This window comes from Apium graveolens, chromosome 6 (assembly GCF_009905375.1).
Source record: "Apium graveolens cultivar Ventura chromosome 6, ASM990537v1, whole genome shotgun sequence".
NCBI lineage: Eukaryota > Viridiplantae > Streptophyta > Magnoliopsida > Apiales > Apiaceae > Apium > Apium graveolens.
Window position 1 is genome coordinate 141,710,710 of NC_133652.1, and position 72,089 is coordinate 141,782,798.

The 72,089-nt window shown below is 34.3% G+C and overlaps 2 protein-coding genes across 2 annotated transcripts; both read right to left on the minus strand.

Moving 5' to 3' along the window:
- Positions 1-12,503: 12,503 nt before the first annotated feature.
- Positions 12,504-30,234, minus strand: LOC141666592 (DNA gyrase subunit A, chloroplastic/mitochondrial). Its single transcript, XM_074472669.1, has 27 exons — positions 29,708-30,234; positions 27,668-27,737; positions 27,466-27,531; positions 26,002-26,103; positions 25,678-25,722; positions 25,497-25,595; positions 25,288-25,374; positions 25,064-25,134; positions 24,084-24,192; positions 23,709-23,771; positions 22,309-22,374; positions 22,086-22,174; positions 21,254-21,302; positions 20,921-21,007; positions 20,603-20,696; positions 19,271-19,341; positions 19,076-19,165; positions 18,143-18,268; positions 17,895-18,052; positions 16,356-16,437; positions 16,110-16,274; positions 15,928-16,029; positions 15,116-15,249; positions 13,492-13,609; positions 13,348-13,402; positions 13,161-13,260; positions 12,504-12,880 (listed from the first exon to the last, which is right to left on the minus strand). Exons 1-27 carry the CDS (start codon positions 30,058-30,060, stop codon positions 12,760-12,762), a joined length of 2,772 nt encoding a protein of 923 aa, XP_074328770.1. The 5' UTR covers positions 30,061-30,234; the 3' UTR covers positions 12,504-12,759.
- Positions 30,235-43,648: 13,414 nt separating this feature from the next.
- Positions 43,649-48,127, minus strand: LOC141666891 (transcription factor bHLH140). The gene is made up of 6 exons (XM_074473136.1): positions 47,966-48,127; positions 47,752-47,882; positions 45,968-47,097; positions 44,888-45,551; positions 44,561-44,731; positions 43,649-44,113 (listed from the first exon to the last, which is right to left on the minus strand). The coding sequence occupies exons 1-6, from the start codon at positions 47,994-47,996 to the stop codon at positions 43,772-43,774; spliced, it is 2,469 nt and encodes an 822-aa protein (XP_074329237.1). The 5' UTR covers positions 47,997-48,127; the 3' UTR covers positions 43,649-43,771.
- Between the last annotated feature and the right edge of the window lie 23,962 nt (positions 48,128-72,089).

The window sequence follows — 72,089 nt, forward strand, 5'->3', positions numbered from 1 at the left end:
TTTTATACAATCGGGAACCAACCGACGTCATTCGTTTTTATGTTTTTATAACCCGAAACTCTTCCGAAAACTCCTTCCTAACCTAATTGTAATATTCCGAGCATTTTCCATGTTTCGACTTTTTCGATCCGGTGTACGGTTTGTCCTGTGCGGGTCCCGGTGCAACATTTTTGATACATTATTCGTTTCGGTAAATCAATAAAACTCGTATATTTGATAAACGGGATCTTTTTATTAAACTATCACAATTATCACCTCGTAATACGTGTAACCAGGCGCTGAGACCAAGACCGCAGTACAAATTGTACTGATTTTGATAATTATCCCGAAAACCAATACCGTTTAGATCAGTTTTTATAAATAAACGTACCGTTTTATATCCGGAATGATCCAACGGGATACTAATTTTCCATAATTATAAATAGCCTCTACCGTATTTTATTTTGTATCAGAAATCATTTGCAAACAGTATTTACAGAGTTTCTACAGAGAAAATACTATAATTATAAACTGTTCTTCGTAATCAAATACAAATTCAGAGGCGTTATCGATATCAGATTTTGACGCTCTTATACTCAAATCGAAGCTCTGAAAATCAAGAATCATAATCTTTCATCAAAACATACCCAGAAACATCAGGTTATTCTATAATTAATTGTTTTAATTCGAATTTATTGATATTTAAATTAGGAATTTTTGTTGGAGAAGTTGTTTGTATGATTTGATGCTTGCATGTTAAAGATCTTTTCTTCCTGATGATTTTGGTATATTATACTCTTGATTTGGAGTTTAATAACATGTTCAATTTTAAGTTTGATTCTCTGATTGAAGAAATTAAGGTTTATATTGTTTGAATGTTTTCAATTCGATTTGGGGGAATCTTTGTTAGGGGTTTTCAGTCGATCTTGATGGGTGCATCGTGTTCCTTACCAAATTTGCAATCGAATCATGTATTCATATGTCACAAACGATTCCTGATAAGCTCGGAGTTGTCTTTTGAAGTTCTCGCCGGAGTTCTTCGCGTTTTGGCCGGCTTTTGGCTGAAAATTTGATTGAATGATTGTTGTTGATAGATTGTTGAATGGTTAGGTTTCTGGAGGTGTTTAGAATGATTTTGCATCGAAGAACAAATCAAACAAGGTTGTTTTGAACCCCGATTGAGGTCACCGGAATCCGGGAAGGGTCACCGGATTCTGGGTTCATCCGGCGGTTTATCCCGACCCGGCGACCCGGTTCCTGACCCATTTCTTTTTATTAAAAACCCGGTTTTGATCCAAATTAATCCTAAACCAAAGTTGTTTTTATCATTTTTACAAAATAGTACCTGAAGGTTTCCAGAACTTTCAAAACTTGGAGTTCTGTTTAAAATCTTTTAAAAATTTGATTTCTTTTATAAATATCATTTTAAAAATTGTTTTTAATTTCCAAAAATTCCAAAAATGATTATTTTAATTCTAAAAATTATATTTAATTCAAAACTAAATCTGAATTAATTAGTTAATTAATTTCAGTTAATATTTAATTGATTAATTGGTCAATTAATTCAAAAATTAATTGATTAATTGATTTAATTAATTATTAATTGATTTTAATTAATTATTTAATTAGATTTAATTATTTAAAAATGATTTAAAAATTCCAAAAAATAGTTTCGAGCTTTAAAATATTATTTTAAATTGTTTTCAAGGCTCGATAATTATTATAAAATTGTTTTGAAGCCAGATTTGGCCAACCGAACCCTGTTTATTACTCTGAAAGTGATCCAACGACCCGTTTTAATTCCGAAAAATGTTTTAAAAATCATTTTGAATACCCAAAAGCCTGTTTATAACCCGAAACTCCTTTATAAATGATATGTCATTGATTATTTGACGTGTTATGTGTTATATGTGACTTGTTAGTTGGCTGTCGGTCTATATGTTCGGTGATTACTTGTTTATAGCGTAACTTTCAATCCGTTAATCGGATCTGGGTGAAACGAAGGGCAGATAGAAATGTATGTCGAATAGAATCGTATGAGTTAAATATTGATAGATACTTATGATGCCTAGCAGAGTAAGCAAGGCGTAGGAAAGGGAAGCAGGTGATCAGAAAATGGAATCGACATGTAGAAAATACAGCAAGTGTTCAGAAAATAGAATCGAGGCATAGGAAAAGTAGACGAGTGGTTGTTAAAGAGAGTCATTTGACTAATACAAGTGAAATTGGAAGCGATTGTGATAAGGCAAGTACTTCTAAACCTTTTTCGAGATATAATGCAAATATTTCTAAACTTTCTCGTAACATATTGTTAAGTGTTCAAAATAGCTTTGTTTTATGTTGAAAGTACTTTGAATCCTTCAGCCTTGAACCTGAGCCACATCATTTGATCTTTGAGCTGTAAGCATTATTCTTTGTGAACCATTTCTTGTTGATTTACCAGATACTAATCCACACAAACACGATGCTGCTCCACAAATATATATCCATCATAAACCAAACACTGGAACAGAGTTGTTTACACATACAGAAACTTTTATACTCTACCATACCTTGTGACATCAAAGTACTAAAACCTTGTAAAAACATTATTCATCTAATACCCGATTATCCTACAGGCTGGAGGCCACTTCTTTTATATACTTTGACATACCCTTTCGGTACCCATGAATTTTCACCATGCTCTTATACAAATGTTTTATTGTTATTGATTATGATCCGGTTTTATTGAATTATATTGTTTATCATATTGAACTGCTTTAGAATTGGATAGGTTTCTTTATGTAGACCAGATTCGTGGTTAGACCATATCGATGGTCAAGTTAGGCCAATGTGTGCCTTGGATCCAGTAGTTAGAGCAGTGTTGTGTGTTTTGATCGGGGTTAGTGCGTGACTGATCAGCAGCCTAACCTTGGTTTTAAAAACTTAAAATGAATATCCAATTCTATTGGTTGTTTAACAAGAAACTTGATTCCTTTGAATCATCTCGTTTGATCATTATTTAACCTCGATTATTGTTATTATGACTTGCTGAGCTAGTTAGCTCACTCTTGCGAATCTTTTTATATATTTTACAGTTAAGAAGGATATGGATGATAGTGAAGTTCCTCAGTCCAAAGTGCGAGCTAGGATTCCAGTTTGAGTTGGATCGAGCTAGCAGAAGCTTCATATGGTAGTGAGATAATAAGATTGTAAGAATAATTTCATTATCGGATGTAAGTTAAATTAGTTGGGATTTGGTACGTTGTAATAAAAGTTAAGGTTGTGGCTTATTTTCATACTTTAACCTGTTGCGATCCGTGGTTATGTAAAGCAGGGTCATTGCAAATAATATTTCATATACAGGTTTATATGTTGTATATGTGTTGTGGACCCCAAACTTCTGACCCGGGTTTGGAGGGCGCCACATATACACTGTATTCAACCCCCTTCTACAGTGTGTGTGTGACCTAACAAAGACCATCAGAGATAAAGAAATAATTTCTGGTTCAAGGGTTACAGAATTCATTCCTAATATTGTTGAAGATGATGGAAGTGAGATTCCATTGAAGAAGGATTCTGCTAAGCTTGAAGTGTTACTGAATGAGAAATGCCTGTGCTACAATGAAGATTCTTCTCATCCTAGGGTATTAAGACTGAATGATGGTTTAGAAAGAAATCGTATCTCTGCTTTAAGGACTGCAATCTTTCAGATTGGGAGTCAAGATGAAGAGATGAAGCAAGTTAAAGCTACAATGTCTCAAGTCCTGAGGAGTAAAGAAGAAAAGCTGATATCAAGCTTTGTCAAGAATCATTATGGATTCAGATTGACTCGGTGAGATTGGTAAAAGCTTCAAGGATTGTAAGTTGTAGTTAGTTATCTAGTTAAACTCTTATTTGCATTTGTACTTAAATGTTTTTGACATCATCAAATCTATTAACTTGTATATTTTGCATAATTTATAAGTTGGGGGAGATTGTTAGATATATTTGAGATGTCATGTCTAATATGATTCATGTTTAGTTTTCAGATCTTAACAAACAGGACATATCAGGACTTACTGAAATCAGGACTTACTGGAAGTTAGAACTTAATATCAGAACTTAAGGTCATATCAGAACTTAAGTGCAGGAAGACTTTCATATAAGGAAGGAAGCTGATTAACAGTAGAAGATCGAGACTAAAACAAAAGAAGATATGCATGGAAAGAGTTAGAAGACTGGAAGACTTGTAGAAGATATCTGATTGATATATTTTAGAAGACAGAATTGTATTCCATATCATTCAGAAGTTATCTTGTAATTGTGTACTATATAAACACAGACTTAGGGTTTATACTATATTTCTTAATATTATCGAGAAGATTATACATTGTAACCTAGCAGCTCTTAGTGATATTTGTTCATCACTGAGAGAGAACAACAGTTATTATTGTAACAGAGTTTATTCAATATACTTGATCTTTGTTACATATTTGTGTTAAATCGATTTGATTGTAAAAACACTATATTCAACCCCCTTCTACAGTGTTGTGTGACCTAACAATAGACATTACATTTACCGGTCCAAGAAGATCAATATGGAGCAAGTGATATGGTTCAAGAATTGAGATTCGGTTTTACTCTTGAAAGATATTTTCCATTGTTTAGCTTTCTGGCATGAATGACATAAGCCATCAGTAGTAAATATTGTATTGGGCAATCCTCTCACAAGATCTTTCTTCACAATTTCATTTATGTTATTGAAATTTAGATGAGAAGGTCTTGTATGCCAGTTCCAGCTGTCTTACACAGATGCTCTAGTAAGTAGACATACTTCTGAATTATCAGTTTTTGTGGAGACTCTGGCTTCATATAAGTTACCATGTCTGACACCAGTCATTGCAATCTTGCCATCTGATTTACTGACAATTTCACAATGTTCTTTATAAAAATTAACATGGTAACCTCTGTCACATATTTGACTCACTCTGATCAAATTATGCTTGAGTCCTGCAACCAGAGCTACATCCACAATGATGACATTTCCAAGCTTAATCTTGATATATATCAAAGTCTTTCCTAAGTTTCCATCTCCATAAGAAACATTTGGGCTAGCCTCTTTCTTAAACTCTGATATAATGGATTTTTTTCCAGTCATATGTCCTGAGCATTGACTGTCCAAGACTAGAGAATTCTTCCGGTAACCTTGCAATCAGATTTAACAGTTAATTAGTATTTTTAAGGACCCGGTGTTGCTTGGATCATTTGGCCTTTTTAAGTTTGTTAACATTTGTAGCAAAAGACTTTGAATCAGATTTTATGCTAACATTCTTAATATCAGAGTTTACATATGCAGAATCTACTTTTGATTTATTCAGAGAGGGTTTCAGTTCATAGTAGTCATATTACAAACTGTGATACTCTTTACATGTGTAAATTAAATGTCTAATAATGTTAGGGCTGAAACACGCGCTAATATTCACGCAAGTATACGCGATCGCAAGTAATATAGAATAAATTCTAGTTCATTCCCACAGGGATAGGTTTAGGTTAATTTCAATCAATTTATTTATGCAACACTAGTATGGTTATTATCCAATGCTAAGACGAATAACAATTTGAGGTTGTTTATACTACACTTAACTAAGAGATTATACTAAAGAACATAAACTAAAAGATTAAAGAAAATTGAATAATATATGACACAAACATGGAATTCTAACTTTATTAAATACTTCATTCAATAGCCTTTTCATTTTTAACCTTAGCATATAATGGTGATGACACTAATCAGATAACACGAAACTGATAAACGCCAAATTTCGTTGTACGAATACCATACTACCAAACATCCACAAAAGAGATAGATGCTGAATAGACACCAATTATATTGAAACCCTATATGTCTATAGAATTTGACAACATAACGATTTAATGCATAAGTTATCTCTCGTGATTACATAGGGTAAGTAAAATGGTTAAAATTACCTACGAATCATGCATATCACATACATGAACCTATGCTAGCATGGCAAGTTCTAAACCCTTAAATTCACTTTCGCTTCATTAAAGATTAACACACTATCTTATTAGTTCGCGACGCTCACAAGACGAATAAGCTCAACCAAAACTAGGTTATCATATAATCACCACACACTAAGGCATCAAAATGAATTAACTAAACAAATTCGTAAATAAATCCGTTAGAACCCCACGATAACGATTAGCCCATAATCGGACTCATCATCAACATGGGTTCCAATGAAAGCATGGTATAATAAACGTAGTCTTTATACTTAATAAAACCAAGTATGAAACAAGAGTAAAGGTTTACGAATAAGAAAACTAGCATCCAAAGTTACAACTTAAAATAAAGAATCACAAGAATAAACTAGATCTTCTTCGCCTTGGTTAATTTGTGCTCTACGGTCTTCTTACGCCTTCTCCTTAAGCTCTGGTACGTCTTGTTATGAAAAACGAGCATAAGTTATGTATATATAGCATCCCATGCAAAGTAGAAGTCTTATGGATCAAAATCAGAATAGAAACAGAATTTTCTTTTCTCGACCTGGCGCGGCCGCGCGCTGCTTCGGCGCAGCGCGGGCGCGCTGACATTCTGCCTTCCTAGCACGGCCGCGCACTTTTTCAGCGCGGCCGCGCCGTGCCTCTGTAAAAACATCCTGACTTTTTCTTTTCTTGCTGATTTGAGTTGGTCTTTTCACGAGCTTTTATTCTGAGCACCATCCTAACACCTAATTAGCACTAAAACTATGCTAATTCACCTGGTTACCTGATAAATACCTGAAATACAAAAACACTACAAAAACACGTTAAAAACACTAACAACTTGAGTACAAAACACCAATCCAAAATTTTACGGAGCGTTATAAAGTGTCATAAATGCCACTCAACAAATACTACCACGATGAAAACATGGATTTTGTGGTTTATATCTAACTGTTCTATTCCTAAACTCTGACTTGGGAGAAATAGTATTTATCCCTTTATTCTTCCTGCAAGAAACATCAAGATGATTAGTACTACCACAGTTAAAACATACCTTTTTAGGTGCGTTAGAGATGGGTTTATATTTTTTCTTCTTATTAACACCTTCTTTTCCATTCATATTCTTTTCTAGGCTGTTTTTCCTTATTTTTCATGTTAACATCCTTCAGCTTTTGCTTAAGCTGCTTCTGGGTCATCAAACTAACATTTACTGATTTTTTATGAACTGATCAGTTTTTAAATTTGACTTAGATGCTGATGTTGACCCTTTTTCATTAACTGACTTTACAGCATCAGCACTTAAGTTAAACTTGATAGGTCTTAATTGAAATTGGTTAAGTTTTACCTTAACATTAGTATTTACTAATTTAACTTTCTCAGTTTCCTTTTTATTGTTCTTATCAGTATTAGACTAATCATCATATCCTAATTCTGATCCCCAATAGCCATTTTCTATTAAATCCTGAGTTATTTTTCCTGAACTAGTCCAAAGCTTAATTACCTTCCCTTGTTAGCTAGTTCTTTTTCTAGATAAGCATGCTTTTCTAACAATTTCTCTTTAACATACAAAGCATCATCTCTTTTCTTTTGAGTTTCTAGCATAAAAATCAACTTAGATTCTAGGTAATTATTCATTTTCTTAAGATCAAGGTTTTCACTCTTAATTATCAAGTAAGTCACTGCGTCCAAATGTATCAAGTGTAACGACCCCAAATCCGGGGTCAGGGGATTTGGCCGTTACTATAAAACCTCAATCCAAAATAACCTGTTAATTAATAAACAAATGTCAACAGAAGATATTTAGCATCTATGACCCCAAACTAATCCAAGATCTTTTAAGGTTATAGTTCTAGAATCAAGAATTCCAAATTTTCACAAATAAATTTTCACTTTCTTTTAAAACTCTTTTCAATAATTCCCAAGCTCAAACTTAACCCACTAGTATAACTTCGAAAAGAAGTATACTAGACCAACGATTTAATACATAACTAATACATATATATACAACTTTATACAATAGAACTTACTCAAGTCCGCAAACCCTGGACCAGCCACCTTCCAAATGCTTTTTCTGTGCTTTCTCGAATTACGCGCAAGCTAATCCTCACTGGAGGGTAAAATTTAAAAACAGGAAAGTATGAGCGAAAGAAATGCTCAGCAAGTTCATTATAGCATATATATGGTCTTTTTGATATAAAACCGACATATGCATCAGAACCGAATATTTAAAATCATAATTGTTAAATCAAAAATTTTAATTAAGGAATCCCAGAATTGGTTCCAGAAATGTATTCAAAACCCTTTTTATATTTTCGAGCAAAGTGTTTCAGCAATACTTTGAATCTTGACGAGAATAAAACTCGTAAAACAGTGTTTACGAAAATATCGTAAACAACAATAACATGAAACAGTGATTATGGACTGAATCATAAACTTTATTCAAAACTGAACTTTTGATATTAATACTAATTTTTGTTATCATATCAAATTAGATATCAACAATAAATTAGATGCTCACAACATACTGTCGCAAAAGTTTGGAAGTCAACATCAATCATATATATCAATACCACCTTTGATATTTAACAGCAAACTAAATATCAATATCCATCAGAAACTGAATCAAAACTGTATTTCATATTTTATTCGAAATAGAAACACTAGATAAATAATTTATTATATAATTATCAAAAATAATATAATAATTTTGATTGGAATCTTTCACCGACGGACGTACTTTCACATGCTGACCAGCCCGTGTGATAGCACTGGATTATGATTCGTAGAAACATGTCCCAAAACACGAGTACTCAAATAAAAAGGCAATATATATGTTTGTGGATAGTTTATATTATAAATATTTCATATAATACATGGCCCTCCGTTGGACCGTTCTCCACGGTCACTTACGCATTCATCCAATCTCAAAACCTTTGTTTGGAAGGGGTCATATTAATAGACACCCTTAATAATTTTATTCCCCCCATTCACTTGGTAAGAACATTCGCAGCAAAATCATCTTTTTCTCAAAGTATAAAATATTTATAAAACCCCGTGTTTGAATAAATAATAACAGTTAACTATTCTGAACATAGAATAGCAAAAGACTACTTGCATAATAACATTTAACTCAGTGATATGTAAAACATTTATCTATTCTGAACTCAGAATAGAAAAGTAATACTTGCATAATCATAAGAAGTTGGATATGAAAGATATTGAACTATTCCCGAATTAGAATAGCGTAGAAAACTTGTCTTTGAGATTTAGCAGTTAGTCACACTCGCAATAACACAATTATCTCAGTCTGGCATCTCAAGACATCACCATCTTTTATTCCAACAATTCACTGATATGTTGCTCCTGCAATTGCTAGAAGCTTGATAGCCAACACTATTCCATTTTACTCTTTACCGAACATCTGGTGTTGATCGTCTCGAGCGATCCATATCCACAATTAAAACATATAACTTTAATCTTCTAAACGATAATTACTCGAAGAACTACGCGTCAAAACCCTATCGTCTACTCAAACGATAGCCCACACATAAATAAAACAATCAAACACAAGACTCTTGACCTACCCACATACGTAATTCACATCAGAACGTAAACACATAATTCACATATCATATAATTCATATCACACATGACTCGGTTCGTCAAAACATTCGATTCGGTACGCATAAAACTGAAATCGGGTCAAAAATATGATTTATCGATCAAAAATTGACTCAAAAAGATTTGCAAAACAAGCGACCTTTCAAAACAAAAGAATTTCGATCTCGAAAGTATTTTTAAAAGAAGTAGAATATTGTTCTGAGTCTAGACGTGTTCGTTTCTTATTAAACGGATGAACGGTCTATTTATTATAAATAAAATAAGAATAAATTAATTAATAATAATATTAATTGATTTTTAAGTGCTCAAATATATATTTAAAATCTCAAAATAATTTTCAAAAATTATTTGGCTTAATTATAAATAATTATACTTTAGTTAACTATTTATAAATAAAATTAATTGCTTAAATGAATTAATCAATTAATTAAATCCATAAATAATTACTTAAAATAAATTATAAATAATTAAATCAAATTTTTTATTTTTAAAAATAATAAAAGAAAAAATTGGAATTTAAAAATAATTTAGTTAATTAAAATAATTAACTAAATTCATTTTGAAAATAAAAGAAATGGTTTTTGAAAATAAAAATTGAATTTTGAATATTTTAAAAAAGAAATGACAGAAACGGTTTGGGAGTTTTGGGCTAGGGTTTTGAAGATCCAACGGGGAAACAGGGGACAGGGGTGACCGGAGTTCTTATAAATCCTGCCAGTTCATCTGGATTCGGCGACCCTAATTAACGGCCAAAACGCGCCGTTTGAGCTCATTTTCGATACTAATTCCATCGTTGTACTCACGGAAGCCCATAAATGCCTACAACAATCACAAACTATCGCCGGAACTTAAAATCCGATTAAAACCAACGATTTTCCGATGAAGTAATCGGAAACTTCGGTTTTAATGATTCTTCAACCGAATTAAACGTACTATATACCAAAATGAAACTCTGGACATCTAGAATCATTCCCTATAATCAAAATCAATTAAAAATCGTACAAAATCATAAACCCACTTTGAATTCATATCGACGGAAATCGAAATTGTAAAATACTAAATGAAGTTTTGTGGTAGTCTTGTTATATATAATTATAATAATATTTAAAATTTACTCTCATAAATATATTAATATTTATAATATAATTATAGAATACAAATAAAATTATAATCGGTATAATCATCTCGGGCTTAAAAAAAAAATATATATATATATATATATATATGCTATACCCCATTTGAACAAAATTATTATACTAATGATATAATCTTTAAAAAAACTAAATATAATTAATTAGATTTGGGCTAAAACATAATAAAAATACTACTGATCCATCTAAAAAAATTATAATAACCATACTAAAATAAAATAAAATAAAATTTGAAGGGTAATTCATTAATAGTTATAATGTCATCAGGTTAAAATTAAATAATATATATTATTCATTCGGTTTAAAATAAAATAATATTCACTAGAGTTAAAATAAAATTTAAAATAAATTAAATATAATTAGATGGATTTGATTGATATTACGGGTCTGAGACTAAAACAAAATAATGTATAATATTATTATGCTCTAAAACCAAAATTAAATTAAATATAAATATAATTCTTATATCATTGATTCGGGATAAAATGGAACTAAGGTAAACTCTACCTAATTTGTTATTAGTATAATGTAGGCTTAAAAATAAGTGGGATAACGGGATTCATGCATAGTCGAAATATTAAAAATTTGATAGTCCATCTGCTTCTACAATATTTGAGTTTATATGCGGCCTTTCTTAATTTCCGAAAATATCCATACAGTTTTTATTAAAGCGAAACTCGTCAGTCAACATAAAAGCTAGGACTAAACAAATCAATAAATACTATTTATTCGGGCTAAAAAGATTTATACAATTAATTCAAATTAAAATAAATTATTTAAAATTCGAAAAAATTGGACCATTAAAACAAATAATATATACCTTTTTTTTGCTAAATAAAATAATATGTAGTTTTTTTTTTTTTGCTAAATAAATAATATGTACTTTTATCTAAGCTAACATAAAAATTTTATCATTAATCCGGGGTTAAACAAATTAAACTAAAATAAATCTATAATTTGTTGTATTTGATTGTTATAATGGGCATTAGTCTAATACAAAATAATATATACAATTAAGGTGGACTAAAATGAGACTGAAATCAAACTAAAAATAATTCATATAATATTGGTCTGAGTTAAAATTTATTGTTTAATTAAAATATATTTATCTTTTATAAAACGTATATAACTAGAACTATATCTTTCTATCATGAAATTTAAAACTAAAATAGCATTTATTTCAAAAATATCACTAACTTCTACACGTGTGTATATTTATAAAAAAAAAATAACGAACAATAAGATTATATTGAACATAAAACATAAGAACAACAAACCCCAAACTGACAAATACAACCTGATTGTGAAACAAAAACCGAGCTAAACAAATAACCGTTTTGTTTTCAGATTGCTTAACAGATAGAAATATAAATATTCTTGATAATAAAAATGATTACAAAAAATTTTCGAGCAATCCAGTTGTCACCACTATCACTGAAAATAGTAGAATCACAATTGACATGCGCACATAAAAAATGAGTGATAGATCAATGTCCATATCCATCAGTTACACCAAGTCACCAACTGATGTTGGGTTACACATACCCCATATATTGAACAATCCTTTGTTGTGGGACCAGTGTCTAATAATTTGATTAGTCTGAAATTTAATATTTAGTTTTATATTTAAATTAGAATTGTCAGTTAACTATGATTAATGAAGTGTAATAAGAATGATAAATAAGGATTTTTTTTTAATTGATCTAAAATTTAGGATTGAGATCTGAGTGGTATAAAATAATTTAAAATTCTCTGATCGGTTAAGTATATATAGGTAGACACATATTATAAAGGACTTGTAACATCACTTCTTCTCTAATATTGTCTTATTCCTTCACTTTTGACAACCTACTATGAGCATATTACAAAATATATAAATAATCAAGTGCTGCACAATTTGATGAAAGCACTTTACAACTACTAACAATGCCCATCTACAAACCCGCAAACCCACAAGACGTTCAGAATAACAGGCTCTAAGCACAAGAGAATCTACATATTCTATAACCCCAAGCATACCCCCTGTAGGATACAAAAACTCCTATAGAGAAACAGCATCAAATTCTTCAGCATCAGATTCCCCAGGCTCGGTTTCTCCTGCTGATATCAACGATGCGGATTGAATTTTTCCCGCATGCTCCAGTCTCATCAAAATCACTCCCCTGCGATGGTGTATCAAGGTAAGCTAGGTAAATGCTGGTTATCTATAGTTTTATTATTAATTTTCTGGAGTGCGATTGTGTAACTACAGATTAATGCAGATTACCAATCCATAATTCTCTAGATTCTTCCCAAATCCTTATTATGTACTTATACGCATAAACTTGCACCGAGATGTTTAAGTACTCCTACATCTCCATATTGCCGCATCCAAAACAAAGCAAGCAAGAGCATATCTAAAATCTAAATCTAAAATAATTAATAAAGACACCTATTGTATACCTTGCATAGCGAGATTGTATAGATATATCTCTAACTTTAATCCGATTTACAGTTCCAGCCTGGCTCACAAGTACAACTTGTTCATCGCTTTCGCCATCCTCTGTGTCGGCATTCCGCAGGAGAACAAGAATTAGTAATTTAAACATTTCCACAAACCCTAAAAAGGGACTAAAAAACACAACAGTACCTGTCATTGAAGATCCAACTACAAAAACAGCTGCAAGCCGATCTTCAGTTGAGAACTAAACACATACATCAAAGAGTCAGCATATAATAAAGCAAATGGTGAAGATAACCACATACATTAGCATGGGAACATTTTTAAAAATACCTTAAAACCTATCAAACCAATTCTGTTTAAAGGTGAAAGACGAAAGCTGCTGAGAGGAACTCGCTTCCCAATTCCACTCTCTGATATAAACAACAACATTGGCCCACTGGCACGCTTACTGCTTGATTTAGATAGAATTACATCAGAAAATATGCAATACAGGGAAACTAGTACGGGAGTAAAAAATAAAACGATGCAGAATAAAACTTCTGATGCAAGACGCATCTATACTTTGAGGATAACTGGATAACCATAGCATAGCAAAAGGGAAGTTATGTAGAAAGAAGACAAAAAGTGAAAAGGATATTTTTATGCTACAGAGAGTACTAAATAAATAAATATTAGCTGAAGGCAAAAATCAAAAAGATTACATCTACACTTTGCTCAATGTTTGCATCATGTATGCACTAAAATATTTGTTTATCACATTTCTACTGAAAAATTATTTTATGAACACAACAAAAAGTACTCGTAAACTAATTTTTAACTCACTATAAATACTGCAACTGTTGAAGACCAGCAGTAAAACCTAAAAGGCCACATGAAAAGATGGTGCAGCAAGGACTACTTGAATCTACACATAAGTTTCCCACTTGTTTCAAACTGATTCAGGAAATAAGTATCTCTTCACAGTTCACTGTTCAGAGTCTACACTACATTTAGAATTTAACCTCAAGATACAAGTTATCCCATAAGAATAAAGGTCATTAGATATTTCAGCTCATTTCGTGGAGGATTAATAATTGAAAGGAGAGTACAGAAAAAATAATCTCTATAAATGAACTAAAAAGTGATGGATTAATTCCATTCATTTGTTCAAGGGAGTGAATGCATCCTTGCAGGTTAAAGGAAAGGTTTAAATATCAAAGTGGTCTCAATTTAATCATCAAACTTAACGGGGTATCATTTGGATCACTAATGTAATAATAAATATCAAACAGATATCTCAAAATATGTGCTCGAGAATTAAAAATTATTTTATGAAGGTCTAAACATTTTTCTTAAATCCTATTATAACCAAATAAAAAGTTATGAATTCATAGTATTTAAGATGATATAGTGAGATTTTTAAAAATTTATCTAGTAATTATTTTTATTTAAATAAAGAAAATAACTACAAAATTAAAAATAAATAGTAGATAAATTCTTAAAAATCTTACTATATTATTTAAAATACTAGAATTCATACATTTTCATTTGGTTGTAATAAAATTCAAGAAAAATATATAGAACTCCATAAAATAATTTTAAAATCTCGGACACATTTTGAGGTATCTATTTGATATTTATTATGACTTTAGTGATTCAAATGATGCCCCGTTAAATTTGATGATTAAACTGATATATGGGTCATGGCCTTCAGTTGAGTGACCACTTTAATATTTAATAGGAATATTACAATCTTAATCCCTCTTAACAGATGTAGCCAAAGGTTTCGGCCAGAGTGTTACACACTCCCCTGCAAAAAGGGCACTTCCTCCTCAACTGATGAGCTCATGTTTCAAAACTAATATTTTTATCAAACCAATTTAACTAGCAATCCAAAGTAAATATCAAATTCATTAATAGGTGAAATACACAGACTAGCAACACGATTGCATAAACAGAATAGTAGAGAAATTACTCGCTGAGAGCTTCAGTTTTGCTTTCCAGATCTTTTCTTAGAGCAGCTGGAATTATGTCCATGCTTGCCATTCTATCTCCTTTTCTTAATCTCATAGCAACCTGCCCTCGAGTATTTCTACTCAATGATCGCATCTGAGAAAAAAATCACAGCGCCAGCGGAAGTAAGATTGAAATACACTGACTTATGCAAAAGTAGGCAAATGTGAGACAGCAGTTTACGCTGAATACTCAAGAATAATTCACATAAAGTTAAGTGAATGAACAGATAAACAAAAAGAAAATGGAATAGTGCAACACCCCGAACACACAAGCCAATATGTACTGGATCGTTCAACCCACCACAAGCCGATCCAAGATGGGCAACTTATGTACACATTAATCGTGCACTGTGCTTTTAGAGGCATTCAAACTTAACCAACTTATCAAAGTAGAATGTTAAAATCACCACACATAATTGACACTCAACATCCTGGTCGAATCCACAAAATATGATTGCTGTGAAGACTCAAAAGTCCATTTGCTTGGCTGAAAAAATCTGAACAAAACTACCTCTATCATATTCTCTTTTAGGAGTATCTTCCTAGATGCCATCAGGGCTACTACTCATTGCAAGGATGATGATTATACACATGGTCAGAATACATCCATTTGTTAACTCATTGCATGCTGCCGTTCCGGTATCCATAAACCATTAATCATAATTCTGAGTTCGGACCCCTTTGGTTCTATTAATATTGCTTAGGACTGATTTTGCCTTGCATATATTCAAAAGAGACTGTAGTTGAAATGTTTAGGATAATAAGAACTTACAATCTCACAAGAACCTAAGATAACCATCCCATTTTGTGAAGCCATGGCCACAAGGTCTTCATTTGTACAGAGACGTACCCATTTCAGTTCATCACCCGGTACCTGTTCAGTTAAACACATCAGCAAGATGTATATTTCAAGCTCAAAGCATCAAATAGAAGAAACAATATTAAAAGACTAACCAGCTGAATTGCTATGATTCCTGTTGACCTGATGGAGGAGAAATAACTCAAAGATACTTTTTTAATGTAGCCATTCACAGTAAGCATCAGTAGATATTGGTCTTCGGCAAATTCACTCACAGGAATAATCGAGGTAATTCTCTCTCCTGTAGTTAAGGACAACATCTGGATACAGCATGATATGGCTATTTAGCGTCACCTGAAAAATAGCTTTAACAATAATGTGTGAAAAGTTTAATGTCTTACATGAATTAAGGGAGTGCCAGCTGCAGCACGCGTACATTCCGGAATTTTATATGCACGGGCTGAGTAGACTATGCCTCGATCACTGGCCACGGAGATATTTTAGTCATTAGAAATAGAAAACATTATTCCATGATGGTAGGTAGCACATAGAAACTTCTATTAAACAGATACCATTGAGTCATAGTGTATTACCAACAAGTTTGGCTATATAAATATGAGAAGTTCTAATTAAATGTCGGCTGAAAAGTATATTTTGTGGAAATCAATTTTAAGTGGTATCCTAACAGAGTTGAAGTACGCGCTGTACATACTTCACTAACAAATACACATGACTTGACATGTTATCGAGATGGTATAGAATCAACACTGCAGTTCAAAGTTGAGATGCTTCTCACCCAAAATCTGATGAAGAAAGCAAGACATATGTAGTGAAGGATTGGGAAGCAAACCATTTTCTCAGAGATAATTCAAAATTACAATTTCATTGTGGTTTGTGGGTGCTTCACAAGTGGTGGTCGTGACATTTTATAACTTGGCACTTTAGTGTTCTAAGGAAAAGTTGGCAGCATTATCAGTATGCGCAACCAAAGAGGGGGCTGTAAACGGATTTAAACTCAAAAGCGGCCTTATACTAGGATAGCATGGCAATGGTATGTAACGGTCGCATTCAAGTTATGCCTGATTGCTCCTGCGACCTGCATAGAGTCATTACAACAATGATACTCAGGTAAATCTCTAGAACCAAATCTTTGTAACATATTACTAGGTGCTTGATTATAATTTCTGGGGAAGCTACATTAAGTTCGAAAAAAAGAAACAAGGAGTCGGATAGGCAGTCAATGGGTTCAAATTATTCTCAATTCCCCAAACTTTAGAAAATATATGTTTTGTAGGATCTTATAACGAGTTGCTATAACTCTGTTCATTAGTATATCTACATCCATTCAATTATTCACAAAATGAAACTTCATCTATATGCCAAATTAATTATGAACTAAAATGACTTCGAGTCTGACCACATGCCAAATTAATTCTACCTGAAATTCCGCAGCATCTTGTCACTAACCAACTAAGTCTATCTACAATTGAACACATAAATAAAATAATTATTTTTGTAACAATCTGTAAGCTTGTTTCAGGAGCCAAACAGGCATGAGATTCACCATTTTTTTAATAATGATTTGTAGCTTCTCAGCATAATCCGTTTTCAGTTTGCACTTATACTACTAAAATTTAAAAATCTAAACTGTGGCAGTCTTTTGTGCAGATACGTTACTTCTTGAGTTCACAAGACAAAAGACCTGCAGAACTCTAGGCGCTTCACTTTCCAGATGACAAATCTTTATTATTCTTTTTTATGAACAACCCTTTTCTTCCTAAGTTTTAAAGTTTGTGCCCGGACAAATTAAAAAGCAAGCTTCATAGATAATCTTATCAAACTATGTCCAAGAAAATGCACCCACATTCACTGGGAAAGACAAAGATATGCAAGTAAAAAGAATATTTCTGAAACTAGAACTGGTGTCATTTAGAAAGTACCTGAAATATAACACATGATCGTGAGCATGACACACAAGAAAGTCAGACATCATGTCATTTACCCTTAATTTTCCAACAGACTTTCCAATTGTTCCGCGATTTTGAAGGTTGAAAGTGTCAGGTTTCATTCGCTTAACATAACCCTTCTCACTAAGTGCCTACAATGATAATAAAATCTCTGTAATTAGAATGAAGAAAAGAACACTTGGTACATTTGGTAAAGGTTATAGCATAGGAAAGGAAAGTACCAATAGCATTTCTTCATTTGGGATAATGTCAATCTCTTCCAGTAACCCACTTTCAGTATCCTCCAAGGTTGATCTCCTTGGAGAGGCAAACTTGTTTTTAATTTCAAGTGCTTCCTGTTCTATCAACTACAAAGCAACAAGAGGAAAATATCGTTAATATGCCTAAAGCTAAAACAGTATTATAATTTTGTTACAAAAAGAAAGGGACTCATTTAGGGCTTCAGACTGAAATCTACTAAGATAAATATCTACTGAAATTTGACCATAGGTATTTTTGAGGCATAGAAGAAGTCGTACAGTCTGACAATAGATATTAGATAGTATTGCACAAAAAACAATAACCAACCAGGTCAACTGGTCAACTCTGGTTCAACAGAGGAGCATACCCAGGTCAACTGGTCGAGTCTGGTGACACAGAGGAGCATAATTGAAGCAGTAAACAGAGGCTTAATAAATTCCAATTATTGTGAAGAGTTCAAGTTGAATTATTACTGAAACCCAAATCCAGATTTTATAATAGTTGGTGTCTAAATCAGTGGCATCCAATTTTATAATATCTGAGCAATGGGCATCTAAATGTTAAATAATTACAATTTCACAAGTTTTGAAAGGTATGAGGCTAGAAGGATGCAAACAAGCTTCGGAAGTGTTCGATCTTTTTCAAGAATTGGATCAAGTATAATTATCACCTTTTATCCACAGGGCTCAATCTAGCAGATATCCCCTCCTCTTGGTAATAGGAAGTCAAGGGTTGGGCCATGTGTGCATATGTTACAGAGACAGCAGACTTTTAACATCGATAAATTAATAAAATTTTCTGGTCCCAAGACTATTTATGTATAGAGGTCTAAGATATAGAAGAGATTATACAACCTTATATTACACACATTCTACAACAATGCAAAGATCATATATAGATAATTTTAGCCCTACCTGCAACATCTGATGTTTGCTTGACAGAAGTTGCTCCAACTTCGAAATTTGTTCCCTCAAGGATTTTCCTTCATTGACAAATTTATTTCTCTGCAGTATAGTAAGGGCAAAAACTATCCAATGTAAAAGGATGATAGCAAAACACAGAAAATTTGACCAGGTTCCAATAATATAAATTAGATTACTATTACGAACCTCAAGCTGTGTAAGCCTTCTCAAGTTTATGTCAAGTATAGCATCAGATTGTTTGTCGGATAAAGTGAACTCTGCTTGGAAAAAGAGAGAAATTATAAATATGATATTTTGCTAACATTTAGTGTAATCTTAAATTTTAAATCTCATTCAATATTGCAGTGTACCCTTGACAAATCAAGAATCTAGGGCTGCTTCAATATGCTGTATGTCTAATTATTTACATCCCATATACGATTACCTCATTCTATTCTCATAAACTAACTACGTATCCACAAATTCTATCATCTTATTGTTCCCTAAATCGCCTCCACTCCGATATCCTGTTTCTTTCATTATTTCCCTAGCACCTCTAAGTTTTTTTCGCAGCTCTAATTCTGTACCCAGTACCTACCCCCATATAAGACTAACCCACCCAAGACCAATCTAACACCCAAAAAAGTAATTAGCATCTAACTAGAGATAGGTATCCTACATCTGAACCAGGTAGACAACCTTAAAAAGGGAATAGATATATAGCACAGTATTGAGAAGTAATAGAAAATCAGAGTCCAAGTACGATTTTTTTATGTACCTATAAAAATGGTCATAAAATATACCTATCATTATTATCCACACTAACTGGAGACAACCATTATATACAGATCAGTATAGGTTAATTTAAATCATAATTTCCTGGGCAATTGGCAAGTCTTCAACTAAGTTAAATATTTTGTCCTTGAATGTCTCTAATGTCTCTAATTGGTTTACCAAAGGTAGGGAAGTAATATAATCTCTAATAAGAAACCATTACAATAATTTAGGAATAAAATCCAGACAGCATACCTTTGATATACAAATCACAGCATCAGTAAAGCACTTTTCTAAACGGTGATTTTTTTAATACATAGACAGGTTGCAGTGAAAATTAGAATTAAAACCATTGAAAATAACAACTATCCCCAGGAATATATGGTCAAAATTGTTTCTGAAAAATAAAAAACTTAAGGTATTAACAACAATTACATAACAAAAAAATATTTTTGTAAAAGCTAGGATCTCTCTCTCTCTCCCTCTCCCCCTCTCCCTCTCTCCCTCTCTCTCCCTCCCTCTCTCTCTCTCTCTCTCTCTCTCTATATATATATATATATATCACTTCTGAGAAGTTGAGAACTAAGCCAAAGACTGGATTAATTTTCACAAAATCTTAGCTCTTCATACTAACAAAGAGTATACCCAAAGAATAGTGTGACAAAAGCATAGACTTGGTTTAAGGGCAGTTCAAGCAAACTCCAGCCTAGTCGAAAAGCAAGATAAGGTTATAAAGGAAAAACTTATAGCAGCAAGAACCACAACCTTTTCTTAGACTAGCTGATGCTGTTGCGTTGCTAGATGCATTTCTGATAATGTTGATCACTGCATCCAAATTATCAAGCCCCACAATAATGCCCTTGTTTTGCAAATAAAAAAGGATATTATTAGATAAGCAGCAGCAAGACAATTTCCAACTTTTTAAAATATTATTAATCCCTTTCTGTAACATTAGCCAGATTTCAGAGTTGACTTCATTCTTTAAGTAAGCTTGAAGTAGAAATTAAAAAGCCCCCACCAAGTTACATGGAACTTTAGGAAATTCCACTGTACATTAGAGTCTCAAAATCAATTTAAACATACCTCGATAATATGACTTCTCTCTCGGGCTTGTGACAGCTTGAATTTTGCACGTCTTTCAATTACAGAGCATCTGAAATCCAAGAATGCCTGGTAAAAATGTAAAATTGATAGTTAGACCTCTATATAGATTCAAAATAAAGTAAAGAACCCTAGTTGCAGCAATTTTTTTCTTCAACGTTTGTATGAAATTGTGAATTCTAGTATATGTACTGATGTCGAATAAACTTTCAGACCCACGGGAGTGTAATTTGAAACTAAACATTAAAGACCAACATAGCCTAGAAATGTAAACAATCAGGATGAATGTTAACACGATGTCGTTTAACTTGTCACCTGCAAGAATTCCTTCAAGCCCATCTGCTTCGGTTGCCCATTAAGAATACTGTGAAAAGTTAAATGCAGGACATAAGAAGAGGCAATTTAAACATCTATTCACATTATTTAGCATGACTGCATCAAATTACCACGATGACAATATTTCAACAAGTCAAAAACGTACAAACCTAGCTTCCCAAAAATCTACTGAGATCGTGTGTTTGAAAAATTTTTACTGGCGACTGAATATTTTATATATATATTAGTTCGGCGAATGAAATTTTTACCTACTTTTCATGTTCATAGGTTGAGGAATAGTAGTATGCAATATTTTTGGTTTGTAAAAATTAGCAATATTAACAAAGCACAGTTTTCCCTGGACAAAGCCACATTTTCCCTAGACAAAGTCGACAAATAATCCACTGGCTTCTAGCCTAGCAGATATCCGTCTTCTTCTGGTAATAAGATGTTATGTTAGTGTGCGAGTATTTTATTTTCTGCGATTCACCATTTATAAAAAAATGGTAGTGCAGTAAAATGTCAATATTCCATACCAAAGTCGTGAGTCTCAGTCTTTAAGTTTCTTTAACTGACCATTTCAAAAAACTGGTAGTGAAGTTAAATATTATAGACCAATTATTAAATTGCGAGTTATCATATAATCTAGAACATCAAGGGACTAAAAAAAGGTTTTACAGGTCCAAAAACATTAATTCATCGATTGGTTGAAGGAGTTCTCATATAACTACTTGGCAGAGTCCCCTGAAAAATTCGACTACTCTACTTCTGAAAGGAAAATTTTGCTCGTGTTAATTAATTCAACAATAACAAAAATCTGTAAAGTACTTACCCCACCATATTGCAGCTGAAGCCGGACTGCAAAGCAGTAAGGCGATAGAGATTGTTCAGAACAATGGAAGGATCTGAACCCCTCTTTAGCTGTAAGACATTAGGAGTCGGTCATCAGCAATCTATTTTAGTTAACTCAAAGAACTTTGTCTTCAGTGAAGCACGAACTGTTTGTGCATCCAGCAAATAGAATATAAAATCAATAAATACAGATATATTTATACCTCAATCACGACACGCATTCCAGAACGATCACTCTCATCACGAATGTCGCTTATGCCTTCTAAATTCTAAGAAATTTAAAAAACATAATTTAAGACAAAATAGCATGATCCGATGCATGTGACACAAAGGATATATACTTGAGGGAATAACAAAGAATAACAATATAAAGACATTTTTGGAGCTATAATAGCAATAAAGAGGATTGAGTAACTGTTAAAGAAGTAATTTGTTCAAAAAACTAAAGAAGGAAATGACATGCTCTTCATTCTTAATTTTAATCCAGGTACTTCATTTCCATCACCAACCGCCACCAAGCTTCATTGATGTCTCTGCCTAGGAGTGCATAATGACGAATGCAAGGTAGATGAGGACGATCCAAAGGATCATCGTACTCCTAACTCTTATCTTGTAGCATTACATACTCTAAGAACTAAGATTAAAAAGGCTAATGATGTGCAGAAAACCAAGAAATTAATGTCTTATTTATTTCAACTCAGTATCTACACCAGATGTCCTTTCTGTATTTGTCATCACAAAATATATAGACCTTCTTCTATAATCACACTAGCACTACACAACCTTAACTTTTTTTTTCATCCACAATCATTTTACTACCTGTGTTTACAGTTGAACAAATTTACATCTAATCAAGTGGGAATACAACAGACAAAAATAAAAAAACTATAATTATTTGCAACAAAATTAAATAAGCATATTCTGATGCAGTCAACTATGTTGCTGGTTTTGAAAGGTAGAAAGCTGAATGCAACTGAATTTGTTTAATTCGGTAGTTCAAACTTATTCGCTATGGGACTAAAATGTCTTCCGGTAAAAAAGAGACAAATGGTCTAAAGCTTTTATAGTACCTCTCACTGTACTTACTAAATGCACTACAGTTGTCCTTCTCTATTACTTTTCATTTATTTATTTTCATTTTGCCTTCCCTTGTTGCATTCGTTTTAAATCCAAAGGAGTCTGATGTATGACAAAATTCAAAAATGACTAACTTAATGAAAAGAATTAATAACATATAGAAGTAGATTACGAAGTACATTTCAGTAACTAAAAAAACTGTAATTATTGCAATGTGGTAATTACTAGTTATCAATAATATAGAGCTATCTTAGCACAGTAAAATTTCCTAATATGGAGTTATCTTAGCACAGTCAAATTTCCTATGATACATGCTGCACATCCAAAGGTAGGCAGATGCCTCAAACTACTTCCACGCCTTGGAAGATACTTGACAAACACTAAGGCATTTAGGATCCAAAAAAGTGTACATATTTTGTTAACAAACATTGTTATATGCTTTTGAAACAAAAAGCACATAACATAGCACTTATACTTTTGATAAAATTACCTTTCATCACCTAACCCAAAAAGACAACAAATTTACCTTGTTCTCCACATGCTCAGCGATTTTCTCAACAAGAGAGGCTTTGTTTGTCTGATATGGTATCTGTTTCAATTTTAAAGCATAAGTGACAGAGAAAAACGACAAATTGCTCAATACAGCACAATCTGAAATTTGATGTATAGCAATCAATTCATAAACAATGCATGCTGCAGCTAAAATATCGCACAAGAATGTCGCTAATGATGTAGGGCCGAAAGAAGTTTTTTTAAGGTATCTCAAATTAAAATTGGCATCAATATATAGGCATGTAGACATTTTGATAGGTCAAGCTTCTGTGTAATCAATGCAGCTTATACACGTTATTTGAGACTAGCAATGTCCTTACAGGTAATGATTAGCATCAGGGAAAGCTACCTCTTTTATGATAATCGCTGTGCGTTTGGTTCTGGCATCAAGTACTTCGATATCAGTCTTTCCTCTCACTATAACGCGTCCTCGACCAGTTCGGTATGCCTCTAGGATGCTTGAGAAAAATGATGACATCAGAAATAAAATGGCCAAACAGCAAACAGGGTTATCATGCAAAATTCAGGTTCATAGACTGGATTTCATTTAATAGGATATATGTTCGAACACCCTTGGCCACTGCCTGCAGATCTCATCCTAATGGTTTGCGAACTCAAAGACTTGTTTTCATAGAACTAACCAAAAATATGATACACGATTGTGTGCAAGTGGTTTGAAGCATATTAAGATAAATGTACTTTGATATTAAAACAGCGTTCTTTGTTTGAAAAGCCATGTTGCAAAGTCTATACTACAGCAAGTTTTTGTTGATTATGGGTTTAGTGGATTTCAGTTCCCTATTTAAGTCATCTGGCTACTATACAATATACTAGCAAGGAGTCTTCAAAACCATTTTTGTCATTCTTTATTAAACACTGGACACTTGAGTACCATAGCTTTTACAGTTAAACATGTTATAAGCGCTAGCCTTTACAGTTAAATAGTCGTGGACTCCATGATATTATTGGTCAGAGAAAGCAACATATCCTCATCCTTCCATTCATGAGTAGGAGGTTGTCTAAAAAAAAACTCACTTATACAGCTGCGAATTATCATAAAAAAACGTTGAGACAACTTACCTCACAGAAAACCATAGAATAAAATTACCTAGACATGGGAAACAACATCTAAGATTGAAGAAAGTGTAGTTAAATAGAACTAAATGCCCTAATTAGAAAAAAACAACAAATCCTTATAGTTGGACAACCGGTTAATTTTTCTGAGATCTCCCAACATGTTGCAGTTGCAACTGCATAATGCTTCTGGTTGCTAGGAAGCATGGCCAATAGTTGCTTAGCATTAAAAGGATGGGGAAAAGATCAACCTACCCATGATTACCCATTATTAGCCCTCCAGTTGGGAAGTCGGGTCCCGGCATGTACTCCAGCAACTCTTGTAGCTGTCACAAACCAAAAACTTGTTAACCAAAATGGCAGACTTAAGACATATGAAGTTTTATGACACCACGCTTTTCATAATTTACATAAGAAAAATATCAAAAGCAAAATATAAATAAATACATAAAATCATTATGCAAAGGTTTGAAATTTACCGTTGCTTCAGGATTATGAATCAGCACAGAAAGCGCGTCCACCAACTCACCAAGATTATGAGGGGGAATGTTTGTTGCCATTCCAACCTTTAAAATGGTGATCATATTATTACTTTGTTTGTTTGAAATATTCAGGATGAACAATTTTTATCATAACTTAAGGAAGAACTTCTGATTCTTAGAGAAGTACACAGAATGCAGAAAATCACCGCAATCCCAGAAGAACCATTCAACAACAAATTCGGGACCCGAGCTGGTAGAACCGAGGGTTCTTTTTGAGAATTGTCAAAGTTAGGAACAAAATCCACCTAAAACAATGTGTCAACTATTCTAAGAGATTAATCAGAATTGCACAATCAAACACAAAATTGAAGAGTTAAGAACGCTCACAGTATCTTGATCTAAGTCAGCCAGCAACATTGCTTCTGCGAGTGCCTGGGTGAATATACGAAAACTTATGACGACATATGATAACCCAAAAACAAGTTTTTAACACTAAATTAGAAAAAAAAATACAAACATTACTAAAACATATATCGGAAAAATTGAGTTAATACTTTGATTTTTGACATATACTTTGTTATGTTCATGATACTAATATCGAAAAGAAAATCATCTACAGTCCAGATACTTTCAGAAATTTTTGTGGTGTTCAAGTGAAACCGCTATAGGTAGTTTATCACTGGGAAGTTATTCAGATAACATGAAACTTACCTCCAATCTACACTCTGTATAACGCATTGCTGCAGGAGGATCAGCATCCATTGAACCAAAGTTGCCATGCCCTCTTATGAGTGGGGACCTTAAAGAAAAATCCTGCATAGCACAAACAATATTGAAAAAACTACATACCACTTGTGTAATTATTATTTCTTCTTCGAGGCGTAATGAGAAAGTAATGAATGAAAAAGCTTCTTCAAAATTGTAAAACACAGCCAGAGCTTGCATATAAACTCATGGACCAACTTCCTCTTTAACTCCATGACTATTTTGTCCACTGTCCAGTACACCTTGTGAATAATGTGTACACACACGAATACATATACTAACCAGCAGCTTCTTGATGCATAACATAAAATCCAAATTCAGAAGCGCCAATATAAACTTCCAATATTTCTCATACTGAGTTAATTTACTGTCAAAATCAGAGTAGCAGTATATCATTATCATACAAGTACTATACATTTAATCAAACTATTTTTGTTGGGAATTTTTTTTAAAACAAATTTGACGTACAAACAAGGCAAGCTTAAGCCGCAGTTCATAATGTTCTCAAGATCTGACATCTTAAGAGATATATAAGCACGAATAATGCTCGTTCAAACCTAACAAGCCAAGCTTGAGCATTAGTAGTTGACTAATGCTCAATTTGGCCACACTCACATCAATTATACCCAGGTAGGATTCCAACAGCTAATGCAATTTTACCAATGCAATATTAATTTCTTTCATTTCTATCAGAATTAATAAAAAAAACTGTATATCTTGACACCAGCAAGACTAATACCTCTATCCACATAATGCTTTAGATCCAAACAAATTAGAAATGGTTGTGACTGATCAAGACAAACAATTCACAGGTGGAAGCACATAGAAACCAAATAATCACAAGGATAAACAACCTATGTCGAAAAGGCAACAAGATCGAATAGATTTAGTATCTTATAATATAGGGATTTTACCTATTACACAGAATAGCTCAATTTCAAAATCATTTCTTTCTCAATCTAAAGGTGATATTGCAAGAAAGTGTATAGGAATAGATAACCTTGCCAATTGGGCTTAGACACACAATTACAAAAGCCTAAAGATAGAATGAAGAAACACAGAAAGAGTCTAATTACGAACAATTTCCGCGTATTAAACCTTTTACATCCTTTACATTCATAAAACCCAAAAAGATTCTCTCAATTGCTTATGGTTTTATCCACATACTGGAGCTGAATAAACAATTTGAAACTAACTATAAGAATCCTTTTTTTTGTTAGGTAATAACTAAAAGAACATTTGATTTAACATATTTTTTGCTTACACATGACCAACTTTAGGTTCAGAATAAAAGTCTAGGAAAGATTTCTTCGCTCAGCAGCAGAAGAAAAGAATTCCTTTTAAGAATAGGGAACAATATCTATTTACTTATACATAAAAATTAGCAATATAACGCCATTCCATGATTACCTGAGCCATCCGGACCAAGGAATCATAAACTGCATTATCCCCATGTGGGTGAAACTTGCCAAGAACCTGCAAGCAAAATGTAACAGAAAATATTACACGGTGATGGTGACAACTGATGAGAGTCTAACAGATGAACAGTTGACAATAGTGAAACATGAAACATGTGACACTTTCCACTGATATTACATGAGGTTATCATTACCTCCCCAACTACTCTTGCACATTTCTTATACGGCTTCCTTGAGGAAAGACCTAATTCATGCATAGCAAATCTGCATCATATTCACAGCAATGAGCAGGTTTATCGATTACTCTACCAAAAAAGTGAATACCATAAAAAAATTCTGAGTGAGAAATAAAGGAATGCAATAACATACAACAAAAAGCCATAAAAAGATGGTATGATAAAATGTAAGAATGCAAATTAATGTTAGCAAAATAGAAAAAACACTCCTAAATAAAGGGTAATGAGCTTGTCCCTCCCCTTTGTAGATCATAAAGGACCTAAAAACACTTATGTCCTGTTCGGTGCCACATCAAACCACCCACAACTACAGTCACCAACAGGGGAGGAACTAGGGGGAGACCGAAGGGAGCCTCGGTCCCCGCCAACTGCGGAATAACCCCAAAATTTTAATATAAAATTTTAAAATTTACTATCAAAAATTTTTTTGGTCCCCCTGGATTAAAAAAAAAAATTGAAATTGAGAATTGATTATACAAAATTTTATTGATTTTGTTAATTATTTCATTCAAAATAATATTGATTAGATGGAAATCATGGAATTTGTTCATTAATCTTAATAATTAATAAATAAACATATAGATAAAGATAGTACAATTTTGTGAACGACATACTATCTTAATTCCAGATATGAATGCTCCCTACTTTGATGTGCTTAAATCTCTTCGTCGACAAGGAAAACAAAAGCAAATGGTGACAATGGAACATCATTACCGAGTAGAAATCTTTACGGCTTCCATAGATCAACAATTATAGGAGCTAAACAATAGATTCAGTGAACAAATGACGGAGCTTCTCATTTTAAGTGCATCACTAAATCCTAGGGATGGTTACAGGTCTTTCAACATAGAGAACATTTGCAAGTTAGCTGAAAAGTTTTATCCAGAAGATTTTTTGGGAGATGAAAAAATCCATCTACAGTGTGAACTACAACATTATGGGTTAGATGTTCCGGTTCATCCAGATTTGAAGAATCTGTCTACTCTTGGTGATTTATGTCATGGATTGGTAACCACAGGGAAAGCTGACATGTATCCATTAGTTGATAGACTATTAAGGCTTGTCTTGACTCTTCCAGCATCTACTGCAACATCTGAACGATCTTTTTCTGCTATGAAAATTGTGAAAACAAGTATTCGCAATCGAATGGAAGATGAATTTCTTAGGGATTATTTGATAGTGTATATTGAAAAGGAGATTGCGGAGACCATTTATGCCGAAGAGATCATTGATTCTTTTTATTTGATCAAAGAAAGGCGTGCACATCTCAAATAAATCGGTATGTTTTCTACTTTTATTTATTTTGATCCCCGCATGTTAGATTGCTGGTTCCGCCCCTGGTCACCAAACTCTACAAGTGACTAGACACCATAATCTGGTGTAGGTATGTCATCAAGATGTCATGTCCTATAAAAGGTCTCAGGCCACAATTTCCAATCTCAACACGATCTTAACTGCCTCTAGTCAAACTACAGACTCCCCTCTCTTACTATCTGTAATAGGAAAGTCTTCTACTACTGACCAGAAAACCTCATTTACTGTTCTGTCCAACACATTATGACCATATGTCCAGCACACCATCCGCACTTCTAGAATCCCCAATCACCCAACACTCAAACACATAAATAGTTACTAGTAACTACCCTCTATGATATACACTTTGGTTTTTCAAGTCTGTTTGGCATTGTTCTCCCAGACCCTAAAATTCATTCAACAACTTTTTCGGCCAAAAGCAACTTAGGTAGCATCCACAGCTGCTTTCGTATTGATCTCTTTCACCTTAAAACTATCTTAATTTGAGCACGAAACTCATTTTAGAAAGAATCAACATTAACCTCTCTGACCTAATATATAAAAACACTTTTCCCATAAATTACAAACAACAAATTCGAACAGACCAAAAGCAAATTAAAAAACTGAACAACAACAATAACATACTACAATAATGGAAAACAAATTAAGCAAACACATATATAAATGCCAGGGGACAAAACTCACAAAATCCTGCGATGAACAGGCTTCAAACCATCCCTAACATCAGGCAAAGCTCTACCAAGCAACACGGACATGGCATAAGACATATACGCCTCGCTCGCCTCCTTATGAAGCTCCATCGGAACAACTCTTCCATCTCTAACACCATCATCCCTAACTAAAACACTTCCATTGCCCTCATCTCTCGTGTCTCCGTCGATATCGACTCGCTTGGCAGTAATAGAGCGCACAGGTCTCGCTCTTCGGAGTTTCGAAAAGTACCGAATTCCTGGCGAGTCGAATCGGAGAATCGAAAAGCGAGTTGCGGGAGAGGGCAGGGGAGTGCAGCGAAGTAAAGCAGTACAGAAAGTTGCCATTGAGAGTTGTGTGAAGTTTGGGGTTTAGAAAGGGATTTAGGCCATTTGAGAGAGAGAGAGGGAGGGAGGGAGAGGGAGAGAGAGAGAGAGAGAGAGAGAGAGAGTGGGGGAGAGAGATATACGGTGTATTGTCTGTTTTTGGATTAAAAGATTGTGTGCGTATAAAAGAGGGTTTTGCCAAAACCCTAGAAGGTTTGTTGTTTGGGCGCCAAGTTGTTTTTATTCACTAATAAATAAATATTTATATTGTGTTCTTTTTTCGGTATAATAAGATAGCTATTAGTTTATCTATGTAAGTTTAAAATGGGAAGCAATATGTATGGCAAATTTGCAATACTTTTTATACTTCATTAAATTAAACTATAAACTACCATTCAGTCATTTTTCTTTTCTTTTTATAATGAATGAACGTGTTCGCAACCTGTTACTTTTATAATGTTCAATCTTTCACATCCCTTGTGAACGAGAATGGTATTAGTGGATTAAGAGATCAACTCTCCGAGAAATGGAATAACAATTAGTATTCAAAACTTAAAATAATTTTGAATAATTTTCTTTTTCTTTTGCATCCTAGACATTGTGGGTGTCGGGGTACTTTGCAAATTGCATTTAGATAAACCGAAAGTTTGTTTAAAAGTTCGGTGTTTAGCTGATTATCCAATACTTACGTCCATAATTATACTTCCAACTTTTTATTTTTTGATATAGTTTTTCATAAGACATTTGCGGATTGACTCCAATTTATAAGTTAAGTTGAAAAAAACTGTTATAGTTCATAGAAGATGGTAAATTCACAATTTTTATTAGGAATGTATGAAGGATCTAAGATTGTGGTTGTAGTATTTATGGATTATTTTCAAGACATTTGTTAATTGTCCCTAAATGATTAATTCTTTTAGGTTTTTTTTAAAGAATTAATTTTTTAGTTTTAACATATGAGAAAGATTGTTGCGATCTACGGAACACGTATGCCAGGTAAAAAATTACCGTAGGTTTTTGTTATGACCATAAATTATATTTACGACATGACATGACATAAAGTGATGGACATGTTGGATGGCCAAGACATGACGAGAAAGTATGGACATGACGGTGATTTGACGACATAGAAACTAACAAAGAAGATTTTGGATAAGACGAGACTCGGTTAAAGTGATAAGTTTGGAAGTGGTTCCTATTCGTGAGATAGTGCATTTGAAAGTTTCGCTAGTACGTTGGGGAGTTGGATAGAGATTTTGTAGGATGTTTGAATATTATGTATATAAATATAGAAGATCCATGTACAAAAAAAAACACAACATACAAACTATTAGTATAGCTACATCACTTTGTAACAGCAAGAAAGATAGTGAAACATTATTGGCTGGGACATACCCACCCGCGATTTTTTCTTCTTTTTAAAAGTTTTTCGCATCACCAACTCTCTTAGTATTCGTATTTACTTTATTTTCCATGTTTATTATCCAATTATTTTATATCTAGAATTAAACCCAACAAAAACACCCAAAACAGTTTGGCACCGTCTGTGGGAATCTTTCTAGAAATTGATTGATTGGAAAACATGGTTGACGACACCCCACAGCAAGAAGGAGGCTCTCAACAGGAGGATAACAACGAGTTATTGATGATTGTAAAGAAGTTACAAGCGGACATGGAGACTCTGAAATCTGAAAACAACGATTTAAAGAAAGAACTAACAACGATCAAATCTCACAACAAAAGCAAAAGCCGACTAAAGACCAAACCAGTGGTGCGACGGCTATTTGATGACGATGGAGCCAAATAGGATCATGTTAGAACTAATGACGTTATTGTTATTCCTAGTGGACTAACAATGAGATTTACAGAAGGGGGGTTGAATGTAAATCTCAAAACTTTTTCAAGTTTTGAGCAGTTTTAAAGGCTTTGTGTTCAAGATAAACAAGTGTGTGAATTGCTTTAAGCTAATACAGACAGATATATATTCAAGCACTAATGTAAAGAACACAACAGACCTTAAAAACTTTTCTGGTGGATTGTTGTTCCACCAGAGATGGTATTTCAGAAAATCTGTGATTCAAGAAGTTGATCACAGCTGCGTCCTAGTACAAACTAGATAATTTTTCTCTCAAGATTTTTCTAAACAGCTTTGGAAAAATTCTCCTCTAATTACTAGCTGCTACTTGGTTTATATATCACCAAGTTTACAAGTGAAGACAAAGATAAAAAGTACAATAATAAAATAAGTTCTCCACTTGTTTCTTCTCCATTTTACTCCAGTGCATTGTTGACTATTGCCTCTTTATACTAGAGTAGAACGGCTGCTTTTTCTGATATTCCTGAAATAGGCTACCACATCTCAGTTGTCTCTATCAACCCATGTGCCTCTGTTTGTAGGTACAACTACCACTTGTCAACTGCTATTTAACAGAACATCCGTTGAAGCCTTCATCCGTTGATGGCTTTATCCGTTGATGTGTTAGCAGTTGAAGCTCTATCCGTTGATGCACTCATCCGTTGAAGGATGTTATCCGTTGAAGCTTTAGAGACATCCGTTGAAGCTTTGTTTCTCATCCGTTGAAGGTCTTTAAGTTATCCGTTGACACCATTTCATTTATACAAAATTACAAGGCATGAAATACTTACAATTGGCCTTCCTATCTGCATATCCTCTAGTAGTCAACATGACTTATAATTTCCCTCAACATTTAAGAATTTATATCTCAAATTCAGAGACTGAAATGTGCTACAACACTAGACTTATTTCTAAGTAAAGCTACACCATCAACGGATAGCCAAAATGGTCTTATCCGTTGAGGCTACAAACACTAGATTTCTACTTAAGTGTTTTGTTAAACATATCATCAAACTAATGCACATATATTCCTAACAGTTATCATGACGGACAAAGACGGGAGAACCTTAGACATACATACAGATGCTGAATAACAAGAAGAAAGCCACCACGACGAGCAACGACAAAAGGAAATCGAAGCATAGGAAAGTCTAGGTCAAGGACTGAGATTGATAGATATATTTGAGTTGTCATGTCTAATATGTTTCATGTTTAGTTTTCAGATCTTAACAAACAGGAAATATCAGTACTTACTGGAATCGGTACTTACTGGAAGTCAGAACTTTAGGATATCAGAACTTAGATTATCAGAAGATAAATATCAGAAGATGGATATCAGAACTTAAGTACGAGAGGACTAACAGTTAAGGAAGGAAGCTGATTTACAGGAAAGAAGATCGAGACTAATACAAAAAAGGTATGCAAGGAAAGAGTTAGAGGACTTAAAGAATTGTATAAGATATCTGATTGATATATTTTAGGAGACAGAATTATATTTCATATCAATTAGAAGTTATCTTGTAACTGTGTACTATATAAACACAGACATAGGTTTACACTATATGTGTTATCGTTATCGAGAAGATCATGCATTGTAACCTAGCAGCTCTCGTGATATTTTTTCATCACTGAGAGAGAACAGTTTCATTGTAACAGAGTTTATTATATCGAATATATTTGTTTACTGTTACTTGTGTTCGAAATCGATTTGATTGTCTTCTACACTATATTCAACCCCCTTCTGCAGTGTTGTGTGACCTAACAGAGATACCTGAGTCAGTCAAGAAGGAACTACAAGAAGTAAAATATATGATTCAAAGAATTCCTGGTGTTCCAAGACCTCTCGAAAAGGCTAACGCAATGAGTTATGATGATTCTCCTTTCGCATAACATATCGCCCTTGTCGAGATCCCCAAATGGTTAACAGTTCCTCACATGGAACAGTATGACGGGTCGACGGATCCTTAAGAACATATTGCTCAATATAAACAACGAATGTTTACAGTACCTATACCTGGAGAATACAGGGAGCCTTGTATGTGTAAAGGCTTTGGGTCAACATTAAGTGGTCCAGCTTTACAATGGTTCATGGGGTTGCCAAATGGGAGCATTTAAACATTCGCCGGATTGGAGGACTCGTTTAATTTGCAGTTCGCAAGTAGCAGGCAATTTGAAAAGACTACAAGTGATTTATACAAGGTTTATCAGAAATATAAAGAACCCCTCAGAGAATACTTGACCAAGTTTAACAGAGAAAAGGTCACCATCACAAATTGTGACACTCCTACGGCAATTGAGGCATGTAGGAGAGGATTGGAAAGAGATTCGCTACTTTACGACGAATTAACGAAATATCCATGCAAGACTATGGATGACGTCCAAGCTAAAGCTATGGCACAAGTACGTCTTGAGGAAGATAAGAGGGAGAACGAGGAAAAGTATTATGGGCCAAGCAGGAAAGTGACAATGTCGAGACTCAAAGACTACAAAGCAGATTACAAGCCATATTCACGTAGCTTGAGGGAGGAACAACATGTGAACGTGTCACAAACTAGAGCCGATTGGAGAAAAGATCCCAACTTGCCTCCCACGTTTGACAACTATGGATTCAGCGTGACACCTACATCTTGTTAAGGAATTCGAAAAGTTGGGTAACGAAGTCAGATGGCCCCCAAAGACCAATAAACCCAAGTCGAACCCGTATTCGAAACGGTGGTGTGAGTTCCACGGGGACTACGGGCACATGGTTAATGACTGTGTGGCATTAAGTCCTAGTCAAAAAGGGATACTTAACAGAATACATGTCGAAAAGCAACCATGTTCGGAGAGAAAGAATGCCTACAAAGCTACCACCTTCACCCCCCATCATAAAGTGATCAATTATATTGCTGGTGGATCTGAAATTTGTGGGGCTACATATTCTCAAGCCAAAAGGATAGCTAGAGAAAAAGCATTACAGGTCTCAAGAGCTGATACCATAATGGATGATTCAGCTATCATACAATTTGGTGAGTCAGACATGGGACACGTCGCAGCGCCACAACATGACGGTTTGGTGATCTCGTTGCCCATTGGAAACCGTCTCATAAAAAGAATATTGGTAGATAATGGAAGTGCTGCTAACATAATGATGTTTGACACATTACAACATATGGGTTTAAGTGAAGCTAACATGGAAAAAAGATTTACCACACTCGTTGGCTTCAGTGGCGAAACAAAGAAAACAATTGGGGAAATTCATTTGCCTACGTATGCTGGAGGGATCAATTTACTTCAGAGATTTTTGGTCATTGATGGAGGATCCACTTATAACATAATTCTAGGACGAGAATGGATTCACGACATGAAAGCGGTCCCATCAACGCTACATCAAGTAGTGAAATTTCCTACACCTTGGGGAATGCATCAGATTCGTGGTGATCAAGCTATGGAACGAGAGTGCTACAAAGCTTGCTTGAAATCCACTATACAACATGTCCAGAAGGAAGCACCTGTCATAATATCACAGGGTCCAGAAAATTTGACGGAAGTGAAGTTGACAAATGAAGATAAGAAGATCTTGATAGGAGAAGACGTGTCACCCCATATAGAGGCCAACTTGGTTAAATTCCTGACAACGAACTGGACGCATTTGCGTGGGACCATGATGACATCACTGGAATCGATCCCGACATCATTACGCACACTAAATGTTGATCCCAATTATGCTCCCGCTCAACAGAAAAGATGCAAATTTGGGCCAGAAAGCAATAAGAAAATCAACGAAGAAGTCGACAAGTTGTTAAAAAATGGAATGATACGTGAAGTCGACTACCCAAAATGGTTGGCAAACGTAGTAATCGTATAAAAGAAGAACGGCAAATGGAGAGTATGTGTTGACTATACGGACTTGAACAAAGCTTGTCCTAAAGACCCGTATCCATTACAACACATCGACACGATGGTCGACTCTACAGCGGGCCATGAACTGCTTACTTTTCTCGATGCGTCGAGTGGCTTTAATCAAATACGTATGGAACCATCGGATGCAGAGAAAACAACTTTCGTGACAGACAGGGGCATATATTGTTATTTTGGGTTAAGAAATGCAGAAGCAACTTTTGAACGACTTGTGAACAAGATGTTCAAGGAACAAATAGGCAATACAATAGAGGTGTACATTGACGACATGGTGGTAAAGTCAAGAAATGCTAACGATCATGTCCAGGATTTGAAGCAAGTATTCGAAGTGCTGAGGGCATATGATATGAAACTCAACCTATCCAAGTGCAACTTTGCAGTGTCGTCGGGAAAGTTTTTGGGGCACATGGTGACTAGGAGAGGAATAGAGGCAAGTTCGGAACAAATAAAAACTATTTCTGAAATTACAAGTCCAAAGTCTGTTAAAGAAGTACAAAAATTAACAGGACGAGTTGCGGCACTCAACAGATTTATATCACGATCATCAGACAGATGCAAACTGTTCTATGGTGTACTGAGAAAAAACAAAGGGTTTGAGTGGGAATCAGGACATGAGATGGCTCTGGAAGTATTGAAAAACTACTTATCTACAGCTCCACTGTTATCTAAGCCCACTCCAGGTGAAACATTATATGTGTACTTGTCAGTGACAGATCACGCCGTCAGCGGAGTTCTTGTACGAGAAGAAGATGGGTCACAACTTCCTGTCTACTATGTGAGCCGAAGTCTACTAGATGCAGAAACTAGATACACGTCTTTGGAAAAACTGGTGTTAGCTCTCTCCACAACTTCAACAAAGTTGAGGCACTATTTTGAAATATACAAAATATGTGTCAAGACAAATTACCCATTGAAGAACGTGTTAAGCAAGCCGGAGTTGACGGGTCGGATGGAAAAATGGTCAATACGTCTGAGCACGTACGACATTACTTACGAATCGCGAACAACCATCAAGTCCCAAACATTAGCTGATTTTGTGGCCGACTTCAGTCCCAACCTATTATGTCAGGTAGATCAGGAACTTCAACACTTGATTTCTACTGTGAAGATGCAGCCCTGGTCTCTATACACAGATGGTGCATCCAACATCAATGGGACAAGCCTAGGATTGGTACTGAAATCGCCACACGGGGACACCTTGGTGTATTCTATATGTTGTGAGTTTAAAGCAACGAAGAACGAATCTGAATATGAGGCATTGATAATCGGTATGACGACAACTCTGGACTTGAACATAGTACACTTGGAAGTCAAATGTGACTCTTTACTCATTGTATATCATGTAAAGGGAACCTATGAAGCTAAGGATAGCAAGATGATGAAGTACCTGGAAATCGTTAAGAAGTTACAAAGTAAATTCGGTTCTTTTACGAGACAACAAGTTCTGAGGGAAGAAAACATTCAAGCAGACGCCTTGGAAGGAATCAGAGCAGTATCTCGACAAATGAACATATCAAACATCCATATTGTACATATTCTGAAACCAGCTATGGAAAGGAACGAGGAAAAATATTCAGTCATAGATATAGAGGAATGAGAACGTCATGGTTGGACAACAAAGTACAATGAGTTCTTCTCAAAAGACATCTCTTTTAACAATAAAAATGAAGCTACGATATTCAAGATGAAGGCGTCCAGGTTTTGTTTGATTGACGGCATACTATTCAAAAAATATGTTAGTGGCTTGTTACAAAGATGTTTAGAAAAAGAAGAATATGAGCAAGTCTTACGAGACATACATGAAGGAGACTGTGGCAACCATACGGGAGGAAGGAACTTGTCGTGTAAGATCCTCATGATGGGATACTATTGGCCTACGGTAAAACATGATGCTATCAACTACGTTAAAAAATACGACGCCTGTCAAAGACATACACCAATCATACATCAGCCCTCAGAGTTGTTACATCCTTCAATTCCGTCATGGCCATTTATGAAATGGGGAATGGACATAGTAGGGAAGATGCCCCCAGCCCCAGGACAAAAAGTGTTCATGTTGGCGATGACAGATTATTTCTCGAAATGGATTGAAGCTGAAGCCTTCAGGCAAGTTAAATCTAGAGAGGTAATCTCGTTCATAGAAAAGAATAGATTATGCAGATTTGGTGTTCCTTCAGAGATAATTTGTGACAATGGCTCACAATTTATTTGCAACAAGACCAAAGATTTCTGCAGAAAGTGGAACATTAATCTGGTAAAATCCACACCGAGGTACCCGCAAGCTGAATCCAATAACAATATTTTTATCAACAACTTGAAGAAGAGACTGACATCACACAAAGGGAAATGGGCTGAACAACTCTCTTTGGTGTTATGGTCGGATAGGACGACACCCAAGACATCTACGGGACAGACTCCCTTTAGCCTAGTTTATGAGACAAAAGCCGTCATACCAACTGAAATTATTTCACCAATAGCCAGATACGGTTTGGCAACCATAGAGACGAATTATGATGAACGAGTACACGATCTAGATGTGATTGATGAACTACGTGACATGGCCAAAATCAGGATGGCATCTTATCAACAAGCGGTGGCTAGGAGTTATAACAAGAACGTACGCCTCAGAACGTTTGCAGTAGGCGACTTAGTACTAATAAAATGTTCCAAAATACTATGGACACGACAGCTGGTAAATTCGCTGACACCTAGGAAGGACCATATTTAATTGATGACATTGTTGGTCGAGGAGCATACAAACTCCCGACTCTTGAAGGCGTCCAAGTCCCAAGAAGTTGAAATGTGCCGCATCTCAAGAAATACCACATGTAATCACTTTGCCATTCATTCAAAGTCTAGTCTCTTACTTGGTAGTAAATAAGTCGATAGGATTCGTCAAAAAAAAAATAAGTCGATAGGACAGGTACTCGGTACTATAGTTATTTGGATTCTTTAGGGTAATTTTTCTGTGTGGTTGCTAGATGTTTTCTTTTCCTCCTTATGAATAAATACATGTGGTTCTTGGTTTAATTTTTATGCGCTTATTTACTTGCTTTTAAGTACATTTGAATATTAAGTATTTAAAGCCTTGTTACCTTTTACTTGCTTTACGAGTTTGCTATATTTGAACAACATACATGACGAGCCTTATAATAGAGAAGAGGCCTAGATTCTCAACTCTATTACTATAAGAGGGCTGATCACCCCACGACGTATCAAGGTGCAACCTTGATGTTACAAAAACTTATATAAACAAGGTAAACAATAGGCTTAGTCTCTCAAAATTTGCTAACAAAACTTAACTAACAAACTATCTTATTTCAAAAAGGTTAAAAACCTCTTAATAAGGCGTAACGATGCATGCATTAACAAGTACACAGACAACAGAGTAATTATGACAAAGTAAAAATATCCAAGTAATGACAACGGAGAAATACGATAGGATATGAAGATAAAACGAAAGACATCAAAATGACGATAATAGTTCACGATAGATAATTTAACTCTCCACCATAACAGGTGAAACATGAGTCAACAGCATAATCGATGTCTTAAAAAGGAAATCCAACACAATATGATTCATGACAAAAGAAAATTAAACTACTACTTGTCATCGACATCAAGGTCCTTAGCAGACTTGTCACCACCTTCCACATCATCCACATCATCCGGGGATAAGCTTGGAAAGGCGTCTTCGGGGTAGGTGTCATTATAAATCTTCATGGTCTCGTCAACATCCCAGTTCTGCCACTCACCTTTGCTATATTCGAGCATCATCTCCACTCTAGTACGCATGACATGTTGTGTCACCACTTTGGTAGCCTCTTCCTTTATTTCATTCTCCAAATACTGGACGTTAGCAGCAAAGTCATCAAATTCTTGTTGAATTTCATTGACTTTCTTCAAATTATCTGACACGCGGTCAATAACAGTCTGTAATTTTTGAGGGTAATCTTTATGCTCGTCTTCAAAAGCTTTAAACTTCTTCACTTTATGGCATAAACCTCGTAAGCAACCATGGTGTTTTGAAAAGCCTGCACATAAAAGGAGGAGATAAGAACGTCACAAGCATATGATATGCTTGTTGATAAAGCCTTAAGAAATTAAAGTTTTCTTACATGAAAAATGTGACCTTTTGCATCATCTAGTATACTTTCAACAGGCTTAGAACTCTGACTCTCCATAGACTGGGGCAATAACATATCCCCCAACAGGTGGGCAAAGGATGAAGGCTTGGCTCCCGTACTATAATGATGTGCTACGAGGGGCATGAAGTAGTTCATATCACCAAATATGGACGTACTAGAGGGATCAATTCTAACCTTCTTAATTGGAGGACTAACAACAGGGCTAAGAATCACCGGGGCTTTCGAATTCTCGGTCTCAACAGACTTGTCCTCACGTGCCCTCTAAAAAAGATCTTTACTAGAAACAATTAATGGCTTGATCACTGGAGGTTTAAATTCTACAATAATGAAGAATGGGTCAATAGTTGATAAAAAAACTACGAGAACACTGAGGAAGACAAAAAGGCATAGCAGGCGGAAAAAACATGACAAATACCTCTTGCATACTTGCGTCCGGAGCTCATCTCAATATCATTCAAGGGTTTGGGACTCTCTCTAGATTCGGAAGAAATACCTTGTATGGACAAAGAGGGCTTAGGAGCAAGAGATATGAACTTACTTCTAGTTCGAGAGGAAGTACCTTTAGCTGCTGTGATGCTAGATGGAAGACTAACATCTCCCTTTACTGCAACCTTCTTCATAGAAGCAACAAACTCGTCCATATTAATCACCGAAGCATTCCTGATCGGCATGTTAAGACAATTCGGCCAAATTCTCTCCGCAACCGGTAGACCCATAATTTTCTCTGTAATCTCCTTAGCAATAACATCATCATCTTTTGTTTCAAACTCGACACCTTGTCGAACAAACACAAACAAGGTAAGAACATTAAAGGAAATACAAGGACATCGAGACATAATTGCTATAAATTTCGAGCATGCAAGAAAAATTGGGCTACAAAAACTAAATTTCAGCAATTATCAAATAAGAAATAATGAAAAATGAGAAAAATGAAAAATACCATCTACATTCCACTTTTCCAGCAAATAATCAACATCTTCGTCAAGGGTCGATTTTTCGGCGTAAAAATACTCTCCTTTCCACCAACGATCATTCACCGTATCATTATTCAAAATCAAAGGGTTATGTTTATCCCTATTCACAAAACTAAACTGACAATTACTAAATTTCTTGATGGAATAGGAAAATTTAACTACATCTGTATTAATCTTCAAGTTATGCTTTTCTTCAATCGCATCAAGACAAGCCAAAGTCCTCCAAACGAAGAGCATCAATTGAGCAGGGGATACATGCAAAGCGTTTAGTACATTCTTAACAAGATCATAGTAAGGTAAAGACAAACCGATGCTGAACGGATAGAAGTAGAAGCAAATCCAACCTTCTCGATACCATTCGGCCAGTTCTTCAGCGGAGGGGGGCACCATGCTGAATTTGTCTTTAAATAAAACCATAGCCTCAGCGCTCCTATCATCTTTCCAATTTTGCTTGCCGTTGTCTTTGGGATCGAGGATGTTAGTGGGAACCCATTCGCTTTTTTTAATCGCCTCGGTCATGGATGTGGAGTTTTTTGAAGGTGTTTGTTTAAGGGATTTCTTAGGCATAAGTGTATTGTAGGAGAATACAAAAGGAGATATATATGAGATTGGGAAGATAAATTAGCTCTCCCGGTTACAGAGGAACGTGTATCTAGAGGAGAAGAATGAGAAGAGGCGTTGACTTATCAATTCAAGGAACTCTTATATTCTTACACGCCACTGGAAGATTAAATTAATGAACTAGATTTTATTAATTTAATGGGGCAATTGTTGTGACCATAAATTATGTTTACGATATGACATGACATAAAGTGATGGACATGTTGGATGGCTAAGACATGACGAGAAAGTATGGACATGACGACAGATGAAGGTGATTTCACGACATAAAAACTAACAAAGAAGATTTTGGATAAGATGAGACTCAGTCAAATTGATAAGTTTGGAAGTGGTTCTTATTCGTGGGGATAATGCATTTGAAAGTTTCGCTAGTACGTTGGGGAGTTGGGTAGAGATTTTGTAGGATGTTAGTTGAATATTATGTATATAAATATAGAAGAATCATGTACAAAAAAAAACACAACATACAAACTATTAGCATAACTACGTCACTTTGTAACAGCAAGAAATATAGTGAAATATTATTGGCCGGAACATATCCACCCACGATTTTTTCTTCTTTTTAGAAGTTTTCCGCGTCACCAACTCTCTTAGTGTTCGTATTTACTTTATTTTCCATGTTTATTATCCAATCGTTTTATATCTAAAATTAAACCCAACAAAAACACCTAAAACAGTTTTATTCTTAAAATAAAATTAATCTATATATTATAAATTGCTGGATAACCCTTTTCTAAGTTTTGATATTCATATTTTGGTTCAGATATAATTTTTAACTTTAATTTGACCCAGTGGACTATCCATTTTTAGGTTTGGTATCAATATTAGATTTATAAAATATCCATATATTTATTTTGACCCATTTTAATTATAGAAACTTTGCAATACAATTTTTTACAATTTTAAATATGAATTGTGTTACTTATGGTAAGTTTTTAATACAAATTTGAGGTAAACTTTAAATTTTGACAGATCTGTTTATAGAAATAATCTCATAAAATATACTCCCTCCGTCTCTTTCGATTGTTTACATTTTTTAGAAAGTGTCTGACACGCATTTTAAGGTGTATAAAAAGTATAGTTCTATAATTTATTTTTACAAATTTGTTTTTCTGAATAAAAATTAAAACATTCAACTTTTTTTCAGAAAAATAAAATTGTAAAAATAAGTTAAATAACTATACTTTTTATGCACCTTAAAATGCGTGTCAGACACTTACTCAGAAATGTAAACAATTGAAATGGACTGAGGGAGTATAATATAAAAATAACTTAGGTAACGAAAGTAGTTTTTAAATAAATTTATCATAATACAAATTTATCATAATATGCAGATGCAATACACTTATTATATAGATAACTTAATCTTTCCGCATTATATTATTCAATTTTAATTATAAATTTATTTATTTATTTTATTAAATAATTTTTGAAATACCCGTGTGCAAAGCACGGGTTATAAACTAGTTAAATTAAACCTTCGGTAGAAATATCAGAATGCCTCATTCAGTATTGATCAAGTATAATTTAATTTTCTTAAATTTAATCAGTAATCAAACAATCTTGTCGAATAAATGCCATTCATTTGATGAGAAATAAAAGGCACATTCAGGGACTGAGGATCTGTATCAAGGATCTGGTATCATTTATTCTAAGTTCTAACTCTTTTGAGAGTTTCCTCTAATTCTTCTCAACTATGACATTTTGATTCTCATGGACCTGCTCCGGCGGGTACTATAAACTAGCCTTTAATCCCAATAATGTAAGAGCTCATTATGATATTTGTAATTTTATTATTATTTTTTAAATTTTTTTCTGAATTTATTAATTATTTTGTTATATTATAATTTGAATTATTAAAATTTATTATTGGAAGTGTTTCATTCCCTATAAAAAAGAGTGCGATTAAAAATTAAGTTGAATAATAATTCATAGAAATTGTAGACATAATTTAATTTTTTTATTTTAAATTATATTTGCTTAAATTTTATTTTGAAATGTATTAACGTACTTTATAATTAACCGACCAAACGCCTGTAAAAGTATAATATAGATATGAATACAAATTACCACCTCAGACACCCAGCAACTTGGAAACGTAAACAAAAGAATGTGAAGAACCAGATGAGATAACAATACTTTTAACATAATTGTTAGGCCAATTACTGTAAACCTACATTTATATATACAACAAGAGAGCGAACATCCCAAAAAAAACCATATATGGAGATAACTTAAGAAGGCTTTTCAGCACTTTGTGTGCTGGGTGGAAGGATAAGACGGCCATTTTGAAGTAGAGCAGCAGGAAAGGGGGATTGGCAATTGCTAATATGTGATTTCAGGCGAGGAATGTTTGGATGTGCACTTCTACATCTGTGGCATCGCAACTCCTTTGTCAAGTATCTTTCATCATTGTTCAGTGTTGCTTTCCCCTGTTTACTAACTTCCTCTATTACATCCACAGAGTCGAGGAAAAAGGGAGAAGTAAAGGAGTGCCAGTGTTTCTTGTTCTTCAAGTGTTTGGAATCAAAATCCTGACTAATGACATGAAGATGCAGCTGTCGCATGGAAGGTGCCTGCAAGTAGTAACATTCAGCCAGGCAAGGCGATTTTATCAGGAACCAAGGACAGCTATCACATATTCACACGTCATAGTGTAGGGTTATAAGAATTTTCAATCTACTAGCAAGTTAACAGTCAAAGCTCAAAACAAGCAGCAAAGGCAGTATAAAAGATAACTGATTCTTAGATCACTGGAGATATTAGTCAAATCACATTTTCTTTACTTGTTAATCACTAATTCTAATAACTGCAATCTGCATCCCTTATAATTTTTAATCATGTTAAGCGCCGCCTTAGCTTAAACTCAAGGTGCCCTGAAATTAGTGATAGGTTGAGAGCTGTTGCACACTCAAACACACATACGCACAAAACACAAAACAGTGTTGTACATCTTATATTTTAAGAGGGGAGGGGAATTGGACCAAAGATGTAGACATAGTACTCAGAAGGTTACTACGTACTGAGTGATATCCAAGACGAAAGATCAATGAATCGTTTTCGGTTAAAAACTTCTCAGCCCATTTTAAACCCACATTATGCATTGTCCTTAGTAACGGGAGATGTTGTGAGCGAACATCTGCAAGCTGGTCAAGTCCTGCAGCTCTTGCCACTACCAGCAAATGCTTCTCCGCCTGCCAAGTAAAAAGGATGCAAATAAATCAATTAGTACACAACTCAATTGATGTGCATCTGGAATTTTGGCTCAATTAGTAAATCTGCCTCTCTTTTTTACGTCTGTGAATGTGTGTGCATGTGCACGTGTGCATAACACAGGAGACATAAATGACCTTCGGGTATAGATCATGAAGAACCACAACGTCATCCAATATGTCTATCACATCATTCTTATGCTTCTCAGGATGCATGGCAATGTTATATAAAGATTGAGCCCATGCACCCCAAGCCTTTGACATACTCTCATCTCTCTTTTTGGTGCTTCGGTCTTCATTTTTATTCAACAGATCTGTACTATCAGATTCATTTTCATTCTGAGGTACCTTACACTTTTTATTAATTTCAATTTCATTAACACACTCTCTTTTGCCTTTTTGATCAGTAAGTGCAAACTGCTTCATAAGGTTCAATTCACCCTGATCTTTGGTCTCTGAAACCTCTTTCTCATTACTTTCATTAATCAACTTATTTTGCTCTCCTAGTATAGATCCAAAGCCTTCGAAAAGTGAGGAGTACGCCTCACGTAGAACTCTGCAGCCCTTAGTATAGTCATTGCCAAGACAATTTGGTCTCATGGGGTTCATATTGGGTCCAAGAACATGTATGACATGGGTTATCCCTTCGCTGCTACACAAGGGAGAAGTTGACGGGAGAGGGACAACTAAGGCTTTTCCAGGCATCAGGGATCCAGCTCGTATCTTCGTTGCTGTTTCTAGAGATTTTCCTGCAGCACTATAGATAGCAGCATTAACACCTCCACCTCCAGGTCTTAGTCGCCTGCACAAGAACTATGCAAGTTGCAGTTACACTCACACGCAACAAGCAGGCCATTGTATTAATATAACAAACCAGCTTAATTACTGGAAATACAAGTTATAGCACATAGTGAACATTCTGATTGATAAGACGTGTCAAAGCCCCTAGATTAAAAGCTGCACACTGTTTTTTAATTAACAAATGTAAGCTACACAAGATGCTTCCACGAAAAAGCATTTACTTAATCACCAAAAGATAATCACACTGCATATGGAAATAGAAACGAAGGGAGTACTTAATCACTAAAAAAGTATTATACCTGTTGATGTAGCTAAGCTTGTTACGAATTTTTTATGAAAGGTACATTTTAGTTACTTTTTCTAACTTTTAAGTCTAAAGAAAGCTTAGACAAATAGGTTTCAATATGAAAATGTTACCAGTTAGCAGCATTCGCAATCACGTTACAGCGTAGACCTCCTTGGGAATACAGGCGAGTTATATCTCCGACAAACGTGAAAAATTTACGGGTGTCAATCTTTTTTTGTGATGCCTTGCTGCTGACCAAGGACAATATCTTTGAACTGTGCGACAAATCAACTAAGACGAGCCTAACATTGTGATACTTTTGTAAGAACAGCTCAACTTGGTCAACAATGATATCGGAAGCTTTTTCAAGATTAAACTTGAAATCAGCTGTTGAAATAGATGGAAAAGCCAAAGTGGGAACATTATCTGAAGAAACAGTATCTTTGTGAGAGACCATATTAATGTCTTCACAATCCTTCACCTCCTTGCCAACATTACAAGATAAAGTGCATTCATGATCCTTCACCCCATCACTAACATTACCGGGCAGAGAGTGTTCAGAACTCTTTACCTCATTACCAACATTAATAGACAAATTGTATTCAGAATCTGTCACCTCATTACCAACATTACCAGATAAAGTGTGTTCACAATCTTTCACCTCACTGCCAACATTACCAGATGAAGCAACACCACTTTCTGGTCCATGTAAGGCTATTTCATTCTCGTTATGAAGTTTATTATTACCAACAGAAACCTGAGAGTTGTTAGCTGCATTACGGGGTCCATCTACTTTCTTCAAGAACTTCATAATACCAAGCTGAACTTTCGATTCAGAATTCTTTTGACCAAAAACGCCAGATGGAAGGCTATCTAATAGACCAAGTGAACCATATGTACTGACGGCAGCTTGAACTTCAGTTTCATTCTGGCAATGTGTAATCCTACTGAATCCTTCAATTAATTTAGGTAGTTCTTTCTTTTGCAGCATCCGATTCACAACCATTGCAGCTTTTCCGCCTTGTAAGTTTCCTTCATGTCCTGTACGTTTTGCACACCGAGATATACAAAGCTTGGCAGGAAGATCCAGCACCACAGCATGAACATTACCATGGGAACGACCAAGTTTCAAAAAGTCTGCACGCTGTTCTTTTTCTAGGTTGCATCTATCAATAAAAACAGCTTTCCCCTCCTTCAACGCAGTGGCTGCACTAGCTAGACATTGCACCTTGGTTCCAGCTTTACCGTTACCAATTGCGTCCTGAATAAGAAAACAAATGAGTCCAAATCTGGTGAAGACTGTACATAAAGAGGAGCAAACAAAAACACCAATAATGGTACCATTCAATTCACACCATTGAATCATACAAGAAAAAATAAAAAAAAAAGAAAGAAAAAAAAAGTCATCAGCTTTAGGTCCAATACATACAACAACATTTTTAATCGTGAATCAAAACCAATATCGTCAGCCCAAGAACCCAAGGTGGCAAAAGAAATGTCACATTTTCAAATATGAAAACTAATCAAACATGCACCTAACTTCCTAATATCACTTGATCAATTTTACGCTATATGGTGAAATAAATATGTACATATATGACAGGACGTCATAACCAGAACATCAACGTAGCAATGTAGAAGCAATAATCCCTTCAATAATACATAAATCAACAAATAAACCACAACCCACCAAACCCTCCCATAAAATACACATTACTACAAACACCAGCTAACAACACTCTACCACTATGCCCAACAATAGCATTTCAGTGATAAAAAAACCCCTACAACAAATCTACATAACACACATTCCGGTGTACATATAAGTTAATACCGCAGTTCCGTGAACAAGAAACAAAAACAAAGTTCAATGAGACATATAATCAAACATGTGGACTGCAAAATGTAAACTAACCTGGCAGACACGAAACCAGGGCCGGTTCGAGATTTTCATAACATCTTGGCAGAAAGTAGACTTGCCACTACCAGGAGCACCCACTAGGATCACCATAATGCCCTTCTTTTCTTCTATTTGTTCTTCTTTTCCTGCAATATTTGCCTACATTATTTAGCATTATGTAGTTTGAATAAAACCCTAAATAATGATTTCAATTTTGGATATAAATCACCTTTAGTTGTAATTTGAGTATCAATGTCCATTGTTGAATATGGTTTGAGACTGATCGTATTGCTCCACTTCGATCTCTGTTCGTGTAGTTTTGAGAATTTTGATTCATTTAGATTTTAACGATGCAGAGAAAAGAAGTGACATTTTGGGAACTCGCACACTTTTTTTTTTTTTTTTTTTTTTTTTTTTTTTTTTGCCAAATTTAGAGCAGATTTCATTAATGACTTAAAAGAGATTCAATCGGGACAAACCCCCAACTGATCATGCAACCAGGTTGAAAAACAAATAGAGCTAAATAATTAGCCATTTTGTTTCCGGATTGCTTAACAAACTGAATACAAATATTCTGAAAATTAAAAATGAAAGTAATGGTTTCCCGGACAATCCAGCACGCATCTCCCCCGAAAACAGTAGCTTCACAATTGACCCTCACATTAATTCGATTGATATTGCAATGTTCAGAGGACTCAGTTGCAACAACGGAGTTTATAGGCCTCATATTATGAACAAATATTTTTTGTGAGAGGTGAGCACATGTGATTTTCACCACCGTTTCAAACGCACCCCAGCTATCTACCTGCCGGACACCAGCTATAGACCTGCCGAAAGTGTTGTTGATGCGAGATATCCAGATCTCCCAATACACCATCCAATTCATTTTCAACACAACCACCACATCGCACAAAGCGAGACACATCGCATAAAGCGAGACAATCAAACACACAAATAATAACTTAAACAGAACAATACGAAAAAACCCAAAATTCAAAAATCTCAGAATAACACCAAATTGTAATATGTTGTTAGACCAGAGATTTTGAATCCAAAAACTGAATTTTATTATAAAATCCAAGCTCTTACCTTAGTACCTTAGTAGATCTGAAAACTAAAGTGAAAAATTGTAATGGATTTTTCGAGTTTTGTAAAACAAATCTCGATTTTATTAAAAAAAAAGTGAATAAAAGAAGAAGATGAAGATGAATATGGAGATAGAATTGGGTAGAAAGGGGGAAAAAGAAGGTAGAGCGGCTAGGGTTAGGTGAAGTTAGGGCGGCCGACTCTCATGCGAGAGAAATTTTCCCACGAAGGCCGTTCTTAATATACCTAATATTTCCGCACACTTTTTTTTAACGTCTTGTGGCTGTAAAAATATTATTAGCTGAGATTTTTATACATACAAGTTCCATCATTATTAACGACCCCTCCACCAATTGTCGATACCTTATCAAACACTAATTTGAACAATTGCTTACGGGCACATATTAGAAAATTACTTTTTTTAAAGCCCACAATGTCATTATTTTCAGGTAAAATAAACAGAAAAATGGTCCCAAATCTATCCATATATCTATCTATTCTAAATTTTTTATTAAAATAAATAAATCAAATATCTAATATAACTACAAATTCTATAAATTGTCATCCAATTTAATATCTAATTGCACTCACCTTCTTTTTTACCTCTTTGGTAGGAAACCAAACACTTTCAAAATTAATGTTAGTAATCAAATTGTAATATAACAATAATATAATTAACAAATCAAGAAAAAATAAAAAATATTTTTTTTTTAAATAATATCAACCTATCTATCTATACTATACTATTATAAGTAAAACATGGTTTCGTTTGGTCGGTTGGTTAACACCTTCCAAAAACATTTATTTCACCTTCCAAAATAAAGTTAAAAAATAATAAAATATTTACCTCTTTCACAAGAAACCAACCACTTCCAAACTTAATTTTAATAAATCATATTCTAATATTAAAAAATACTTCATATTTTTAATTCTTATTTTAAATCCGTCAGTATCACAACACATATAAAAAGTTAACTTCTTTAATTTCAATAATACATAATTATTATTTTTTATAATTTATTTTTATATGATAAGTAAATTGCAAATATTATAATTAGCCCGTGCATTGCACGGGTTATAGGCTAGTACTATAAAATATTAAAAGTTTAGTTGCTGCTGTTCTGATTACTCAGTCTAGAGCTGTTAGATATTTCTTATTAAATTAATGAGAATCGTTATATATAATCTTAAAAATTACTAATCTAGTTGTTGCTGTTCTGATTACTCAATCTAGAGCTGTTAGATATTTCATATTAAATTAATAAGAACCGTTATATATAATCTTAAAAATTACTAAAAATATAGCAATATATTAAAATTATAATTTACAATATATGAAAATAAAAACAAGTAAATTACTTTCACTAACCCTCCCGAGTTTTTAAAAAGAAAGAAAGTAAGTGTAAGGTAAGTAAAATAATTTTATTTTTCCTGAGTTTTTAAAAGGCACGTGGTAATGAATAGAAATTTAACACACTTTCACTCCAAAACTTTCACTTTAAAATTGTGATGAAAATACTTTACTTCCTAATTACTTGTTTCCTTCCTTTAAAAAAACTTGGGAGTAGTGCCTAAAATATAGGATAAAAGGAACATTTTGTATAAGTAGAAAAATGGCACTTAGTATCGTGTTTTGGACATTTTTTCTCTTTTAAGGTTTTGGATTTTAGAAACGTTTAAAAAATAAATAAATAAATTATGATTTAGGGTTTAGAATTTTAGGGTCTTTAACCATGGAGTGTAAACTCAATTGAAGTAGGCCCTAAACTCTAGGAATCATAATTTATTTATTAACCGTTTTTATTATTATAGGGTTCAACAATTTTTAATTTAAATTTTAAAACTATTAAAACGTTTTTATACATTAAAAAAATACGAATAAAACACCCCTTAAACTTAAAGTATTATTTTAAAATGCAAAAAAGTTGAGTTTTGAGAGATAACGCTATATAGACTAGCGTTTAAAAAAATGTTTAATTCAACAAAAAGTTGTGTTTAGTCTTAAAAAGGGAAAGCGCAACATGAAATTGTGTTTTAGGCTAAATTTTAAATGCCCGATGATTTGTCATTTTCAAGTGACAGTTGCAGAAAATGATATTTGGGGAATTTTTCTCCTAAATAATGATATTTGTGGCCAACACCCCATTTTTTATTATAAAAGAAAATGTTAGACAACAATTTAGCTACCAAAATCGTCCTCAAATACTTGCGTGTGACATGTATAGTTGTTCATGGCTTCATCTCTAACAGATAGAAGGTGTGTGCGTCATCAAATTTGTTAGAATATGCCTTGAATCAGTAATTATCCCAAACGCAACGTGGTCCCCGATGGGGGTTCGGGGGCAAAGCCCCCGACCTTTACGGTATCTTATGTTATACGCTATGATTATTTGTTTGTGCCTATTTTCTGGGTTTTTCTGTAACCGCCTAGAGAGTACTATAAAAACTCTCCGGGGAATAACCTAAACGTATGTAATCTGTATCCTTAAGATCAATACAACTTTTCTCTTCTGTCTATTTGTTCTATCTTTACGTTTATTATAATTTTTTTGCTACCGCTATATTTTTTTTTTCATTTTGTTACATTATGATCGCCTTCAATGTATTAACATGTTTGTAATTATTTGACAAGGGCTTAAAATTAAACAAATTTGCAACCACCAAAACCGAATCCAAATTCAATATCAAAACCAATAACAAATCCAAACAAACTCAAAAAAATCGAATCCAAGTCAACAAACTATATCCAATCCTCAACCAAATTTAAAACTATCTCGAAATTCAAATTGTATCCAAATCTTGTAATAACCCATATTTTTGAGACTTTGTAAAACGTTTGATGAATAGTAATACTGACGATCGGGAAAACTTTTTGGCCCACACTATGTTATGCATGGGAAATTTAGTTTCCGAGTCGATATATTGATTATACGTACCAAATAAGTGTATGTAAAAGTCATTAGTTTTCGAAGAAAATGAACTTCGTAAAACGTCCTTATCTTACGAACCATTGAGTAATACAAGAATCACAATACAATTACGAATATAAAATCCAACAAATTAAAACCCAAATATAAGATTTCAAAGCATAAAGGACTTATAAGAAAAAATTTACCCTGCGAATCGCTTACAAAGATTTATTACGAAAACGAATAAGCGATCAAGCGAATAGATAAGCGAATAAATAAAACATATCAAGCCATGCAAACTAACTAATTAAAAAGTAACCAAGGATCGACAACCGAATAGTAACCAATCTAAGATTCATAGTAACCTAGCTAGGGCAAATAGTAACATGAATAGTAATTAGGGTACTTGGCTAGCGAACGAGCTTTGAAAATAGCCAAGCTAGAAAGATATGATGAAATTTGCATATCTAAAGAATTATATACACACATAAACATATCACTTATACAAGTAGCAATCAAGCAACACAAAATTTTTCTCTCTTCTCTCTCTTCCAAGCACCATTCGTCTATTTCAAGAAAATAAGGGAATCAAAATTCAAACTCCAATTCTAGCCATGTATAAATGCTCCAATTAATTTCTAAGCTTGCTACATATCAAAATAAGGTAATATAAATTTTTAAAAGCATTTCATTAAGGTTTGGATGGTTAAATAAATCCATGAAAGTGATGATGAATATTGCCAAATAGTAGCATTTATTGATTTCTTGATTTTCATGGAAAAATGACGAACCTTAAGCACACCAAAGCCTCCCCAAGCTTCATCCATCAAGAATAAAACCTTCCAAGCTTTCAAGAAAGGTATAAATCTTTACCCAAACTTTATTTAAGGTTTAAGTTTCAAGAAAATCATGGATGTTAGTTGTAAACCTAGTTTTGATGGTTCATATGTTATTTTCTTGATGATTAGTTGGTTAGTTGCTAAAGTTGATGTTGTGGCCTCAATAACTTGATTTTATTGAGAGGATTAAGTGTTAAGATGATGTTTAGGTATTGATTAGTCGTTTAGAGCGAAAATGAAACTCGAATCGCGAGCGTAACGTCGATAAAATGAGTGAATCGTAACCTTATGTTTTCTGCAGAAATACAGAATGTATAAAATGTGATTTATTGAAAAGTAAAACTTAAAAATGATAGTTCTTGTTTTAAGGATCGTTTAGGCGCTTGAATCGCTTAATTTTGATTTACGGTTCAAAAGTTAGGCCCGTTTTAGTGAAAATGATTTACGCGATAAAAAACTGTTACGAATTACGAATTTTGGAAATATAAATGATCGACTTAAAATATTAAAAAAATCATGAAATTTTTACAGAGTACTAAATGGAATATATTAATTGTCATAAAAAATTCAAGTGAAAATATGGATTTTTTAATTTTATAAAAATGTCGGAGCCGAGATCGCGCTAGTAGAAATGCTTAAGAAATGCGAGTGGAACCGAGGGACAAAATGTAAAAGAGATTAATGGAGATTAAGGGTTATGAAAGAAAACGAATTTAACAAGTAGTCGTACTTACTGAAATGATGAGAGTAAAGCGAGTCATGTAAATGGATAGTAAATGTTGCGTATTTACCAAGTGACGATAAATGCGATTACAATCTAACGAAACGGTAAATATTCTTGATTTTAGATTTCTGGACGAACTCTAGAGTACCCCCCACCTCGAAACACCCAGATAAGTTTACGAATTTGACTCCTTATACTGTAGTGTTGTGAAGATTGTTTTACTGTCTTTCGTACAAATGTCATATATTCCGTGATGGTAAAATGTGAATTTCGTGTATCAATAACGATTAAATTTACGATGACTATATCGTAGAATATTTTAGCGCTATGTTAGAGCGTGATACATAAATTATAACACCGAGAGTCGGTCAGAGTTTACAAAGTAAAAACCCGGGAATCATTCTGGAGATGTTTTGGATGATTAAAAGTCCGTACATATTTTATTCCAAGAGACTCGATGTCCCCTTGCGAAATATTAAAATACCTCGAATTTAATTAAAATGATTTCCAAATATCGTATTCCCTCAACTTTATTTAATTACTCGAATAATAAATATTATTTAAGGTATTCATTGAAATAGAAGAAGTATTCTTCAATAATTATTTTATTTAAATTCAATTATTTAATATTATTATAATCAATTTAAATTCTTAAACACAAAATTAGTTGAGAAATATTATTTCAAATATTCTTGTTAAATCATAACTATTTGAGGTTTAATTATTTAATAATTATTATTTAATTATTAAATATTTATTAAATGATTTAATATCACTTAAAAATCATAAAACCTATTTTAAAATATGTTCTGAGTTTCAGAAAATCATACTAATACTTTCGGATCGTCGAAAAATATTATCTCGACGTATTTTAAATATTTTGACTATAGTGTCAAAAGAACCCCTTGATTTATTTATCTGTTGACAACAGTCAACTCACATGATCTTAGTACTTCCTCCGAAAATTCTCGAAAGTACATATATACGTATATGAGGTGAGTTGTGTCTATCAACAAGAAAAATGCTTAAGGAACTTCAATATAGTTCAAGTTCCAGTTTTATAATAAAATTCCTAAAAGGACAAGGAGGGGATAGACTCTAGTACTTTGTTTACTGGAGCGACTACTGGTGTGCCACATGTAAATATGTGAAGTATGTGGAAAGCCTGGATGTATGGGCCATACATAATATGCCCGAATGCGGCAAGGGTGATAACTGGATGTATGGGAGTCGTCCTTCTACTAGCAGAGAACAACAAATATTTACCATTATACGACTGATCATCGTATCTCGGGGGCTCCGATGAAAGTCCTATTTTTCCAATTGGAATTGAGATGTGTTGATGAGACTGCGTAACTGTATGAACAATATACGTGATAACTCAACACGAGAACAACACTAGAACATGACAGGTTCATAATACTACGTCGAAACAAGAAATCAGGAAGAATTGAAGACATGGAAAATACAAAGAATCAAAAGATTAGAAGAAGGCTTAATGTCTGTTTACATGTCACTGAAAGAAGTTCATTAATATGTTCATTCCTTAGTGAAGAATAAAGGTTAAAGACTTTCAGGATTTCAAAAATGATGAAGATTCAATATATAAGTGCTACCAGAAGATTTCAGTGTATCATCATTGATTGAAGATAGACAGTATTCGAAGCATAGGAATCTGAAGAATTGAAGATAGGATATAGACAAAGGTTAAAGAAGACAGCTGCTCCGTGAAGAATAGTGAATGAAGTATTCAAGATTGTAGTAGCAATAAAGACGTTGTCTAAAGTACTAGAAAGGATTCCAGTGAAAGTACAATTGTTTATTGACAGTCAGTGTCCGAAGCGATAAAGTTGTTGCAAGCTTAACAATGTAATCAAGGCTATAATAAGAAAAGAAAAAGAAAATAAGGAAGAAAAAGAAAATAAGAAAAAATAAGAAAACAAAAAAAGAAAGAAAAAGAAAACAAAAAAAAGAAAACAAAAAGAAAACAAAAGAAAATAAAAGGAAAAAGGAAAGGGAACCAAGGGGTACTACTTATACCAGTAGTCGAAAAGTAAAAGAAGCTTCCCCCCGTGGTCGCCAGTTAGGAAGTAAGGAGCATGGCTTGAATTTCTCTAAGGCAAAATACTACTGGTCGCAAGTTAGGGAGTATGAAAATATTCTAAGTGCTATAGACTCCTCCCCCTGTGGTCGCAAGTTAGGACTTGATTAATTCTAAGTGCTACAAACTCCTCCATGTGGTCGTAAGTTAGATTTTGTGGAAATAAAACTAAATGTTAATTTCCCCCTGGTTGCAAGTAAAGAAAATGTACATGGTCTCAAATCACTCATCAACCATAATTTTATTGTACAATTAATTAATTTATGTGGTTCATTTTTGGCCACATATTGCAATTGATATAAGTCTACACTCAAGCAGCAGATCAACTCATCAATTCAGTTGTTCTGTTTTATCTTCTTCTCAGACGAGAGTTGATAAAAACCAGCAGCAAAGATTTACAGAGAAGCTCAAGCTCATTGAATATCCATTTAAATTCTCACCAAAGAAACATTATAATGCCCGATTCAATTCTTGTATATTCATAGGGGCATTATAATCGTTATCCGGTAATTAGATCCTTAGGCATACAAAAAACTAGATCATCGTATAGGATTTAATTTATATATTTTTGTAGAAACAAGAACATTGTTGTTCTTAGATTGTAGCCGGTTAATTTATTTACCGGAGTGTAGTAACACCCCCGAGGATTTATATATGAATACATACTTCCCCAAATATCCTTTGTTCCTCATTTTATTATTCCAAACACTATTCACCTCAAGAACGCGGAACCACTAACCGAACACTAAATTATTTATCTGCAATTATAATGCCTGATTCAGTTCTTGTATATTCATAGGGGCATAATAATCATTATCTGGTAATTAGACCCTTATGCATACAAAAAGCTAGATCATTGTATATGATTTAATTTGTATATCTTTGTAGAAACAAGAACATTGTTGTTCTTGGATTGTAGCCGATTAATTTATTTATCAAAGTGTAGCAACACCCTCGAGGATTTATATATGAATATATATTTCCCCGAATATCTTGTGTTCCTCATTTTATTGTTCCAAACACTATTCACCTCAAGAACACAGAATCACTAACCGAACACTAAATTATTTATATGCAAAAGATTCGATTTTTTTAATTTAGTGAATATCATATTCAACCCCCCCTTTTACGGTTTTACCACAGTTTCAATGACATCAGAACTTAACCCGTCAGAACTTACAGGATCAGAGTTTAAGTCATCAGAATTTACATAATTAGAATTTAAATCTTCATTTTCAAATCTCAGCTGATCATGATCATTGAAATCTTCAAGTCTAGTAATCTTCTTATCATCAAAAGATACATTGATAGATTCCATGATAACCCTTGTTCTTAAATTGTAGACTCTGAAGGCTTTTGTGGAAAGTGGATATCCAACAAAAATTTCTTCATCAGCTTTTATTTCAAATTTTGACAGCTGTTCAGGATGAGTCTTAAGAACAAAACACTTGCATCCAAATACATGAAATTATTTCAGATTTGGCTTCTTTTTCTTCACCATCTCATATGGTATTTTTCCATGCTTGTTTATGAGTGTAGCATTCTGTGTAAAACAAGCAGTCTGCACAGCTTCAGCCCAAAAGTAGGTTGGTAGCTTTGCTTCATCAATCATAGTTTGTGCAGCTTCAATGGGAGTCCTGTTCTTTCTTTCTATAACTTCATTTTGCTGTGGAGTTCTAGGTGCAGAAAATTCCTGCTTTATTCCATGCTCTTTGCAGAACTCTTCCATGATTGAATTCTTGAACTCAGTGCCATTATCATTTCTTATTATTTTGATAGAATCTTTGACCAATTTATCCAGCTGTTTGACATGATCAGTTAGAGTAGATGCAATTTCATTCTTCTTGTGCAAGAAATACACCCAAGTGTACCTTGTGAACTCATCCACTATAACCATAGCATATTTCTTCTTTACAATAGACATGCCATTGACTGGACCAAATAGATCAACATGTAGTAGGTGATAAGGCTCAAGAATTGAAGATTCAGTTTTGCTTTTGAATGAAGATTTTCTTTATTTTGCCTTTTAACATGAATCACAAAGGCCATCAGGAGCAAATACTTATTTTGGCAGTCCTCTCACAAGATCTTTCTTTACTAGCTCATTTATGTTTTTGAAATTTAAATGAGAGAGTCTTTTGTGCCAATTCTAGCTTTCTTCAATTGATGCTCTACTCAACAGACAGATTGCAGAACCATCAGAACTTGTTGAAAGTATGGCTTCATAAATGTTACCATACCTGTAACCTTTCAGAACCGCTTTGCCTGTAGAATTGCTTACAACTTCACAGTGTTCTTCAAAGAAATCCACATGATAGCTTTTGTCACAGATTTGACTCACACTTAGCAGATTGTGTTTAAGTCCTGAGATAAAAACTACTGTTTCAATGATGACATTCCAAAGATTGATATTGCCATATCCCAGAGTTTTTCCCATGTTTCCATCTCCATAAGAAACTCCTGGGTCAGCTTTCTCCACAAAGTCAGATAACATGGCTTTATTTCCAGTCATATGTCCTGAACATCCACTGTCCAGAACTAGGATGTTTTTCCGGTTGCCCTGCAATCACAAAGACCACTATTGGTTAGTTTTAAGGACCCAGACTTGCTTGGATCCTTTGGCCTTTTTAGGTTTGTTAGTATTTGCAGTAGATTTAATTTCAGAGTTTATGTTATCATGCTGTTTATCAGAACTTATATCAGACTTTGCATCAGACTTTATTCTAGAAAGAATAATACTAACTTTCTTCAAAGAAGGTTTTATTTGATAATAATCATAGTACAAACTATGATATTCCTTACAAGTATAAATGGAATGACATAAACTACCACAATGAAAACAAGAATTTTGTGGTTTAAACATAACAGACTGACTCTTAACTCCTGATTTAGGAGGTAAAAAGTTTATATCTTTATTTTTCCTGCAAAAAGAAGCAAGATGGTTAGAGTTTCCACAGTTATAACATTTCTTTCTAGGAGCATTAGGAACAGGCATATAATTATTACTTTTATACACACCTTCCTTTCCATTCCTATTTTTCCTAGCTTCCTCTACCTTGTTCACATTTCTAATCTCTTTCAGCTTATACTTAAGATGCTTCTTTGTCATTAAGCCTATGTTTACTTCAGCTGGTTTATCCTATTTTAATTTGTCAGAGGTTGACTTATCTTTGACTTCTGTCCTAGACTCTTTCATCCTTTCAGAATCAGAATTTACAGTTTTAGCTACAAACTTAACCGGATTTACCTTTGGCTTAGCAGTCTTTTTAACAACAATTGGCTCAATTTGTTTAGTTCCTTTTTAACTTTTATCATCTCCATAACCTAAGCCCTCTCTCCAGTTTCCACTACTTAATAAATTCTGAGTTGATCTGCCAGAGTTAGTCCAAGTTCTGATAATCTCTCTTTCCTTTTCTAAGTCAGCTTTTAGAGATTCATTCAATTTTAACACTTCATCTCTAACATACAAAGCATCATCTTTTTCTTTCTTAGTTTGATGAATAAAAACTAACTCCTTTTCTAAATAATCATTTCTCTTTTTATAAGCAAGATTTTCAGATGTTAATCTTTCACATGTTAAAGTCTGATCTCTATAATTAATGAACATGGTTTTAAGATATAATCTCAACTCAGTAATATCATCAGTATGAAAGGCATAAGTTGTTTGAGGTACCTTCATTTCAGCAGTTTCGGGACTGCTATCAGCATTTTCCATCAAGGCATAGTTCACCTCATGTTCCAAATCTGAAGTGTCTGTCCAACTTTTCTTCTTTGTGATAAGTGCCTCGCCCTTGTCACTTTTTCCTTTCTTGCATTCAAGAGATATGTGGCCTCTTTCACCGTAATTGTAGCATTTGACACTTGAGTTGTCTCCTCTGTCAGACTTTCCTCCTTTACCTTCAGACTTTCTGAACCCTTTTTTATCAGAACTTCCACTTTTCCTGGAAAACTTCTTGCCATTTCTGAATTTCCTGTATGCTATCTTTGTGATACCCTTTACCATAAGAGCACACAGTTGCATCATCTCTGCATCAACATCCATTTCAGGTAAACTTTCAGTTTCTGAATCATCATCATCAGAATATGATGACTCTGAATCAGACTTTATGATGAGAGCCTTTCCTTTGCCCCTTTTTGAGGCAGCCACTTTAGGAGATTTCTCCTCAGCTTTAAGAGCAACTGTCCTTGACTTTCTTCCATGCCTCTTGCTCCTTTGATCCATCTCATGTTCATAAGTCTTGAGCATACCATAAATTTCATCAAGAGTAGTTTCAGTAAGGTCATAGTTGTCTCTTATGGTAATAGACTTCAAATCCCAATTTTCAGGAAGAGCTAAAAGAAATTTTAGATTTGAATCTTCAAGATCATATTCCTTGTCCACCAGTGACAGATCATTCAAGAGTTTGACAAACCTGTCATATAGATCAGTTAATGACTCATCATTTTTTGAGTCAAAGTGCTCATACTCTTGAGTGAGTATAGTCCTCATGTTCTTCTTGATTGCATCAGTTCCCTGGCATCTTGTCTCCAAAGCATCCCATATCTCCTTTGCAGTCTTGCAATGAATTACCCTGTTTGACATGATATTATCAATGGCACTATGCAGCAAATGCCTTACCCTTGCATCCTTGGCAATAGATGAGATGTGTTCAGTTGTGTACTCACCTTTCTCCTTTGGTATGGTCTTTGCTGGTTGATCAACAACTACAACAGAGAGCTTGGTAGGCTTATGTGGTCCTTCATTAATTCTGTCAAGGTATTCTGGATCTGTAGCTTCCAGAAACATAGCCATCTTCACTTTCCATATGGGATACTCAGAAGGTCTCAGTATGGGAACCCTAATAGTCTCATATCGACTATGGGTTTGAGTGTTTTGAGTTTCTTGAGTTTTGGTGGGCTTGGTTGGAGTTTGTGCTTCTTCAGACATAATTGTTTGGATCTTTATTGTATGTGTGTTAACAGATAAGCTCTGATATCAATTGTTAGGTCACACAACACTGTAGAAGGGGGTTGAATACAGTGTTTATATTATCAAATCGATTTAACACAAGTATGTAACAACGATCAAGTATATTAATTAAACTCTATTACAATATGAAATGCTGTTCTCTCTCAATGATGAACAAATATCACTAAGAGCTGCTAGGTTATAATGTATAATCTTCTCGATAATGATAACACATATAGTGTAAACCCTAAGTCTGTGTTTATATAGTACACAGTTACAAGATACCTTCTAATTGATATGGAATATAATTCTGTCTCCTAAAATATATCAATCAGATATCTTCTACAAGTCTTCCAGTCTTCTAACTCTTTCCATGCATATCTTCTTTTGTTTTAGTCTTGATCTTCTCCTGTAAATCAGCTTCCTTCCTTAACTGAAAGTCTTCCCGCACTTAAGTTCTGATATGACCTTAAGTTCTGATATTAAGCTCTGAATTTTCTTAAGTCCTGATTTCAGTAAGTCCTGATTTGTCCTGTTGTTAAGTTCTGAAAACTAAACACAAATCAAATTATACATGATATCTCAAATATATCTAACAAAATGATTTAATATCACTTAAAAATCATAAAACCCATTTTAAAATATTTTATGATTTTCAGAAAATCATACTAATACTTTCGGATCGTCGAAAAATATAATCTCGACGTATTTTAAATATTTTGACTAGAGTGTCAAAAGAACCCCCCTTATTTATTTATCTATTGACAACGGTCAACTCACATTATCTTAGTACTTTCTCCGAAAATTCCCGGAAGTACATATATACATATATGAAATGAGTTGTGTCTATCAACAAGCAAAACGCTTAAGGAACTTCGATATAGTTCAAGTTTCGGTTTTATAATAAGATTCTTAAAAGGACAAGGAGGGGTAGACTATAGTACTTTGTGTACTGGAGCGACTATTGGTGTGCCACATGTGAAGTTTGTGGAAATCCTGGATATATGGGCCACACATAATATGCCCGAATGTGGCAAAGGTGACAACTGGATGTATGGGAGTCGTCCTTCTACTAGTAGAAAACAACAAATATTTACCATTATACGAGTGATCATCGTACCTCGGGGGCTGCGGTGAATGTCCTATTTTTCCAATTGGAATTTAGATGTAATACCGTAACCCAAGCCTAGGTGCTGGGTTTACCATTAAGGTATTTGTAGACTAATAAGTCAGTCAAAGAATTGTTTTGAAAAAAGGTGTGTATCACCAAGAAAAACTAATTTAAACAAACATATATATATCATATACGGAATCAGATATTAATTTCTTATACAGTCTTTTCATACTGCAAATTATTATGCTGGGAATTATAGCTCACACTTGTTTTCTTAAAATGACACAACACAATAGTGAACCAAGATGCTGGACAGAAAGCTCACAGCCCGGAAGCGAGTAGGAAATGTCCAGTTTTTTCGTAGATTGTTTTGTGCGGTGCCACAGGTAGACCGTATAAGCTGATTGGATTTTAGTTGTTTTTAGCCCGGCTTATATTTAAGCATGACTTGTGTAAAGCAGTAATGAAGTAATATATATTTTGCCGCCGGTCTAACCTTAAGTAAAGGTTACGCCCGTGGTTAGACTTAATTAATTTTGGTCTGTAATAACTATCACTTGGTGGAAATAATTACTTTAGTAATGCGTTGTTCATTTCTAAGATAATAACCTGTAAGTGTGTGTGTATGTTGATAAGTGTGGGGTCGTAGATGTGTGAGTATACATATAATGTGGTGCAAGATAAGTGTTAAACAAGATTCCAGATAGCGTGGCCTCCAAGATCCTTGACCCCAGATTAGGGGCGTCACAAATCTAATCAAATCCCGATGCTTTAGAGGCCAAAATACCAAATGCAGAATACAAATTCTATGTAATGCATTTGTACCAGAATATGCATAAGAAGTTCAAGGGCATAAGACTAAGGCAATTGCTTTGGAAAGCTGCAAGGGCTTCAACAAATTGGGAGTGTAATCTCCACATGAAAGGATGAAGGAAGTACTTTTCTTGTTTTGATAAATAGTTGCTTGTCATTTTCTCCTTGTAAAATTGAAGAGGTTGTATTTCCTTGTAACTTGTTTAATTATCATAAACAGCTTGCACCAAATGCCATAACTGGCTCTTTGCAAAGCCCAAAACACAGTGGACAAAAGCTGCTTTTAGAACACATGTCATAGTGATATATTTGTTAACAATCACTATGAAGTGTTTAACATCAGTATCAGAAAGTACATAGACTTACCTATCATCACCATATTTATGGAGTTACATAAATCAGTAACGAAGAGAACTCAAGTTAAAAGAGATAAATTAGTAGTCAGGGACACTGTGATATGCCCTTGTAGGGGCGTCGTGCTCTCTCATCAAGTTTTTGAAATCAGGGATATCCATCCACGCATTGAACCCCTTTTCTCTTTTGTAGTTCAAAACGACAATTCTGGCTTGGGCCATCTCCAAATCAGAAGTTGAGGAGACCAGCTGTGCTTGAAGATTTTTTATTCTTTAATTAGCCTCCTCAAACTTCTTGTTGTTGTCCTCATAAGCCATCTTCCAAGCTTTGGCTTGATAGAACGTCCCTTGAAAATGGCAAATGGGCGTTCACCTAAAAAGGGACGGAATAAACAAGTTGGTTCAAAAGAAAGGAAGATTAAACGAAGTATTAAAAAGTTTCAAAGTAAGAAGATACCGTGGTTAAGACCTGAGTGCCAAATAGCTCATTTGCTTCTAAGTCCTTTTGAAGGACAAAATCCTGATAGTCAACAGGGGAAATGAAGTGAAGCGACCACTCCTTGGCCAACTTCGTATCTCCAACAATCGAGTCTTTCCCACATTTATGACACAATAGCTTTTGGTTGGGGATATAGGTGCACAATTGTTAAGACACTCTTTTTGCAAGTCATATGATTGTTGGCGTGTGTAATAGCTAGTATTTATGGTTTGAAGCTTTTAAAACTTGTGACTGGTTGTTGGTATATGCTATTTTGTGTCAAACATGTAATATGAGTGAAAAATGGGAATGATTTAAACATGACATTTAAAGCATTAAGAGAATTAATAAACTTATAAAAACCAATGTACTAAATTTTGACCGAAAGTCACATAAAGTGGCACAAATATGCCATTACAACATTAAAAACCATCAATTATGGTCAAAACACCATCTAAAATGACACTCCCATGTAAGTTGTATATGCACAAAAGTCACCGTATATGACTCAAATTCATAGATTAAATAATATAAAATATGTATTTTAAAATTCAATTTACAATAGATTCAGTTTTCGAATTTGAACCATATTTAAAAAATATAACTTATACATTAAAATTTCTTATTTAATAGTAATAAATAAAAACTAAATCTTTCTTGATTTATTTATCGAGGAATTAGCGGGAAAAATGTACTAAATCATATCGTTCAAAATAGAAACCAACAAACATGCATTCATATTGAACAAACAAAATAATTATTAAAAATTATCCAAAAGAAACTGTAACACCCCCAAATCCGGGGTCGGGGATCCGGGTTGTCACGAGTTCCATTTCCCTTAATAACACCTAATCTTAATAAACAATCAACTACTCCATACTGTGACCCCACAATAAACACACACACCAAAAGTTATAGTCTCAGAGATGAATATCCAAAAATAACACGAGTCATTTTATTCCACAATTATTTGCCATTACACCTTAAAAGGGTTTCTGAATAAATTTACATTTTCCTTGCCATTATTACAATTCATAAATATACATAAGTCTGGTACATCAAGAGTTGAAAGCCTAGCCTATTGGTAGATCCTACCTCAGCTACAATGGCATCAACGCCTACAGGAAACTGCGGAACGTTTCCTATCCGCTCGCGAATTGGGAGCTTGATCCTGTTCATCTTGTCTATCTGATGTTGTGTGATGAAAGAAGAAAGTAAGGGTGAGCAACAAGCCCATCAAAATAATATGTATAATAATTAACAATATATGAGCATTCTCATAGTACTCATGAAAGTCTTGGTCAAGAAGAAATGAACCAAGCTGATATCTTAACGCGACCAAGTCGCAAAATATTCAGTATATATATACATATACTTTTCACAATCTTTGAAATCCTCTAACATGTATAATATACACAGAGTTCCAGTTTATAACTGTATAAAAATATCGTTGCAAGGTGATCTCATATATCTAACCTTGTCTCAACGTTTTTCTGAAAATCTTTGACATGCACAAGATAATCATTTACTAGATATAAGTTTAAAAGATGAAGTTACAAGATACTCCAATATACTTATATCTTTTCTGAATACTACTTGAACTACCACCGTTCAATGTATAAATAGTTCCTCCCATAGATTAAGCTACAAGACAAAACTTGTATAGAATCAATCTTTAAAATATCATCAAAATAAAATGAAGTTACGAGATACTTCATTTGATGCAAACATCATTTTAAAAACTCGACCCTGCCAACACTCAACAATCACCCAACCGTAGCCTTTCTATCGAAGTGCTCTGGGTAGTGTTGCAGAAATATCCAATTGGATGATGAACTCATTACAGGAGTTTGCCGCGCCAGGAAGACCACTTACGATGATCAGTCGTAGTAGTGCAACCCCACCATTTTCTACATGTAGAGGAGAACCTTTCGGATTTACTTGTCAACCGAACACTGGACTCCTAAGGAATGGACCGTCTTAGCGGAACTTCCAGGCCATTTGGGCCAATATAATAAGGCTGGGCCGGCGCCACTCGACCACTTACGCCACTTCTAGTTCAGATGAAATCCATGACTCTGAAACGTAAAGCTCGTCCCCACTTTCCCCAAGTAGAAACTTGTTGATACGGCTCCACCAAGAAGTCGTATCTAGTTGGAAAGGAAAACTCACCGATATTTCCCAGGCGATGCCTGTTAATGGATTAACTTGTTCCAAGAATTTTACTTCCCGAGTGTTGGGTAAGTAATCAAAAACTCTTTTATCAGAATAGCAACCTTGTTGCGAATATAAAATACACCACAGAGCCGGATCCCTCAGGTTTTGAGCGAGTATTTAAATCCCCTTCGAAAGGAGGATCTTAAATATAAAAATGAGTTTTGGGATCCGCCCTAACCTTTAAAAATTATTTTAAAGACTCGAAAACATTTTTAAGAATGTTTGGAGTGATGCTGATTTAATAAAATAAATCAGTCCCAATATATTAGAAAATATCTGAATATTTTTATTTAAATAATATTCCCATAAAGAATAATCTTTATAAAAATAATTGAAGTAGAAGTTTTAAAACTTATACTTTAAATGAATATTAAATAACCAAAGATATACTTATACGAAAGTAATTTCTTTATTTGAATAATCAAAAGTAAGTTTGATTACCGACACATTATTCTTTAATAAAATAAAGAATATTAATTAGCAATTAATCGGAGTCATAAGTCCTCGAATGAATATTCAAATAATATTCATTAATAAAATAAAGGGAGTCATAAGCCCTCGAATGAATATTCAAAATAATATTCATTAATAAAATAAAGGGAGTCATAAGCCCTCGAATGAATATTCAAAATAATATTCATTAATAAAATAAAGGGAGTCATAAGCCCTCGAATGAATATTCAAAATAATATTCATTAATAAAATAAAGGGAGTCATAATTCCTCGGATGGATATTCAAGTAATATTCATTAATAAAAATAAAGTTATCGAATAAACCTTATTCGAATAATAGCCTTGAAAACTATTCATATATATATAAATATAAAAATATATACTCGGGAACATCGACTCCCGGTTTTAGAAAAATGTTCACCTTTGGGTCCCCTATACTATGGGTATACGCAAATACCGCTTATCTCTAGCATATGTATTATTAACTGAATCAACAGATATATGTATCAAGATTACGAAACAGGCATGCATATATACCATATCACATGCTACAATATCTCGCAAGAATTTGCTAATTAACCATCATGCATTTATCACAAGACAATGCATATACATATATACATCACAACAACAGTATAGCGGGTAGAAAACTTGCCTGAGTGCTCCCGGATAGTCTAAGCTTAGAGGGGGTCCGATAATCTATGAACAACAACATAAGTCGGAATTAAACCCCGGTCACTTAAGAAACTAGACTTTAACCATTTAGAGTCCTAACGTTCGCTTTCGCGCTTAACGATTTATTTAAGTCGCTCGAGTATCCTCGGCTCCACTATTTTTAATAAATTAACCATTAAAGGTTTTAAGGTGATTCTTTCGTGAGTGTATTAACAACTGCCTAATACACTTTACATAAATGTTTCATACTCCAATTATTTTAGGTCATTAACATATGTTTCAAAATAAGGCGAGGGGTAATGGTTCGTTCGCGAAACGTCGTTACTTAAAACGGCCGTTTTTCTATTAAACCGTACATCGGAATCAAACGAACCACATATCAAAACGAAGCTCGTAACATGAACTATATAAACATGGAAATGGTAAAAACCTAGCAGGGAGTTCTCGGGTCCTAATGTTATGAACAAAAGCAGTCTAAAGTAAATCGGACATTACGACGGCTATGCTTACGCGATTTCCCAAATTTTTACCATTCCAAATCATATCAATCCAACTACCAATCAACAACAACTCAAGATACACATCATTGCTACTGATTTCAGTCATAATAAGCTCAAGGATCTCAATCCAATCATATATTATAACATCTCCAAATTCAACTAAACTACTTAACAATTAAGCTCGAATCATGCTTATCATTCAAATTACTACTCATCCATCCAAACCATCTCCAAACTTCAACATTCAAACTTATTACTAAAGGGTGTGAATATTTATACCTTCCTTGGGAGGTGTTAAGTTTCTAGGAAGCCTTAGGGAGCCTCCTACAAGCCTGACCTTTCCAAAGAAATCAAGAACACAAAGTTAGGCTTTGAAGTTTCTAAAAGTCCGATTTAAAGAACTGTAAAAATGAGGGTCTTACCATGCTTATTTGGAAGAGACTTGTGAACAAGAGTTGTAGGACATCTCAATACCTTTCCAACGAGCTATAGAACACAACATTTGAGTGAGTATTGAAGGCGATATGGCAGTTTGAAGTTGCTGGGTTTGTTTTAGCCGAGAGCTTTCTTCTTGAAATGGGAAAGTCAACTTCTAATTTTTGTGTTTTATGATATTTGCTTGGTTGCTTCTCCTTTTTGCCTTGGAAAATGTTTTAACTTTTTACCATGGTAAATTTTACATGGCCCAAAATCAACCAACAAAACAAAACCCCTTGTCATGCTTATGTCATCTTGCACATGTCATAATGCTTCCACTTGTCCACACCTTGTTGGTTTGATGACATCATCATCTCTAACCTCCTTGATTAACTCCTAATTGCTTGCCTAATGACCGCTGATCTGTTATACGGTTCGCTTAACTTTCATTTTCGATTATCGTTTGAGGGATCATACCCGGGATCTTATTACTTAAGTTTCTTTAACCTTTCTCAATACATTATATTCCTTTCATGATCCTCTCTTATAATCCTTGAATTTAAATCCTTTTTATTCTGTTACCTTATACTCAATTCTTTCTGTATCTGGTAGATTTTCGGGAAAAATCAAAGTGTTCGAATTTGGATTCTGACGATCTTTACATACACTTATTTATCATATAGAGTACTAATAATATCCCAGAAGATCAATAAAAGAGCCCCTACATAGTGTGGTATGAAAAGTTTTCTTATTCAGCATAATCTGCAAAATCACTATTCATAAGGGTTTCAAAAATTTCCAAAAATTGGGATTATTACAGTCTCCCCTCCTTAAAATGATTCCGTCCCGGAATCAGATAGAAAATGAATAGGGATACTTTCTTACTCTCGAGTAAATTTTCCCACATTGTGGTTCTTCCATCAAACTCTGAATAGTTTGATAACCCTTCTCCTAAGCACTTGTTCCTTTTTACTCTATAACCCTTCCTGGTTGCTCCATATAGGTTACGTCGGGTTGCATGTCTATGCGCTCATATGCCCCTATCTATCTGGCATCCGAATTATACTTCCTTAACATTGATACGTGGAACACGTTATGACTTGCTACATGTTCGGGGGTAGGGCTAGCTCATATACTAACTTCCCAAAACGTCTTAATATATCCAAGGGTCCAACAAATTGTAGACTTAGCTTTCCTTTCTTTCCGAACCTCATCAATCCTTTCCAAGGGATACCTATAACATTACTAGGTCCCCTATTTCATACTCTTTGTCCTTTTGAGTCAAATTAGCATACCTCTTATGTCCATCTTGGGTTACTACCAGCCGTCCTCTGATTAGATCTATTATATCCCTGGTCCTTTGGACTACTGCGGGTTCGAGCATCTTGCGCTCTACAACTTCATCCTAACATAAGGGAGATCGACATTGTCTTCCCTCAAGGATCTCATAAGGCGATACCTCAATACTGACATATGATCTATTATCGTAAGAAAACTCAATCCGTGTTAAGTGATCATTCCAATTTCTTTCAAGTCTATTGCACAGAATCTCATTATAGCTTTTATCATTAGAGCTTTTGCTTCTCAATACACATTCTTTTCCAGTTCGTAATCTCTACTACCTTCCGTTCCTAATATTATACTGGTTATACTTTTGCTCGTTAGCGTTCTATAACCTTTTAATACCCATGTCAACCTTAGTATCATGAATGTGTTTCCATTCCGAATACCACCACAACTTTATTACTCCTTTTTCAGCTGTTTCTATTTCCCAAAGTTTGATCAATCATATAGAAGTAAAGGAATTTGTTGAGAGATCACTATGATCATGAACACTTGTTATATCGCATAGTTAGTACAGAAGGTGGCCAGCCTTTAGTACTTGACAAGCAATTAAACAATAGATGGTATCCCACTAGGCTTCTATCACACAGATAGATAGTCATTCGGCAATACCTCCCCTTCTGGAAGGGTTGTTCTTCTCAGCTTACATGAAATGAAAAGAAGAGAAAAGAACGAACTGAAGAGGATTGTATATTCGTAAAAAAAAAATTTATTGCCATAAAATATCTGGCTTGGAATCTACCTCTGAACTATAGAGGTTTGTCATAGGAGAACAAAACATATATGTATTTATATCAACATCAAGTATTATAGCATCGTTTTTCATATGCCTAAATATTTTTGCTATTCCGTCCATCATTCTATGGACCCATGCTCTTCCTCGAGCTTATACACAATCACCTTTGAAACTCCCTCGATATCAAAAATCGAATCTGGGATCTCATTCTAGATATCATCGTTACCAGAATTCTATGCTTGCACCGCAACCTTCCTCATATAGTAATACGACTCTCTTTTCATAAGAGGGAATAAATATTCAATAGGTAGATACTCTACTTAATTAGTCTATCAATGATAACTTATACACTACCACGACCCGATTAGTGGTACTCAATCTCAACATCCATTCCAATACAACTCTCACGGTTGTAATCAGCTCATTACTCGCAGAATAATTGCTGCAATACTATGGTCCACTACTGACCTACCGTCTTCATTCACGTTCCATGAAATCTTAATATCTAACCATACGGAGTCCATACATGGTGTATCAAATCCTTCTAAGGAGGTAACATAATCACCATTCATGATTCATGAAGAACACTCCTGATCTTGACATACATACATGACATGAAGCAGATAAAATTGCAGAAGAGCTTCAATCAAAGCAACGATAGCAGGTTAATACCATTCTTAATCATATGCCTTCAATAGAAGACTTAACTCAAAGGTTCGTTTAGTCCTTTTTGAAACATGGTTCAGGCTCATTCTCAAGATAGTACCTTCTAAGATAGATAGCCCGCTTATGGCGATTATATAAATTAAACCTTTACCAAACTACTATTACGGTTGGGTATTGCACAGTCATCAGAAGGAATGTCAATCTTCCGAACCGTAATACAACCTTCCCGGCTTCAACCATCATCACTGTATTCCTCTCGCACGAGCGCCTATAATTGTCCTCTTACACTTAAAGTGTCGGCCACCTCTTTGGCCTTTCTTGATAGTAATATTTCCTTACAATCAATGTCATCTTAACCACTTTCACTAAATTTCTACCTCATTTCCCATCACTTCTTGTGTGAAGATGTTTTCCTTAAAATCTGATGAGAAAAAAAAATTATCACCATTTTTCCATAAGTTATTGCCTCAGTCTTTAGAGGTTAATCACTGTCACGACTGACTCTCAATCATACTTAGAACATCTTTTATCTTAGGCCCTAATTGCCCTGGACAATTTCGACCTTTACTGGTTCGATCCATACTTCCTCGTGGTTTAACACGTGCCCCACTTGGCATCATTATAATTACGTCATATTTCCTTTATCAACATTTTTACTCTTGAGAATTTTGAATATTACCTTTCTCCTTGTAAAACCTCTAAGGTTATCCTTGAATCGTTCCTCCTGTATTCCCTAGATACAGGGCATATCGAAATACCCTTTACTAATACTAGAACCATTGTCTATATACTTCTAAAAAAAATTTCTCCACTGATTCTTAAAGGTTGTTGTTACCTTAATCCTTTCCAATTTATACTATCAAGACTCATACTACCCCTATTAAGGGTGAAATGCCAACCTTTATGCATTCCCCTAGGAGTCATTTTAAGTTACCGAGGTTCTATCCTTAATTCTACCTTTAAAAAGGTACATGCATCCTTCCATGGATAAATCAAGTAATATATCCTTGATAGATTATCTTATTTAATCATTCCCATCTCGATAGTCTATACCAAATTTCACAATAGCATCCTTATTCAAAATGAGGTCAATCAATATGGCCTCCAAAAGATAACAACAGTTATCCGCTTTTCTTGCCTGATTTAGTAATGATAACAGGGATGTTCTAGAAGATATTGGTCGTGTTCAACGTGAACTTCTTCTTAATAATTCCTTATTTACTTTTGTTGTTTATCTCAACAGTCATCTCAATGTTGGGATATCTTTCATACCTGGCGTCTCCCTTTCTGGGTATCAAGCCACCGGTCATACACTTCACATTCTTGAAGGTCACTTCCTTCATCCAATTTTCCTAATTTCTTACTTCCTTGTCTCCTCAGTCTATCCGCGTCTCATTATTTATCCTTCGAACTATCTCAAGGTTTCCTCGAATCCTCCCAACTTAAAGGGGGTACAATATATATATCTCTTATGCCTTCAACCATCAATTTAACTCATGGTGAATCACCCCCATCCTGACGATTACATACTTTTCTATTTCTATTGCTATGAGTCTTAGGGTTTCCTCATACCCAACTCCCTTATCATTCCTCAAACTCTATTGCCTTTATATTCCTTTCCACTTCAGTTTCTTTTTATTTTCCTTTCTCTTATCATTATTTCATGAACCAACACAACATAAGCATTGATTTCAAAATCCCGTCATTCTGGATTCGTGCCCTCAGAACGAATCTTGACAACTTTTACAACTTAGATTCATAATTCATCATACTCTTCTGCCTTTGTTCTGGCTCTAAAGCTTCTACACTGTCCCCATAACCTTGGGAAGTACTTTCCTGAAAATAATTGACTGAACTTTAATCAGTTAATTATAATCTCTTGCTCCGTGCCTTCCTTGGCCTTTCACCAGCGGGTGGTCTCTCTCTTAGGAGGGTAAGTGACAAAAACACTCTTTTGTGATTCGTCAATCATTTAGAATC

Excerpts from the sequence above, each read along its gene's own strand:
- LOC141666592 (XM_074472669.1), bottom strand. The coding sequence starts at position 30,060 with ATGGCAACTTTCTGTACTGCTTTACTTCGCTGCACTCCCCTGCCCTCT. Across the intron at positions 25,375-25,496 it reads ATGGTTCTTCTGGGATTGCG|GTTGGAATGGCAACAAACAT; the intron begins GTGATTTTCTGC and ends ACCATTTTAAAG. Across the intron at positions 20,697-20,920 it reads AGAGAAGTCATATTATCGAG|GGCATTATTGTGGGGCTTGA; the intron begins GTATGTTTAAAT and ends TTGCAAAACAAG.
- LOC141666891 (XM_074473136.1), bottom strand. The coding sequence starts at position 47,996 with ATGGACATTGATACTCAAATTACAACTAAAG. Across the intron at positions 47,098-47,751 it reads CCTGGTTTCGTGTCTGCCAG|GACGCAATTGGTAACGGTAA; the intron begins GTTAGTTTACAT and ends TTTCTTATTCAG. Across the intron at positions 45,552-45,967 it reads ATTGCGAATGCTGCTAACTG|GCGACTAAGACCTGGAGGTG; the intron begins GTAACATTTTCA and ends GTTCTTGTGCAG.